This window comes from Cricetulus griseus, assembly GCF_003668045.3.
Source record: "Cricetulus griseus strain 17A/GY chromosome 1 unlocalized genomic scaffold, alternate assembly CriGri-PICRH-1.0 chr1_1, whole genome shotgun sequence".
In the NCBI taxonomy this organism is placed as follows: domain Eukaryota; kingdom Metazoa; phylum Chordata; class Mammalia; order Rodentia; family Cricetidae; genus Cricetulus; species Cricetulus griseus.
The window spans coordinates 172,126,481-172,187,428 of NW_023276807.1; the positions used below are offsets into that span (position 1 = coordinate 172,126,481).

Below are 60,948 nucleotides of genomic sequence, written 5' to 3' on the forward strand. Positions count from 1 at the left end.
ACCATCTCCCAGAGTAGCAGCTTAGCATTTACTATAGCTATCACATATGTGTCAAACATATGGGTCTGTGGATTTTAGATATGTGTAATCATTAATTTGATTGATAAAAATAATTTACAATGGGGCAGGAGTGCATCTTATGTGGTCAGGGATACCATACTTATTTTTCTGATTTCAAAATTTTTGGAACCAAATTTAATAACATACTCTAATAGTATATAAGATTTAATTATTGCTTACACTATTTCTACTTATTTTACCTTTTCAGTTCATTTAATAGGGTTCATTATGATACACAAGTAGGACAGCCTACTTTATTCACATCCCGACCATTTGCATGCTTCATAACTTTAAGTCTAACTCCTTTGAGATCTTCTGACCTTGATAATAGAGGAGAGCCGTAGGTTGTTCCTCATACTTAAACATTTACCTCTAACCTTCATACTCACACCTAAACAGATCTTTACATTTTTCTGCTGTCTAGAATTTTTTGGTAGTTAGCTAGTCTTAAAGTCACAGCACAGTGAAGACTAACTCTGAAAGCCATTGCTTATCACAGCTACCAGCCCTCTCCGTCTGTTGTGTGCATATGAAAGAGCTTATTCGTTAAAGAGAAGCTCCTTGCTGTGAATTAAGAGTCTAAATAAACTGTCTGGCCACGTTTATTATTTGCACACTCAGTATGAGAGAAGGTTGCAAGCCAAGCTGTATATGTTCAGTTCTGCTGGTCGCAGATTGTGTCCCTTTGTGGTGATTTAGTACACAAGGGAATACTCAGAAAACACCTTCAAAGGTTCTGGATTTTCATTCAGAAATTTGCCTCGGGGTGACATAGTAGACATACAGTAAGACAGATTGAAATTAAGTGAATTCGTTCTTCTCCTGGTTATGATGCAAATTAATTTCTCTGATCTGGAGTTTTTCTCTTCAGACTCTGAACTTCAGTGTTTACTTAAATTAGCCTGATCTAATGAAACAGTCGGAATTAATGATAAGTTTAAGTTATATTTTTTCTAGTATTGCGTACAGGAAGAATATTAGTTCTCTGCTTGTGTACTGGACCCAACCTATTTTTGTCTCAGTATTATACTTCAATTTACAGTTAATTCTATATCAGGGGTTTTCAGCCAAGTCATACAGAGTTTTGCAAATTTGAAATTAAATAAGAAAACAATATTGTTTATATTATGCCATACAAAGCAGTGGCAATAGTTTGTAAAACTATTGAGAAATATGTAAGAATTTCTAGCATTTCATTTAAGTAATATGCATATTCAAGTAAAACCATGAATTTAAATCGTAAATACCTCCTGATCACCAGGGGCCTAAGTCCAGATATGAAATTAATTCTGTAGTTATATTCTGTATCTCTTTCTGCAAATATCCCCTGACTTGAAGGAAATTCCATGCATATGAAATTCTGTGAGGAATGGAAACATTATGTGAAGCCTGCAGGAAACCCAAATGTCTTTGGGGGACACAGATATGCTTGGATTGCAGAGTGAGTGACCACAAACTGAAAAATAAACATTGTGTACAACAGGTATGATTTTACTTGATAAAATTCTTTCTTGGGGTTAAATACCATTTGATTTCAAACTATCGTACATAGAGATAGAGACATATAAAGAGATTTGCATGGTTGCTAATATCTTCCTCACACATGCTACGCAGTGATCTGAGGACACAGTCTTCATCTGCTGTATAAACTCTAAGCCTGTCCTCTAACCCAGTGACAATTAACTGCCTGATGTGTATGTGGGTTGTAATCTTCACATGCTTCTGCATGATCACTAGTGGGCCCTTTTCCTACATCATCTTCTTCAAAACATGCCTGCCTGTCCTGAGGCTGCTCTGCACCAGCTCGACTTAGAACCTGCCACATATAGCCTCATTTTGTGTTCTCTGTCTGCTCAAGAGCCCATTTGTCCTTTTTTAAATATTGAATTCTTCATAATCATTGCAAAATATGTGAGTGTCCCCACCTCCGATATTAAGGAAAAAGCCTGGGCTCAAAATGAGAAAATCTGCAAAAGCTGCCTTGTCTTTACATAAAATACCCCCAGTTTCCCACTCACCTGTGTCCTTACACTCCAGTTCACTTCTCACTGATCTTACACCCCAGGTCCTCTCTAACACCTACACCCTCAGTTCCCTACTCACCCCCATCCTTATACCCCAGTTCCCTCTTACCCCTGTACTTACTCTCCAGTTCCCTACTCACCCATCCTTACACCCCCAGTTCCCTACTCACCCATCCTTACACCCCCAGTTCCCTACTCACCCATCCTTACACCCCCAGTTCCCAAATATCCATGTCCTTGACTATGATGTGGGGTAAGAACAAAGAACATGTCACTGTGCAGAGAATCAAGATACCTATGTTTACATGTCTTTTATCTGTAACTCTTAGTTTTTTTTAAACTTTTTTTTAAACTTTTAAAAACTTTTTAGATAATTTCATTTCTCCCTTCCCTTTCCTCCCTCCAAAGCCTCCCATACACCCTTCTGTTCTAATGTTTTGTTCTGAACCAATCTATTTCTGAAGACTAACATTTAGTAATTTTCTTTTGGTTTTTTTTCGAGACAGGGTTTCTCTGTGTAGCTTTGGAGCCGATCCTGGCACTCGCTCTGGAGACCAGGCTGGTCTCGAACTCACAGAGATCTACCTGCCTCTGCCTCCTGAGTTCTGGGATTAAAGGCATGTGCCACCAACTCTGGGCTAACATTTATTAAATTCTTAAGGAATAAAAGGTATCAGACGAAGTACTTTTATACATTAAGAAATGGATTGTAGAAGATGCTTCGTGCTTGCTGTGTTCCACTATGCCTTTTCCTGTGAAATTTGCTCCGTATTCTAGAAGGAAACCTGATTCTGAAACACTTTGTGTTTGGTTTGGGAGCTGTGAGATGGTCACTGAATCATAAGACTGCTTTAGATTTGCAATCCAAAACTTCAAAGAGACAGTGTTGGATTATACCACACAGGGAATACAAATGCAAACCAACCATCTCAGTGCTGTGGGAAGCCAGCCATCTCTTCATATGTTATGCCACTGAAGTGATGCTAGGGCAATCGTCACCACTTAGCCTTTTCCTTCTTAAATTCCTGTCCAATTTCAACAGGAACATTCTTCAATATGAGTGTCTATGTATAGCAGAGAAGCTCCTAGATTGTTCACTACATTGCTTATTTAATCCATAATTTCATATTGTTTTAAAGAATATCACAAATTATTAATCTAATAATTTGAATTTTAAAAGCCTTAAAATAATTTGCTCATTTTTCCTATATCACTTCATATCCCTATTTTTTTTACAATACAATCTCAATATTAGCTATTAAACGCATCACAGCACACATATTTTTTAGCAGAAATTACAGAAGGAAAACATATCATTGGTGATAAACTGTGCTCCTACTAAAGGAGATCATCTGACACATAAGATCAGTTGTCTGCCACACCCATTCAACATAGAAGGCATGTTTTAAAGATGGGGAGAGTTACAGATGATTTAACAAAACTTCCAGCAAACTACTACAACTTTACATTAATAAATATGTTGCTAAAGTGAAAAGGGACTTTCTAGAAGATGGGAGGTGTTCTGTTTCTACAGGAGAATATTCCTGTACTTAATGGGCTTCCAGTTTATACTGAGATTCAAATACTACAACCAATCCTCCATCATGGGACTCCATAGCAGGACATGGCCCATCTCTGCTCAGCTTACCAATCCTCTATTGTAGGACTCTGTAACAGGACATGGCCCTCCTGTGGACTCCAAAGCAGGACATGGCTTACCTGTGCTCACCCAGTCCTCCATTGTGGGACTCCATAACAGGACACAACCCATCTATGCTCAGCTTTTGTCAGAACATTACTAGACGAGACCCAGCAAACACAGACCTTTGTATTTGTTTAAGGACTAGAGGTGTCCTTTATGGGTGATGATAGACTCAGCATAAAGAGATGCATACAAATTCCTAAGAACTGTAACTTTAGAAATAGCCATCAGACAAAGACAGTATCATTAAAGAAAAATAATACCTACCTCAAATTCCCCAAAAAGCATATAACACAGGACCAAGAACACAGATGCTTCAGCCTCCAAGAGAAATGTAACATTGCCTTCTTCCAATTGCTAGAGGGAAATATCTTGCAACTGAAGAAGAATAAATACTCATGAACAACCTTTTCTGTTCTTTTAGGAGGAAACCCTCATACCTTTAATGGATACTGGATCCATTTGGAGTTTCTGGCTGGAGGTCACTGATAAGATAGGAAGCACATAGACTGAGAAGATGAAGCATTAAATAGTTTTCTGGAAAGCCACAGGTAGAGAACAACAGATAAGGTCTCTTCGCAGTAGTCCTCAGGAGAGTTTGCTGTCAGGCTGGCTTCATCTAGTGGGAAATGTTCTGATGGAGAAGAATGTACTTAAAGTCACATGGGCTTTGAAAAAGCCTTTCTGCTGCTGATATCAAAGTGTTGACAAAGTATGACAATGTCTTATGCTGAATGTGATTTCCTGAGGATTTCAGAAATTTCTGTCCATTTCCTCATCGGAGCAAATGCTACAAACAAGTGAAAAATAAACTTTTGTTATAGTTTAGTATTTTATTAGTAGTTTAATAATTATTGGTTTTTAAAACTATTAATGACTATGCTAGAAAAGTATAAAAAAAGACTAGGAATTTTACCTTTTTCATAATAGCAAAAATATTCATAAAACATTATATGGATAGTTGCTTTTCATAAGGACATATGTTTTAGGTTTATGGGTATAGTTTCTTATGTGTATATGTATATGAATATTCTAATGCAAATTATAATGCATCAACATAGATATACATGTGTCTGTATAATGTCTTAGTATTTACATATAAACAGCAAGCTATGTTGTTCTTAAACTATATCATAGGATCCTTCAAGTGTAACTATTGAACTATTCTTTTTTATTAAGAAAAGTTTCAAACAATATTCTGATCATGGTTTCTCCTCCCCAATCATGAACTATTCTCACCCAGGAAAACAACAGCATTTTTTAGATGATCAATCTCCAACACATGTATTGTTTAAATTCATGGGATCAAAAATTGTGTGTGGGGCTGAAGGGATGGGTCAGAGGTTAAGAGCACTAGCTAGTCTTCCAGAAGTCCTGAGTTCAATTCCCAGCAACCACATAGTGTCTCACAACCATCTATAATGAGGTCTCATACCCTCTTCTGGCATGCATGCCAAAACACATAATAAATAAATCTTTAAAAAAATTGTGTGTGATGAATGTCTTTTATAGTTCATTTTTGGGATAAATCGTGAAGTGTTTCCTTCATACTATCTTCCTTTTGAAATACAAAATCAACTTTTATTAGTAACATGTGTTATAATGTTAACTTTTCAGTTACAATATTACAAATTTGCCCTCCTGTTCTCATAGATCATATTTCACTGGAGTACTTCATAACTCTCTCTGTTTAAGTATGAATGAATGAATGAATGAATGAATGAATGAACGAATGAATGAAAGTCTTTCATGTCCTCAGTTAGACTTTGAGGCTGTTGTGAATAAGATTGTTTTCCTAATTTCTTTTTTGATGTGTTTTTCATTTGTATATAGGAAAACTACTAGTTTGTGTTTGTTAATCTTGTATCCTGCTACATTGTTGAATGCACTTATCAGATCTAAGAATTTCTGGTGGAGTCTTTAGAATATTTTAGGTATAGAATCATATAACTTGCAAATAGGGGTAACTTGATTAATCTTTTCCTAGTTTATGTTTTTACTTTCCTCATTGCTCCAGTTAAGTCTTCAAGCACTATATTGAACCAAAACGATCAATTGGGCATCCTTTCTTGGTTCTAGACTTCTGTGTTAGAGTTTCTATTGCTGTGAAGAGGCACCGTGACCATGGCAACTCTTATAAAGGAAAACATTTAATTGAGGTGGCAGTTTACAGTTTCAGAAGTTCAGTCTGTTATCATCATGGTGGGGAGCATGGCTTCTGGGAGTATGGTGGCATGTAGGCAGACCTGGTTCTGGAGAAGGAGCTGAGAATCTTGATCCAAAGGCAACAGGAAGTGAACTAACATACTGGGTGTGGTGTGAGCATATATAAGGCCTCAAAGCCCACCCCTACAGTGACACACTTCCTCTAATAAGGCCACACCTTCTTCAACAAAGTCTTACTTCCTAATAGTGCTGCTCCCAGTGAGTTTCTGGGGGCTAATTCAAACCCACAATAATTTCAACGAAAAATTTTTGAGTTTTTTTCCATTTAACATGATGTTGTTTGTGGGCCTGCTGTATAGTGCCTTTATTATGATATATATGTATATACATACATATGTATATACATATGTATATACATATATATATATATATATATATATATATATATATATATATATCCCTTATATTCCTTTTTTCTCTGAGATTTTTATCATAAGGGACATTGCATTTTGCATTTTGTCTAATGGCCCTTTTCATCCAATGAGATGATTGTGTGGTTTCTGCCCAAGAGTCTGTTTATGTTGTAGATTACATTAACTGATTTACATGTATTAAACTATTATTGCATCTCTAGGCTTAAACCAAATTGATCATGATAGATAATCCTTTTTATGGGTTCTTAAATTCTATTTGCAAGTATTTTATTGAGAATTTTTGTATCTGTGATAGACCACTAATTTTCATTTTTGTTGGATCTCTCATTTTGTTGGACCTTTGTCATGGTAATCTTAGCTTCATAGAAATAGCTTGGAATTGTTCCTTAATTTTCTATTTTATGGTATAATTTGAAAAGTTTTGCTATTAATTCTTTGAAGTTATGGTAGGCTGTTTCAGTTGGGAGATTTGTAATTACTGATTAGTTGTTTAAATAATTTCCTTCACCTTGATTAAAAGTCAAGTCCACACTCTTTTGATGTAATTGTAGTTCATATTCACAATCTAGGAGTAGGTGATATTTGTAGAAAGTGGTACTTAGCTCCATCAAAGTCACTGAGATCTCCATGGTGACTTTCACTATAAGATAGATTGGGGCACTGGGGCAGTTCTGCAGAACCCAGTGACAACAGCAAAGCATAACAATAAAGAGCATCTCAACAGCTCCTCCCTCATCCACAGCAACATGACAACAATAAACACACCCTTTTAAATAATAATTTTAAACATTAATGGCTTCAACTCTCAAGCCAAAAGGTCAAAGTTAGGTAAAAGGATCAATAAAAAGCTTTTCATTGCATGCAAGAAACTCATCTTAGTTAAAAAAAATAGTCACCACCTGAAAGTGAAAGGATAGAAAAATTGTTCTAACCAAATAGGACCAGGACGCAAGCAAATATCACTATACTACTATCTGACAAAGTAGGCTTCATAGTAGACTAGCCATCAGAGATAGAGGTGGACACTACAATCCCAAACATGTATGAACCAATCTCTGGGGCAACCAGTCTTATAAAAAATGTAAATGTTAAGACACAGATTAACTCCAATGAGAATTGTATTGAATATGTAGATTGTTTTGGTTAGATAGTCACTTTCTCAGTAGCAATTCTTCTAATTCATCAATATGGCATGTCTTTTCACACTCTACTGTCTTACTCAATTGCTCCAGAGTGTTTTAAAATTATTATTGAACTTCTTTGGTTAGGCTTGTTCCCTGGTATTTTGGGTGCCAATTGTAAATGGGATTATCACCCTGATCTCTTCCTAGGGATGTTAGTTATTGGTGTAAAGGAAGGCTCCTGATTATTGAGTATCAATTTTGTATCCTACCATTTTAGCTTTGTTTAAAAAATTATTTTATCGTAATGAACTAATAAATAAAATTGTCACAAACCAAATTAAAGCAGACACTCAAACACTAGCTTAGTACCAAACCTTAGACATCTCAGTGAACACAATTAGAGTGACCACTCTGTATGCAAGGAACTTCATTTGAAGTTTCTCACATTCACAATAAATACATTACTATGGACTTTCCATCACATAAAGAGAAAGCCACAGAAGAGTTGGAGCTAAAAAACCATTAGTTTTTTATCTTCTTCTATGACTCATGTACTTTTTGTCTGCATTCTATCCTTCCCCATAACCTAATATTACTTTTCTTGTTCTCTTTTCTGAATCATGTAGTATACTCACACCTGTGGCTGTTTAAATATAAATATGTATAAATTATAGGTTAGGATCCACATATGATGGAGAATATCTGGCTTTTCTTTCTGAGTTTGGGTGACCTTGCTTAATTTTATGCTTTCCAAGTCCATCAATTTTCGTGATTTTATTTTTCTTTACAGATAAATAATACCAGATTTTATTTATATATCACCTTTTCAATATCCAAGCAGCTTCTGGTGGAGATTTGTGTTCATTCTACTTCCTTCCTGTAGTAAACAGGGCATCAATAAACAGAAATGTGCAAATGTCTCTATGATAGCCTATGAGTATATGCCCAAGAGGAGAATGTCTGGGACATGTGGTAGTTCTACTTTTAATTGTTTAAGGAAGCTGTAAACTGATTTCCATAATAGCTGTATTAATTTTCACTCAATCAAGCAGTGGAAATGGGCTCCTCTCTTCCCACAATCTCTCCAACATTTGACAAATTTCTTGACAATAGCCTTTCTGACTGGGGTGAGGTGGCATCTCAAATTATAATTTGCATTTCTGTGATGACTAGGGATGTTGAACACTTCAAAAGTAATTATTGACCTTTTTATGTCTTCTTCTGAAAACTATTTATTTCCATATCCCTTTTGTTGTTAGGAAGGTTTACTACTTTGGTATTTAATTTCTTCCTTCTTGTAGATTATGTATCTTACACCTTGTAAAATTTCTCTCATTGTGTGGTTTGTTTTTATTACAGTTTTGTTTGCTATGAAGAAAACTTTAATTACATATACTTCCATTTATTCATACTTGGGGCTAATTCCCAGGCTGTGGAAGTTCCATTCAGAAAGTTCTTCCTCCACTATGTTGAAAAGAATTGCCCATATTTTTCTCTAAGAATTTCAGATTAAGGTCTTTTTACATTTCAAAACTAATTCTTTAACAAGGTGACAATTTTGGATCTAGATTCATCATTCTTCAGGTCGATGCTCAGTCTTTCCAGCACCATTTGTTAAACACGCTTTTTTCCCACTGCATGCTTTTGCCTCTTCCATCAAAAATTAGGTGGCCATACCTGTGTTGTTTTGTTTCTGGGTTATCCATTCCGTTCTACTGGTACCTGTATAGTTCTGTCATATAACTTGAGCTCAGGTATAGTGATACCTACAGCTATATTCTTGGGTTTGCTTTAGCTATGTGCAGTATTTTGTGGTTCCGTAGAATTATCAGAATGATAAAGCTATGTAAAAACAAACATACAGCTAACATTATGCTAACTGGAGACAAACTGGGAGCATTTCCTCTAAAAACGAAAATGACACAAGGATGCTGATCTTTTCTCTTAGTTAGGATAGAGCTTGAAATCTTGCCTGAAGAAGTTAGAAAGAGAAAGTCTTTATGTTTAAAAATGGGATTTAAAAATAGGAAACAAATCAAACTCTTCCTGTTCGTAGATGACATGATTGTATTATTTAAAAAATCCTTCAGTATATACTACAAAACTAATTCTCAGACCAAATAAACACAGTAAAGTGGCAGAATAAAAATTAATATAAAAACAGTAGCCTTAATATCCATCAACAATGTACTCGTCACAATTACCAAACAGGCACAACCAAGTTTAACTTCTAAAATCAGATGAGATGGTGTTACCGGAGTAGTGGTCATAGACAGCAATGTACTATAAAAGAAAGAAATTGAGGAACTATTATACCCATGATAGCTCAAAAAAAAAAAAAACCCAAAGTACCCAGGAATACACCTAACCAAATAACACGCCTATGACAAAAACTTCAAGACATTGAAAAAGGAAATAAAAAAATGATACTAGACAATGGGAAGATCTTCTATGCTCCTAAACAAGAGGAATTAACATTGTGAAATGGAGATACCACAAAAGTGAATCTACAGATTTAATGCAATAACCATCAAATCTCTGATGTTATATTTCATAGATCTATAAAAACTACACAGTCACTCTAATCAAAATGTTTATCAGCTCTAACAGTTTCCTGTAAGAGTCTTAGAGATCTTTTATATAGAGAATCATATCATCTGCAAATAAGGATATTTTAATTCATTTTTTGCATTTTCATTCATTTTCTGTGTTCCTCTGACCTTATTCTCAAGGTAACACTTGCAGCACTATACTGAATAGGAGTGGTGAAAGCAGACAGCCTTGTCTATTTACTGATTTCTGCATTTAGTATATTGTTAGCCTAGGGTTGTTGTAGATTGCCTTTATCATGTTGTGACATGTTTCTTCTACTTCCAATTTCTTCAGCGTTTTTTTCAAGAAGCTATATTGTGTTCTCAAATCCTTTTTGCATCCATTGTGGTAATTGTGTTCATCGATCCATTTATATAGTGCACTGCATTTGATGATTCACATGGGTTGAAACATTCTTGTATCTTTGGAATAAAGCCAACTTGAATGAATAGTCTCTTTTGTGAATATTTATGTGTTCTTACACTCAGCTGAGAAAATTTGCACCAATGTTCATCTGAAAACTTGGGCTTTAAATTTCTGGTTCTGTTGTGCCCTTATCTTATCTTCTGGTTCTGTTGTGCCCTTATCAAGATAATACTGGTTTCATTAAAAATTACTGTTAATGAGCCTTCCTTTCTTATTTTATGGGAACATTTAAGAAACATTTGTTTGAGTTCTTCTTTGAAGATCTGGTCCAATTCATCAGCGAACCCATTGGAGCCTGGAAATTTTTAGTCCTGAGGATATTGTAAGTTTCAATCTTGTAGCTTCCTATAGGTCTAAGTGTAATGCTGGTTCTAATTCTTCTTAATAATAAAAACCTGGAGTCAGATACTAGGCAGTGAAAGCTGAAAAATCAGAGAAGCAGAGCAACCAGCCACTAGAGCTCTTACCTGTACAAAATCCTCAGGCTGAAAAAGAGTGAGTTCCTATCTCCCCCTGCCTATATTCCTCCCTCCACCCAGCCTGTCTGACTGTACAAACCTCCAGACCTCTATGGTTATGTAGTGGCTACCTTAGCCCTCTGATCTTCAGGCAAGCTTTATTTGCTAGAGTATAAACAAGATATCACCATATTTCCCCTTTTTTGTTTAAAAATAAAAAAGGTTACAGAGAAGAAAACTATATACAATAAGTACAATAACTATATACAATATGTACAGGCAATAAATACATCAACAATGTCTATTCCATTAACAATTGACAAATTCAGAGAAAATACTCCATATCCATCCTACTTTGGTGAGTTCCAAAGGTTGTACCGAATTCACTTTCTATCCTAACTTGCACTGACGAAACTATCTTTTTATGTCTCTCAACCTTTTTAAGTAACCTTGTTTCCACAACTGAAAATTGTGAAATTTTGATTTTTCTTCAAACCTCTGAAAATCACCTCTCCTATGCATGCACCATCACAGTCATGAGATAATATTGATTGTATCTCAGATCCACTCCTCCAAGGGTGCTGGCTTTGCCTTTAGTGGTCTAATTACCATTTTGTATTGTGTACTAGCATTTTCAAACGTCCTAGATTCAACTATTATTTGTCTAGCTTCTGAATCTGGTACCATTCTATTTACTGATGAAGTTAGTCTTTGTAAGAAATCCATGAAGGCTTCCTTTGGGCCCTGTATAACTTTAGTAAATGATTCCATTTTCTTTTAAAAAGGCCCTATCCACTTCCCATCTCTCTCTCCCTCCCCCCTGCTTTTCTGCCTGTCTCGCTGTCTCTCCTTGTCTCTCACACCTCTCCCTTTCTCTCTGTTTCTCTATTCTCTTCTGCTGCTCCATTCTCCATTAGCTTGTCTCTCCCCTCCTCTCCCCTCCCCCCTTTTCCATTCACGTCCCCCCAATTAAAAAAGAACCCTCCACCAAACTCTGTCAAATGGTATCTTTCACTCATATGCCACTTTTTAAAATTACAACGATCTACATTCCAGTCAGCTAGTAAGATATTGTCCAAATAATGATAAACTGTAGTTTGAGGAAGTTGCTTACATATTATTTCACCAGCCAACTTATAAAATATTGGCACAGGTTGTGCTATTTAACATGCCCTTTAGGAGAACCTTCCACTGACATCTCTTAACAGGCTGAGAATTAGTATAAGAAGGCACTGTGAAGGCAAATTTGTCTTTCTTTTTCTTTGTTCCTGTCTTTCTTTCTTTCTTTCTCTTTTTTTGTTTTTTGACACGGTATCTCTATGGCTTAGGAGGATGTCCTGGAACTAGCTCTTGTAGACCAGGGTGATCTCAAACTCACAGAGATCTGCCTGCCTCTGCCTCCTGAGTGCTGGGATTAAAGGCATGTGCCACTACCATGCAGCTGATTTTTTCTTGTAAAGGTATAGTGAATAAACAATATTTATAAGATGCCATCCTTTAGGTAATAAAGTGGGAACACAGTGGATATGCACAGGTGGTGTTCTTAGTGGATGAAGCTTAGGGAATATCCTTTCAGAATCCTAAGAACAGACCAGTACAGATGCCTGAATACTAACACAGATACTTTAGAAAGAATTTTGAAGAAGTGAAGAAAACCTTGGGCATTACAAATTGCTTCTGAACAAGTACAAAGAGGAGATTCTGTTAATTATTTAGGATGTAAAATTGGTCTACAGAAATTAGAGCCCAGAAGGTACAAATTAGGAGAGATCCATTGCTGACTCTTCATGACTTTCAAAGATTGCTAGGAGACAATTTTCTATCTAAAACACCCACTACTGGAATAGAAAAAAAGATGAATTCAGTAATTTCTTCAATACTTTAAATGGTGACAAGGATTTAAATAGTCAGAAAGAATTGTTAGCTGAAGCTGAGAGAGAATTAGCTTTGGTGGAAAAGAAGTTACAGGATGTACAGGAGGATCATTTGGATCCAATCCTTGATTGCATTTTTGGTTATTTTATTTCCTAAGAATTCTCCTACATAGAACCTTCTCAAAAATCCACCACATATTCGGCAACATAGAAAACTTCAACAGGTACAAAAAAAATTGGAATAATCCCCTGTGTCTTATCAGATCACCATGATTTAAGTTAGAAATCAAAAACAACACAAATTGCAAAAAACCTGCCAACTCATGGAAATTGAACAACATGCAATTTCACCATCCTGGGTCAAGGAAGAAATAAAGAAAGAAATTACATACTTCCTAGAAGTCAATGAAAATGAAGACACAAAACAAACCTTTATCCAAACTAACCAAGAGTTAAATGAACTTCTGAAGAAATGTTAGATATAAGGCTATTCAAGGAAGTGATAGTCTCATGTGATATGAATTCACCTTTTGTGAAGCAGTTGTTAAACTCATGATCAACTTGTAAAAGAATTATCTCTAGAAACTCGGGAGATTTGGTTAAAGTAGTGTTGGAACCTGTTCCTCACAATGGAAGGCTTGGTAGAAAGATGGGTCTAAGACCATTGATCAACAAAGTAGGGCTAAAGGTATGGGAATCTCCCAAGACCAACTTCTTGGAAAGGGAGATTATCCCAATTGTCTCACCAAATCTGCTGCCAGTGGAGCATGAGGCTGAGGCTGCATAGCACATCAGAGCAGAGAACACAGGTGGTACACAGCCTGGCTGAGGGAAGCTGCAGCTGCTAGCATGTAGCCATGAGCTGAGAGTATGTGGCAGCTGCAACAACAGGAGAAGCCTAAGGAAGTGTCAAGGCAGTTACCTAGTGTGCCAGCAACTCGAAGAGGAGGTACAGGGGAAGCCCACAATCCACCGGGGAGTGGGAGCTAGCTGTCTTTATAACACATGTGGGATTGTGTTGAAGAAGCACATGTGGTAGGAGCTGCCTAAAGGCAGAGCCAGCCTAGTCTACAGCAGGCAAATACTGTGGTGTTTGGAGCTTAGGTGCTTTTGGAATTTGGGTGGCAGATGGAGACTGTTTTAGAGAGGCTACAACAGGAAAATCCCAAACCCACTCAGAGGCTTGGGGAAAAAAGAAAAGAAAATCTAGTCAGATTGGGTAGTGACTCCAGTGGGAGCCCGGAGTACAGCTTCAGCTTGTGCCAGTTGCTGGAAAGCCAAAATCAAGCAGATTTTTCAGGAATTTGTGCCTTTGAGTTGGACACCAATAAGTAACACAAGTTCTAATTGGTCTTAATAATAAAAACCCAGAGTCAGATATTAGGGAGTGAAAACTGAAAGATTAGAAAAGCAAAGCAGCCAGCCACTAGACCTCTTACCTCTATGAAATCCTCAGACTGAAAAAGTGTGTGTTCCTATCTCCCCCTGCCTATATTCCTCTCTCCACGTGGCCATTTCATATCCTGTCTATATAGATCTCCAGACCTCTATGGTTAGCTAGTGGCTAACTTAGCACTCTATCTCCAGGCAAGCTTTATTTGTTAGAGCATAAACAAGATATCACCACATCTACGTTACCTCCCTTTATCTTGGTTTAATTTTGATAGGGCCTATGTATCTAAAAATTAATTCTATAAGAATTTCTAGCCATGTGACTGTGGTGCACGCCTTTGAACACAGGACTCAGGAGGCAGAAGTAGGCAGATCTCTGTGAGTTTGAAGTCAGCCTGGTCTAAAAAGTGATCTCCAGGACAGACAGGGCAACATAGAGAAACCTTGTCTGGAAAAAACAAATGAATTCTATAAGAAAATCATTCTTACAGATTTTTTTCTACTGTAATGTATTGTAGTTTATGTTTTAAAGATGGATCCATAGGACTTTTTTTCTTTTTTGTTTTTTTTGAGACAGGGTTTCTCTGTGGCTTTGGAGGCTGTCCTGGAACTAGCTCTTGTAGACCAGGCTGGTCTCGAACTCAGAGAGATCCACCTGCTTCTGGCTCCCGAGTGCTGGGACTAAAGGCATGTGCCACCAATGCGTGGCTCCATAGAATTTATTTATTTCATCAGTATATGTAAAAATGTCTCAAGAAGCTAGTCTCCAAACCACCAAACAATCCAATTAAAAAGTGGGGTACAGAACTAAATAGACAATTCTCAACAGAGGAATCTAAAATGGCTGAAAGACACATATGAAAGTGTTCAACATCCTTAGCCATCAGGGAAATGCAAATCTAAACAACTCTGAGATACCATCTTACTCCTTTTAGAATGACTAAAATCAAAAACACCAATGACAGTTTATGCTGGAGAGGATGTGGAGAAAGGGGAACAACTCTCCACTGCTGGTGGGAGTGCTAACTTGTACAGCCACTTTGGAAATCAGTATGGCGACTCTTCAAGAAAATGGGAATGAGTCTACCACAAGATCCAGCAATTCCACTCCTAGGCATATACCCAAAAGAAGCACATTCATACAGCAAGGACATCTGGTCAACGATGTTCATAGCAGCACTATTTGTAATAGCCAGAAACTGGTATCAGCCTAGATGCCCCTCTATGAAGAATGGATAGAGAAAATGTGGTACATTTACACAATAGATTACTACTCAGTGGAAAAAAAAATGGAATCTTGAAATTTGCTAGAAAATGGATGGAACTAGAAGAAACTATTCTGAGTAAGTTAACCCAGTTACAAAAAGACAAACATGATATGGACTCACTCATATGTGGATTTTAGACATAGAGTAAAGGATTACCAGCCTACAATCCACACTGCCAGAGAAACTAGCAAACAAGGAGGACCCTAAAAGAGACAAATATTGTCCCCTGGAGAAAGGGAAAGGGTCATGATCCCCTGAGTAAATTGAGAGCATGGGAAGAGGAGGGAAGGGAGCTAGGAGAATGAGAAGGGAAGAAGAGGAAGGATGCAGAGGTCATGAGGGAGCAGAAAGGTTGAGTCAGGTGAAGAATAGAAGAAAGGGTATGTGATAGGTAGGGTTTTAGTTAAGATGGGTGGGAGGGAAGGAAGGGAGGGAGAAGGGAACTGGGATTGTCATGTAAATCAATCTTGTTTCTAATTCAAATAAAAAAGTGATGAAAAAAAGAGTGAGGTACATGCAATTGGGGCCCATTTTACTTACCTTGCTCCCTGCTGACTGGTCAGGTCTGTTTGTGGGGCTCTTAGCAGTGGGACCAGGAATTGTCCCTTTTACATGAGCTGGCACTTTGGAACCTATTCCTTATGGTGTGATGCCTTGCCCAGCCTTAATGCAAGGGGTAGGATCTTGGCCCTGCCTAAACTTGATATGCCATGTTTGTTGACACCCATTGGAGGACTTACTCCTTCAGATTGGAGACTGAGAAGGAGTGGATGGGGGTGGGTGGGTAAAGGGGAGGTGGGTGGAGGGAACTGGAGGAGAGGGGCAAGGGGAAACTATGGTTGGTATGTAATATAAATAAATAAGATTAAAAAGAAAAATGTCTTTCTTTTCAGCTCTAATTCATTAATTTAGGTCCTTTCTCTTTTTAATGTAGTCAGTTAGTAGGTACTCTTCATTTTGATACTTTGTGTTTTGTAGTTGTTTCTATTTCATTAATTTCTAATCTGATCTTAGAGATTTGTTTCTTTATATTGATTTAGTGTTTCCTTTTTTTGCTTATCAATTACCCTAAAGTATCAAGTGATTGATTTGATATGTCTAAATAGACATTTATATCTATAATCTTCCCCCTTGTGATCACTTTTATAGAAGTCCATGGGTTTTTAGTATGCTATGTATTCATTATCCAGAATATTTTTCTCTTTATTGATTTATTCAGTATATTTTCCCCTTTTTATTTAAATTAGAAACAAACTTGTTTTGCATGTCAATCCCAGTTCCCTCTCCCACCCCTCCTACTCTACGGGCAATAGCTGTATATCCCATCCCCTTTCTGCTCCCCAGGGAGGGTGAGGCCTTCCATGGGTATCTTCAAAGTCTGTCTTTATTCCACTGTATAACTTTGGCTGCTTTGTCAAAAATCAGGTGTTCGTAGGTGTGTGGGTTAATATCAGGGTTTTCAATTCAATTCCATTGGTCTACCTATCTATTTTTGTGTCAATACCAAGCTGTTTTCAGGACTATACCTTTATAAAAGAGCTTGAAGTAGGGGATGGTGATGCCTCTGGAAGTTCCTTTATTGTACAGGGTTGTTTTGACTCTTCTGGGTCTTTTGTTTTTCCATATAAAGTTAGGCATTATTCTTTCAAGGTCTTGAAGAATTGTGCTGGGATTTTGATGGGGATTGCATTGAACCTGTAGACTGCTTTTGGCAAAATTGTCATTTTTACTATGTTGACTCTACCTATCCAAGAGCATAGGAGATCTTTCCATTTTCTGGTATCTTCTTTAATTTCTTTCTTTAAAGACTCAAAGATCTTGCTATACAGGTCTTTCACTTGTTGGGTTAGTGATACCTCATGATATTTTATGTTCGTTGTGGCAACTGTAACGGATGATGTTTCTCTGATTTCTTTCTCAGCCCATTTACCGTCTATATATATTAGGGGTACTGGTATTTTTGTTTTGTTTTGTTTTGTTTTTTTGAGTTAAACTTGTATCCTGCCACTTTTGCTGAAGGTGTTTATTATCTGTAAGAATTCCCTGGTAGAATTTTTCGGGCCACTTATGTAAACTATCATATCATCTGCAAATAGTGAAAATTTGAATTTTTCTTTTTGAATTTGTATTGCCTTGATATCCTTTGGATGTTTTATTGCTGTAGCAAGAACTTCAAGTATAATATTGAAGAGATATGGAGAGAGTGGACAGCCTTGTTTTGTTCCTGATTTTAGAGGAATTGCGTTGAGTTTCTCTCCAGTTATTTTGAGGTTGCTTTTATTATGTTTAGGTATGTTCCTGTTATCCTTCATCACTCCAAGACCTTTATCATGAAGGGGTGTTGGATTTTGTCAAAGGCTTTTTCAGCATCTAGCGAGATGATCATGTGGTTTTTCTTTTGCAGTTTGTTTATATGGTAGATTACATTGATAGATTTTTGTATGTTGAAACATCTCTGCATCCCTGTCATGAAGCCTACTTGATCATGATGGATGATTTTTCTGATGTGTTCTTAGACTCAATTTGCCAGTATGTTATTGAGTATTTTTGCATCAATGTTCATGAGGGATATTGGTTTATAGTCCTCTTTCTTAGTCGTGTCTTTGTGTGGTTTGGGTACCAATAATTGTAGCCTCATAAAAAGAGTTTGGCAATGATCCTTCTGAATCTATTCTGTGGAACACTTTGAGGAGTGTCATTATTAGCTTTCAATTTTTATAGATGGAACAAACAAGATATTCCATGAAAAAAAACAGATCTGAACAATAAATATCCACTAATCTATCGCTACAGAAAGTATTGGAAAGAAAACTGCAACCAAAGGAAGTTAACTACACTCAAATACATTGGCAATAGATAATCCCACTTTACCAAAAGACAAATGAAATAGCAGGGTAAATCCAGATGCAATACCACCAACAACATCAAATCCAAAACAATCAAGAATTAATACTGAATGGTCCTTAATTTCCCTCAATATTAATGATCTTAACTCACCAATAAAAAGGCTCAGGATAGCAGAATGGATATGAAGACAGAATCCATCCTTCTGCTGCATAGTAGAAACACACAACTTCAAAGACAGAAGTTGCCTCAGAGTAAAGGGTTGGGATAAAATTTTCCAATCAAATGGACCCAAGAAACAAACTGGTGTAGGTATCCTAGTATCTAACAAATTGGACTTCAAATTAAAATCAATCAAAAGAGATAAAAAGGTCATCTCATATTGATCACAGGAAAAATCCATCAGGATGAATTCTCAATTCTGAACATCTATGCCACAAATACAAAGGTACCCACATTCCTAAAAGAAAGATGACTGAAATTCAAATCACACATAAAACCTCACACACTTATAGTGGGAGACTTCAACACCCCACTCTCACCACTAGACTGGACCAACAGACAGAAACTTAACAAAGAGACAAAGGAACTAACAGAAGTTATGAACCAATTGGGTTTAACAGACATCTATAGAACATTCCATCAAAACTCAAAAGAATACACCTTCTTCTCAGCACCACATGGACCCTTCTCTAAAATTGATCACATACTCAGCAACATAGCAAACCTCAACAGGTACAAAAAATGGAAAAACCCCTATATCTTATCAGACTACCATGCTTTAAAGTTAGAATTCAACAAAAACACAAATTGCAGAAGGCCTACAAACAAATGGAAATAGAACAATACAAAATTGCATCATTCCTGGGTCAAGGAAGAAATAAAAAATGAAATTAAGGACTTCCTAGAATTCAATGAAAATAAAGACACAACATACCCAAACTTATGGGATGCTTTGAAAGCAGTAACAAGAGGAAAGTTCATAGCACTAAGTGCCAACATGAAGACACTGGAGAATAGTCACACTAGAGAATTAACAGCACAAATGAAAGCTCTAGAACAAAAAGAAGGAGTGGATGCCAGGACATCATCAAATTGAGGGCTGAAATCATCATGTAGAAAGAAAGAAAATGATCCAAAGAATCAAAGTAATGAAGAGTTACTTCTTTGAGAAAATCAACAAGATAGACAAAATTTTATCCAAACTATCTAAAAGGCAGAGTGAGAACTTGCAAATTAACAAATCAGAAATTAAAAGGGGGATATAACAATGGATTCTGAGGAAATCCAGAGAATCATCAGGTCATACTTTGAAAACCTGTACTCCACAAAACTGAAAAATTGAAATGAAATTTTCTGGATAGATCACTTATCAAAATTAAATCAAGAACAGATAATCAATTTAAACAGACCTGTTACCCCAAATGAAATAGAGGCAGTTATCAAAAGTCTCCCAAACAAAAAAAGCCCGGGGCCAGATGGTTTCAGTGCACAATTCTACCACAAATTGACAGAAGAGCTAATACAAATACTCCTCAAATTTATTCAACATCTTTATTCATGTGTTGCAGGAGTGTGCAATTTATAGTTGTACTTGCTGTTAATTTGTACTTTTATTTCAATTTGACCAAAGATTATATAAGGAATTATTGAATTTTCCTACATTTGCTAAGATATCCTTTGGGCCCAAATCCTATAATTTATTTGGCTCAAGTTCCATGGGTTGTTGAGATTAATCTATTTCTTTGTATATGGTAGTGTGTGCCTTATGGAATTGGGTGCATATATGTTTAGAATTATAATATTTTCCTATTAGGTTGTTTATTTAATTGGAATGATATAATATTTATTTTCCCTTTGTAATTTTGGTGTGGATTCCCTTAGGCTATAGATTAGACTATATATAGAATATATATTACTTATTAGAATAATGATGTCTGCTTTCTATTTACACTTGCCTGGCATAGGTTCTTGTAACCTTTTCCCCTAATCTACTTTCTGTCTTTTAAGATGAGTTGCTGTTTTCTTGTATGCAGCAAAGGAATGGATCCTGTTTTCTAATACAATCTTCTATTGTACCTTTTGGTTGGGGAATTGACACCATTGATAATGAATATTATTAAATTATGCATTGATTCCCATCATTTTGTTGAATTTCTGTTTTGCTTGTGTTAGTGATCATCTGCTTAAAGGCTGTTCTAGCATCCTTTATGTTTTCTCTCTTAGATGGGTTAGCCTTGCCCATCAGTCTAAACAGTTTCTTTAGTATCTTCTCTAAGGCTTACCTCTTGGTTATAAATTCCTTTGGTCAACCTTTATCATGGAATTTTTATTGCTCTTTCAATCATGTTAGATAATTTTGCTGGGTATAGTTGTCTGTATTCACAGCTGTGTTCCTTCAGAACTTGGAGCCAATAGGCCAAGGGCCTAGGCAAAACCAAATACTACTCTCTGCTGAAGGAATGCAGCAATAAATGACTTCTAAAGACATTCTGCTGTAGCCATACATCAGTATTTCATTCAGCCATCATCAGAGAAGCTTCCTCCTGCACTAGATGAGTGGTGGGGTGGATGATACCAAGGAAACAGTGTCTTGCTGATACAATGGGATATCATACCTGTGAACTCACAGAGCCTGAGGCAGTAGGCACAGGGCCTGTGTAAGTCTAAAACAGATTGGGTTCTAGCACTGAGTATGAAGTGGATATAATCAATAAGCTGTCTCCTGTTGTCAACCACTTGAAAAGAAAACTTACTTTTCTTCAATGGAGTCTCAATGGTTATATAAACCACACAAAGGCAGGCCCCATGCACAGCAGTAGGTGCCCAACACATAAATAACTAAATGGTATTTTGGAAGATTTTTTTTTGTCTCATATTGTTTTCTGTAGGCATTGTTTACCTTGGGTCTAACTGCAGTCTCCTACATGTCTGCAACCAGTTATGCCCGCACCATTTGTTGAAGATGTTCTCTTTGTTCCAGAGTGTAAATTTGGATTGTTTGTCAAAAATCTGGTGTTCATAGGTGTGTGGGTTAATATCAGGGTTTTCAATTCTATTCCATTGTTCTACCTGTCTATTTTTGTGCTAATACCAAGCTGTTTTCAGGACTATAGCTCTGTAATAGAGCTTGAAGTCAGGGATGGTGATGCCTTCAGAAGTTCCTTTATTGTACAAGGATGTTTTGGCTATCCTGGGTCTTTTGTTTCTCCATATAAAGTTGAGTATTGAACTTTCAAGGTCAGTGAAGAATTGTGTTGGGATTTTGATGGGGATTGCATTGAATCTGTAGATTGCTTTTGGCAAGATTGCCATTTTTACTATGTTGATCCTGCCTATCCAAGAACATGGGCGATCTTTCCATTTTCTGGTATCTTCTTTAATTTCTTTCTTTAGAGACTCAAAATTCTTATGGTACAGGTCTTTCACATTTTTGATTAGTGTTACTCCAAGGTATTTTGTGTTGTTTGTGGCAATTGTAAAGGGTGATGTTTCTCTGATTTCTTTCTCCACCAATGTGCCATCCATATATAGTAGTGCTACAGATTTTTTTGAGTTAATCTTGTATCCTGCCACTTTGCTGAAGGTGTTTATCAGCTGTAGGAGTTCCCTGGTAGAGTTTTTCGGGTCACTAATGTAGACTATCATATCGTCTGCAAATAGTGAGAGTTTGACTTCTTCCTTTCCGATTTGTATTCCCTTGATCTCCTTTTGTTATCTTATTGCTCTAGTTAGGACTTCAAGGACAATATTGAATAGGTATGGAGAGAGTGGACAGCCTTGTCTTGTGCCCGATTTTAGAGGAATTGCATCGAGTTTCTCTCCATTTAATTTGATGTTGGCTGTTGGCTTGCTGTATATTGCTTTTATTATGTTGAGGTATATTCCTGTTATCCCTGATTTCTCCAAGACCTTTATCATGAAGGGGTGTTGGATTTTGTCAAAGGCTTTTTCGGCATCTAGTGAGACGATCATGTGTTTATATGGTGGATTACACTGATGGATTTTTGTATGTTGAACCATCCTTACATCCCTGGGATGAAGCCTACTTGATCACGGTGGATGATTTCTCTGATATGATCTTGTATTCGATTTGCCAGGATTTTATAGCGAATTTTTGCATCAATGTTCATGAGGGACATTGGTCTGTAGTTCTCTTTCTTAGTTGTGTCTTTGTGTGGCTTGTGTATCAAGGTTATTGTTTCCTCATAAAAAGAGTTTGGCAATGTCCCTTCTGCTTCTATTTTATGGAACAATTTGAGGAGTATTGGTAATAGCACTTCTTTGAATTTCTGGTAGAATTCTGCAGTGAATCCATCTGGCCCCGGGTTTGTTTTGGTTTGGAGATTTTTGAGGACTGCTTCTATTTCCTTAGAGGTTATAGGCCTGTTTAAGCTGCTTATCTGTTCTTGATTCAGTTTTGGTAAGTGATAACTGTCAAGAAAATTGTCCATTTCCTTTAAATTTCAAATTTTGTCGAGTACAGGTTTTCAAAGTATGACCTGAAGATTCTCTGGATTTCCTCAGTGTCCGTTGTTATGTCCCCCTTTTCGCTTCTGATTTTGTTAATTTGAATGTTCTCTTTCTGCCTTTTGGTTAGTTTGGATAACAGTTTGTCTATCTTGTTGGTTTTCTCAAAGAACCAACTCTTTGTTACATTGATTCTTTTAATTGTTTTCTTTGTTTCGACTTTATTGTTTTCCACCCTCAGTTTGATTTTTTCCTGGTGTCTAATCCTCCGGGGTGAATTTGCTTCCATTTTTTCTAATTTTATTTTTTAAAAGAAGCCTCTATTGTATGGTTTGAAGCTAGTTGTATTTTAATGGGTGAGTGCAGTTCTAATCCTGGGTTCCTGAATCAGGAGAGGTTCTGCAACAGTTGAAGCTATGAATTAATCTACCTTTGTGCCTCTCTCAAGTTGGTCAACTGGTCACTCTTGCCAAAATGATCCTTTGCAGATGTTAGGAAGCAAAGGTATGGAATTTCAAATGAGAGTTTAAACATAGTGTTCTCCTTTCTATTTTTTACTCTATGGGTTTTTGGACTTTTGGTGACATCATAGGTCATGGGAGATAATTATGGATCTGTAGAGGAGGATGAGGTGTGTCAAAAACATGCACAGAAATGTTGGCTTACATTTAGGCTTTAATCATGAAGTCTTTTGGTCTTCAAATTTCCTGATTTATTTCTCTGCCTATTGAAATTTCTCCTTGAGCCTTGCTGGAATTAACCCGTGATTTGCTATTACCATAAGCCGACTTTTCATGTCCTCTTTAGGAGTTATCAAGCTTCTCATTTAGAACATGGGGCTATGTTGACAACTCTTCTTTATGAAAGCCAGGAACACTTTTAATACATAAAATAAGTGTAGGAAAATATAATTTAATTTTTGTACAAGATATATAGTGACTTCAGATTTTTTTACATAAATATGTTTCAGTATCACTTGTTAAATATTTTTGCACATCAAATACGTTTGTATTTTAATTAAAAGCCAATAGGGCACCTTTCTGCCGACCAACCCAGGAACTAGGTGAGTGAGTCTCTGCCCTTACCCAACTCCCGCCCAAAACATCACTCACCCCGACCAATGCCCACCCTCCCCCCTCCCCCCCTGCCTGCGCCTGCAGGCTTGGGTAGACACGCCCAGGCAGGGAGGAGCTCCCTGCTCCCTGAATCTGGTAGCACCCCACTCTTCCATCTTTTTCTGCCAACTGACCCAGGAATGAGGTAAGTGAGCCTCTGCCCTTACCCAACCCCCACCCAAACCATCACTCACCCCAACTACCCCGGGCCTGCGCCCGCCTGCTTGGGGTAGACACGCACAGACAAGGAGGAGCCCCATGAATCTGGAAACACCCCACTCTTCCATCTCCTTCCGCCAACCGATCCACAACCAGTGAGGAGACTACCAGGAGAGGCAAGACCATCCAGAGTTGTGGACATTGAATTCCTGGCCCACACACACCACTGGGTCACAACAGGAAATAGAGACCCCACCTGCACCCATTAAAAGAAGATATGGGAAGAAGACAGAATAAGATTTCACTCAACAACAGAAAGACCAATATGACACCACCAGAATCTAGGGACTCCACTCCAGCAAAATCTGAAAAGCCCAATATAGAGCATAAAGATGAGATGGACCTCAAAAATTATCTCAGTAAGATGATAGAGACCTTTAAAGAGGAAACAAGAAAATCCCTTAAAGAAATAGAAGAAAAAGCAAACAAAAAATTACATGAAATAGAGGAAAAGACAAACTAAAACATTCAAGAACTAAACAAATCTCTTAAAGAATCTAAAGAAACCCAAGAAAAAACATCCAAACAAGTGAAGGAAGTTCTTGAAACAGTTCAAAGCATGAAAGCTAAAATAGACACAATAAAGAAAACATAGAATGAGGCGATGCTGGAAATGGAAAGGCTGGATAAACAATCAGGAACCAAAGATGTGAGTATAACCAATAGAATTCAAGAGATGGAAGAGAGAATCTCAGCTACTGAAGACTCGCTAGAGGACATACATTCATCAACCAAAGAAAACCTCAAGTCCAACAAATCCCTAACACAAAATATCCAGGAAATATGGGACACCATAAAAAGACCAAACCTAAGAATAATAGGTGTAGAAGAAGGTGAAGAAACACTGCTCAAAGGTACAGAAAACATATTCAACAAAATCATAGAAGAAAACTTCCCCAACCGACGGAAGGATATGCCTATGAAAGTACAAGAAGCTTACAGGACGCCAAACAGACTGGACCACAAAAAGAAGTCCCCTCGACACATAATAATCAAAACACCAAATCTACAGAATAAAGAAAAAATATTAAGAGCAGCAAAGGAAAAAGGACAAGTAACATTTAAAGGCAAACCAATCAGAATCACACCCGACTTCTCAATGGAAACTCTGAAAGCCAGAAGGTCTTGGATAGATACCCTACAAGCACTAAGGGACATGGATGTCAACCCAGACTACTGGACCCAGCAAAACTTTCAATCACTATCGATGGAGAAAACAAGATATTCCATGACAAAAACAGATTTAAACAACACATATCCACAAATCCAGCACTACAGAAGGTTCTGGAAGGAAAACTCCAACCCAACGAACATAACTACACTCACAAAAACACTGGCAATAGATAATCTAATTTTACCAAACACAAAAAGAAACAGGAGGGCAAAATCCACATGCAATGATACCACCAACAATAAATCCAAAACAAAGAAGAACCAATGAATAATGGACATTAATATCCCTAAATGTCAATGGTCTTAACTTACCCATAAAAAGATATATGCTAACAGAATGGATACAAAAACAGAATTCATCCTTCTGCTGTTTACAAGAAACACACCTCAATTTCAAAGGCAGGCAATACCTCAGAGTAAAAGAATGGGAAAAAATTTTCCAATCAAATGGGCTCAAGAAACAAGCTGGTGTAGCAATCCTAATATTTAACAAATTAGACTTTAAACTAAAATCAATCAAAAGAGATGAAGAAGGGCATTTCATACTCATTACAGGAAAAGTCCATCAAGATGAAGTCTCAATCCTGAACATCTATGCCCCTAATATGAAAGCACCCACATTTGTAAAAGAAACATTACTAAAGCTCAAACCACACATAAAACCACACACACTTATAGTAGGAGAGTTCAACACCCCCCTTACACTACTAGACAGGACCACCAGACAGAAACTTAACAAAGAAACAAAGGATCTGGCAGAAGTTATGACCCACTGGGTTTAACAGATATCTATAGAACATTCCATCCAAACACAAAAGAATACACCTTCTTCTCAGTGCCACATGGAACCTTCTCAAAAATTGACCACATAGTTGGCAGCAAAGCAAACCTCCACAGTTACAAAAGAATTGAAATAACCCCCTGTATCTTATCAGAACACCATGCGTAAAAGCTAGAATTCAACAGCAATATGAATTGCAGAAAACATAAATTTGCGTCAAAAATGAATAACACCCAATTGCACCATTCCTGGGTCGATTAAGAAATAAAAAAAGAAATAAAAGACTTCCTAGAATTTAATGAGAATGTAGACACAACATACCCAAACTTATGGGACACTCTGAAAGCAGAGCTAAGAGGGAAGTTCATAGCACTAAGTGCCCACATGAAGAAACTGGAGGAAAATCACATTAGAAAATTGACAGAACAACTGAAAGCTTTAGAGCAAAAAGAAGCAAACACACCAAGGAGGAGTAGACGCCAGGAAATAATCAACCCGAGAGCCGAAATCAACAAAATAGAAACTAGAAAAACAGTACAAAGAATCAATGACACAAAGAGTTGGTTCTTTGAGAAGATCAATAAGATTGACAAACCTCTAGCCAAACTAACCAAAAGGCAGAGAGAGAGCATGCCAATTAACAAAATCAGAAATGAAAAGGGGGATATAACAACGGACACTGAGGAAATCCAGAGAATCCTCAGGTCATACTTTGAAAACGTGTATTCCACAAAATTGGAAAATCTAAAGGAAATGGACAGCTTTCTGGATAAATATCACTTACCAAAATTAAATCAAGATCAGATAAACAGTTTAAATCGACCTATAACCCCTAATGAAATAGAAGCAGTCATCAAAAGCCTCCCAACCAAAAAAAGCCCAGGGCCAGATGGCTTCACTGCAGAATTCTACCAGAAATTCAAACAAGAGCTAATTCCAGTACTCCTCAAACTGTTCCGCACAATAGAAGCAGATGGGATATTGCCAAATTCTTTCTACGAGGCTACAATCACTTTGATACCCAAGCCACACAAAGATATGACTAAGAAACAGAACTATAGACCGATATCCCTCATGAACATCGATGCTAAAATACTTAATAAAATATTGGCGAACTGAATCCAAGAACATATCAGAAAAATCATCCACCATGATCAAGTAGGCTTCATCCCAGGGATGCAAGGATGGTTCAACATATGAAAATCCATCAATGTAATCCACCATATAAACAAACTGAAAAAGAAAAACCACATGATCATCTCACTAGACGCTGAAATAGCCTTTGACAAAATTTAACATCCCTTCATGATAAAGATCTTGGAAAGAACAGGAATAAGAGGAACATATCTAAACATGAGAAACGCAATATACACCAAACGAATGGCCAACATCAAACTAAATGGAGAGAAACTCAAAGCGTTTCCTCTAAAATCAGGAACAAGACAAGCTTTCCACTCTCTCCATATCTCTTCAATATTGTACTTGAAGTTTGGCTAGAGAAATAAGACAAGAAAAGGGGATCAAAGGGATACAAATTGGAAAGGATGAAGTCAAACTTTCACTATTTGCAGACGACATGATAGTCTACATTAGTGACCCGAAAAACTCTACCAGGGAACTCCTACAGCTGATAAACACCTTCAGCGAGGTAGTAGGATACAAAATTAACTCAAAAAAATCAGTAGCCCAACTATATACAGATGATAAATCCAATGAGAAAGAAATCAGAGAAACATCACCCTTCACAATATCCACAAGCAACATAAAATATCTTGGGGTAACCCTACCCAAAAAAGTGAAAGGCCTGTACAGTAAGAACTTTAAGTCTTTAAAGAAAGAAATTAAAGAAGATACCAGAAAATGGAAAGATCTCCCATGCTCTTGGATAGGTAGAATTAACATAGTAAAAATGGCAATCCTGCCAAAAGCAATCTACAGATTCAATGCAATCCCCATCAAAATCCCAACACAGTTTTTCACAGACATTGAAAGAACAATACTCAACTTTATATGGAAAAATAAAAAACCCAGGATAGCCAAAACAACTCTTTACAATAAAGGATCTTCTGGAGGCATCACCATCCGACTTCAAGCTCTACTATAGAGCCATAGTTCTGAAAACAGCTTGGTATTGGCACAAAAATAGACAGATAGACCAATGTAATCGAATTGAAAAACCTGATATTGACCCATGCACCTATGAATACCTCATCTTTGACCAAGGTGCTAAATCCATACAAAGGAAAAAAAGATAGCATCTTCAATAAATGGTGCTGGTACAATTGGATTCGGACATGCAGAAAATTGCAGATAGATCCATACCTGTCACCATGCACAAAACTTAAGTGCAAATGGATCAAAGATCTCAGCATAAATCCAGCCACACTGAATCTTCTAGAAGAGAAAGTGGGAATTACCCTTGAACAAATTGGCACAGGAGACCGCTTCCTGAACATTATGCCAGTAGCACAGACATTGAGGTCTGCAATTAATAAATGGGACCTCCTGAAACTGAGAAGCTTCTGCAAGGCAAAGGAAACAGTCAGTAAGACAAAACGACCACCTACATAATGGGAAAAGATCTTTACCGATTCCACATCTGACAGAGGACTGATTTCCAAAATATATAAGGAGCTCAAGAAGCTACCTACCAAAACACCAAACAATGAAATTAAAAAGTGTGGTGCAGAACTAAATAGAGAATTCTCAACAGAGGAATCTGAAATGGCTGAAAGACACTTAAGAAAGTGCTCAAAATCCTTGGCCATCAGAGAAATGCAACTCAAAACAACTCTGAGATACCACCTCACACCTGTCAGAATGGCTAAAATCAAAAATACCAATGACAACCTATGCTGGAGAGGTTGCGGAGAAGAAGGAACACTCCTCCATTGCTGGTGGGAGTGTGAACTTGTAAGACCACTTTGGAAATCAGTATGGCAGTTGCTCAGAAAAATGGGAATCAGTCTACCTCAAGATCCAGCCATTCCTCTCTTGGGTATATACCCAAATACTGCATGTCCATACAACAAGGACATATGTTCAACCATGTTCATAGCAGCATTGTTTGTAATAGCCAGAACCTGGAAGCAACCTAGATGCCCCTCAACTGAAGAATGGATTGAGAAAATGTGGTACATTTATACAATGGAGTACTACTCAGCAGAAAAAAGCAATGAATCTTGAAATTCGCAGGCAAATGGATGGAACTAGAAGAAACCATCCTGAGTGAGGTAACCCAGTCACAAAAAGACAAACATGGTATGTACTCACTCATATATGAATTCTAGACCTTTGCTCTATGTCTAGAAATACCAGCCTATAATCCTCTTCACCAAAGAAACTAGGAAACATGAAGGACTCTAAGGGATAAATGGTCTCCAGGAAGGGAAGTGGCATGAACTCCTGAACTAATTGGGAGCATAAGGGTAGGGGGGAAGGGAGCTGCTACAATAAGAGCAAGAGAAGAGGAGTAGAGGAGAGGAAATGGAGGGGCAGAAATATTGAGTTGGGGGAAGAATAGAGGAGAGAGAGAAGGATCAGAGATACCATATCAGAGGGAGCCACTATAGATCCGAGAAGAGATCTGGAACCAGGGAGATCTCCAGAGACCTACAAGGATGACATGATCTGACAATCCAGGCAATGGTGGAGAGGATTACCTAAAAGCCCTTCCCCTAAAATGAAATTGATGACTTCTCTTTATGCCATCCTAGAGCCGTCATCCAGTGGCTGATGGAAGCAGAAACAGACATCCACAGATATACATTGAGCTGAAATAGGGAATTTAGTTGAAGAGAGGGAGGAATAAAGAGTGAAGGGGTCTATACCAGGTTGGAGAAACCCACAGGAACAGTTGGCCTGAACAAGGGAGAGCACATCGACCCCAGATGCTGTTGGGGAGGCCAGTACAAGACTGATCCAGACCCCTGAACATGGATGTCAATAAGGAGGCCTCTGCACTCCAGGGAGCCTCTGGTGGTGGATTAGTATTTTTCCCTGGTGCAAGAAGATACTTGGAGACCCATCCCACGTAAAGGGTTACAGTCTGGCCCTGGACACATGGGGAAGGACCCAGGACCAGCACAGGATTTGGTGGACTTTGCAGAGCCCTGCCTTGCCTGGGGAGTGGTGGATGGATGGGGTGGGGGTGGGCTGGGGGTGGGGGAGCAGGGATGGGGTGAGGGGAGGGAGAGGGAGAAGGGACTTACATGTGAAACAAGCTTCTTCCCTAACTGGAACTAATAAATAAATTAAAAAAAAAAACTAATAGGGCACATGTCCATGGATTTATTTTCAAATTTTACTATAAACTATGTGTTGTGCTGAGTATTGATCGTTACTCTGATTTACAATCACCTGGGAGATAGTTTTCCCGATAGCATTTGTGAAGGATTGTTTAGATTAGGTCAGCCTCTGAGCATGTTTATGAGGAGTTCTCTAGATTCAGCTAATTGCAGAAGAAGTGTGGACAGCAGTATTCGATGGGATGGGATACTAGACCACAGAAATAGGACACATGAGCATTCACTGTTCCTCATTTCCTGATGGGGGACACAATATGACCTCTGTCCAGGGGCTGTGAACCAAGGTAAACCTTTTCTTTCTTAATTTGCTTTTTTGACTAACATTTTATTGATAGGCTTCCAAAGCCCAATAAGCTGCCATCCATGCCATTTTGTGTGTCCTATTCCCAGAGAACTAAAATACTGTATCTGTAAATCAACACAGAAGCCATGTTTATGCCAACCAACTGAAGAACAATTCAGAGAGGCAGTACCATATAATTTAACCATTTATTTTAAGTACATATTACATATCTACATGGGATAGATGAAGTACATACCCTTGAGTATATAAAATATTGAAAGTAGACCAGAGTTTAAAGTTATGCACAAGGCTAATTAGTAGAATATATGGCTAGTTTATGATATGGCTAATGTATGCAAGGCCCTGACTCTGTTACACCACATTCCAATAAAGAAAGAAAGCAAGAGAAAGGAGAAGGGGGAAATATTTACATATGTATATGGTATCTATAATACAATACCATATATGGTAACCTAGAGTACTCCTGTTGATTTATTATTTTTTATATATTCTTTAATGTTATATTCATTTATAAATATTTAAATATAGAACACAAGTCAACAGTAACAGAGTAAACGCAAGAAGTTATTAAAATCTGGGGAATCCAGTTGCCTCTCAAATATCCCTTTGCTTTTGTAAGTAATTATGAGTTGCTTTCCAAGGTCTTAATAATGAGTTGTCATACCTTGGATATTTGCAACCAGAGCTGACCTTCCTAGAAGATGTTTTGTGCATGTTTTTCTCTTTGGGTCTTTATCATCCCCCTGGATCAATGAAAGTCACTGTACTTAGTCTCTACTGGCCATTTAACATACTCTGGCTTAAGTGAGATAATGAACACAGTCCCTAAGGAGCTTATTATGACTTAGGGCAGGGCTGAGTGGACATTTATCTCCTTTCCTGCCTATGGGTTGCTGCTGAATATTTATTTTAAGTTTCCCCTGTGGGAGAAGAACACTGGGATAGACAAAGTGCATCCAATGAGGGAGAGAGGCCAGTGAGAAGCTTGAGCAGAATTTGGCATTATTTTAAGGCCAAGAAATTTGAAAAGTCAGCATAATGTATGTCTGCTTAGTAAAGGTCAGGCTTAGAATTCTAAATGTGCGGTGCGACTTGGTGTAAATTTCTAATGTATCAGGTACTGGTAATGTTTTCACATTTGAAACTGTTGTGTATGTGATCAATGAATGATTTTGGATGGAGATGGAATGAAGCCAAAACTTTAGGAGTCACACTACTGCTGACTAGGTGCATGTCTCCCAAGAGCTGTGGTGTAAGCTGTTTCTGTGGCGAAGGAAATGGGCCCTATCATCTACTCAGTGGCATCTCACTCTCTCAACTGACCATGACAAAAACAATTCTACTGTATTTCAAATTTTGTTTTAGCATCTGATTATTTCACCTATAAAACATTTAATTCCACTAAACCACTAGTACTTGTTGGGAAAAATAATTCTGACTCTATGAACTTTAGCAACATAACTACATGTCAAATTTTGGAGACCAGTCCCTTGGAATTGTCTTCATTTTTTCCTGCTAAATCAGCATGAAAGGATCTGGGTATGAAAATACATTGCCTTGGTAAACATGGGCAACTTTTACTTGATATATCCTTTGTTACTAACATAATTACATAATTGGACACAAACTAACTGAAGTATTTATAATTACGCCATCTTTGGCATACTGCTTTCTGGGTGACAATAATATGTTTTGGTTTTGAAATCTTCAATTTCTCATTGGTTTATGTTGATGTTGCATTACTTCAACATCCAATCAATCTTGGATCTGAAGTAAATCTCATGTGGCACATTCAGTTTTAATGATCCGGAATTAGCAGGAGATACAAAGATGGGAATTACAAATTGTCTATATTTTCTGGTACAAGACACTGAACCTAATGCCTTGGACATGCTACATTCTCTCTCTCTCTCTCTCTCTCTCTATATGTATATATATATATATATATATATATATATATGATGCTGAGACTCAGAGAAGAGGCAAACCAGTAAGAAGCTTAGAAGACAAAAACCAACTGAACTTCCTGAAAGAGCTCAGACTAACTGAGCTGCCTAGAAGAGACACTCTCTAACCTGTGGAGATGTGTGTAAATCATGCAGTGAGCTCGAGGCTTACAGTTTTCATGAGCCATCACCTATTAAAGGGTGGGTTTGTGGTGTTACAACCTATCCTTGGGCATTTCTGCTCCTGTAAGTAACCCCTCTCCCATAGTCCTATAAGTAACCCTGATAAAAGTCATTGGCTCACCAAGTTGAACTTTGGTGGTACCCTTACCTTGGCATGGTGTTGATTCCTTGTCATGGGTGAGTAGATGATTGTTCATGTCTCACCAGAAGTAGTATCACACAACAGCAAGGACCAGATTCCCTACTTTTGACTACATGTCATTTTTGTCTGCTGTGCAAACTGCTCTCAGCACATTCTCAAGAAAATGAGGAAAAGATTGTTTCCTTAATTTATTTTTCTTTATAAAAATACTAAGTGCACATTAGAGATAGCCATGTATTTTCTTCTCATGAAGTAATAAAGCAGCATGTATTGAAACAGAAACAAAGTTATATCATTTAAACTTAGCATCCATAAATAATGGAGTCTGATGGTTTCAGAGATGACGGATGGTACCAAAGCATTTTACTCAACAGGTGAGGAAATATCTACCCATAACCATCCACATGCAAGGACACACAGAAAGTTTCAGAACTTAAGTTGCAGTTAAATAAACCCACCCCAAATTTAAGTCCTTTCAGCATTCCCCCTGAGCCTTTAAATGCCATTTATGTGCAGCCTGAAAGAAGACACACAAGTGCCTACCCTGGCCCACTATAATGAACAAATATGACATGGAGAGATGGGAGAGAAAGAGAAGTGGAATGGTTCGAGAGAAGTGGACCTGGAGATGCAGCAGCAGTGAGGAACAGGCTGATTTGAGGAACCTGTGCTGCCACCTGAAGCCATGTTGGTGTCCTGGGGCCATGCCTCCAGTGGGGCCACACTGATCTGAGTGGCCTGGGTTGCTATCTCAGGCCATAAGGTTGTCTGGGTCAGGGCTGCCACAGAGGGCCGTGACTGCAGCCAGTGCCTGTATTGATTTCAATGGTCATTTTACCACCAAAGGCCAAGTGGATGTCCCTGGTCTGGGCTGCTGCCAGAAGCAAAGCTGAAGTCCAAGAACACTGCTTAGCCGGTCCCAGAAGAGGTAACCCCACCCCAGATGGGGAATGTACTTCTGTGTATGTTCATCTTATTGATTGTTCAATAAAGTACTGTTTGGCCAATGAGGCAGCAAGTTAGACTGAATGAGGATTCAAAGAGGATTCTGGGAAATGTAATAAAGAAGTGATGATCCAGGCAGAAAATGACATAGCAGGGAGACTCGTACATAAACAAGGGAAGAAGAGAGTGGGCCCTCTCTCTTCCCCATGACTTGCCATGCGATCCCCGGCAAAACTTCATATGAGTCTTACAAAACATATAGATATATGATAATTAAGACTGAGCTAACAGATGAGAAACCTAGTCATTGGCCAAGCAGTATTTGTACCAAATATAAGTCTCTGTGCATTAATTGGGGCCCTAACTCGGTGGGCAGAACTCAGGCGGCTGACAGAGACCGCCCACGTGACGGTAGGGCTCAGGAGGCTTTTTTTGGAAAGATTTATCATAACACACACCTCATGGCATGGCCGTGCGCATGGGAGAGCTGGTACCACCCCTCGCCTGGGCAGCATAGGAGAGCTGGTCCTAAGGGTGAGAGCTGGTTCCACCCTTCCCCTTGCCACCTACATACATTAGAGAGCTGGTCCTGAGAAGCGGGTAGTTGGCACCCTTTGACAAGTGCAGCAGTCAGGAGAATCCCCAAACCTTGCTTGGACAGTACAGTAGAACTGGCCCAGTGGTGTGGGTGAGGGAGAACTATCCTTGATGCCACAATTATAGGAAAGCTGGTGCTGAACCTTGTCAGCTGCCACCGGCAGATGAGTTGGCCACGCCTGGGTAAAGTAGGAGTGGTGGCCTTGGTGGCATGGTTTCAGGAAAGCAGGCAGGCAGACAAACTCAGCTACCACCCAGATCCAGGGTTTTGAGCTGGCCCACCCCAACATCTGTGCCATCCAGGAACACTGGGGCATGTGAAGAGGATGGTCCTATAGAACCAAAGCTGCAGGATCACCATGACATAGAGCAACAATTAGATATCCAAGAGGATTCCTGGTGAGGATCCAGTGTAGCAGAAGCCAGAGGCCTGGACCAATCCAAAGACTTACTGCAGTGAACATTTGCAAGTAAAGCTGTTTAGCCCAAAGGGTATACTGTGTGACACACCTCAGCAGCTCTCATGGTGAGATTTATTTTTATTTGTTTGTTTTCTTTTTCAGGAGAGGTTGCAAGCGAAGAGGATAGATATGGAGAAGTGGGAAGATAAGTGAGATTCGAGTGCATTGATTTGAAATTCACATAGAATCAGTAAAAAGGTATTTTTTAAAGACATTTATCAAGAGACAGAGACAAATGATGTGATTTCTAAGAACTACCTGATGGCTGGATGGTGGTGGCACATGCCTTTAATTCCAGCACTCGGGAGGTAGAGGCAAGCAGATCTCTGTGCGCTTGAGGCCAGCTTGGTCTTCAAAGAGAGTTCCAGGACAGTCTCCAAACCTACAGAGAAACTCTGTCTCAAAAAACCATAAACAAAAATAACCCCAAAACAAACAAAAAGGCAAACAAACAAAAAGAACCATCTGGTAACATTCTTGAAATCTTGTCCTGGGTGCCTGACTCCTGTGGTTTCCTTTTGCAACAGACCAGCTGGAAAGTGCCTCTTTCTTTCAGAGGTACAAGTGGAAATGTACAAAGAACTTTCTTAAATTTTATCATGATAAATAGCAGAATTGTTTTTCAAATGAGGATTCACATTTGAGTTGTGTGGGTAGATAAAATCATTTACAATCAAACCAACCATTGATAATCTAAACCTCTAGTTTTCAAAGTTACTTTCAAATTGTAGGGACTCTGTCTACTTCTAGTTCCATACAAATGATACTTCTGGAAAAGGGAGTGAGTGATGGGAGATGGAAAGAGAGCAAGAAAAGAAAAATGATAAAGAAATGTGAACAAGATTGTGGCATCATAAATTGCCCATAATGTATCAAAAGCTTGGGCTGTTGTACATTTAAATTCAAATCCAGTTCAACACTAGACAAAAAATTTCTGACATATGTTTTAGAAATATATACCAATCAATAGCATGTTCACTGGCCTTTGGCTTTTCTTTAACAAACGTGATGATAATAGGAGAAGCCTCATCTAATTACTCCAGCAACTCTTCTCTACCATTTCAAGATCCGGTGATTATAGCCATTTGGTGCACTATGATATGTGGAAGTGACTGCTGACCATGACTTTTAAACTCTGGTGGCTACAGGCAGCACAGGGATGGCCAGAGCCATGCAGCAATGCAGAACTGAGAGGACAAGTATCAAGTTGTAAACCCCCACAGCTCTTTGAAGAGGAACAACACGTGGGGCAACGTCTATTCAGCTCAATCCAGCAACTGGTAGAATGATTTGTGCATTTCTAGGTGACTTATGAAATAATGATTAGAAGGAATTAGGGACTGTGTAACACTGTGAGTGGAAACTTAGGGTGGGGTTTCACATTTGCTTTTCTCCTCGTGTAAATGTAGGAGGTAACAGTTATAAAGCTTGTGTCTAAGGGATCAGCCCTGAGTGGAAGTCACATAAGAAAAACATCCATTTAACACAGATTGACTGTGTTAAAAACATTTGTTCAGGCTGTTCATCATTATTATTAAACCAGAGAGATATCAAGATTAGAAAATAATTTATATGATGAAATATCAAGACTTAATGCCGGCTCTCACTTGGGGAAAGAACATCCTGGCAGATTGAGCAATGCACCCTCCAAAGCACAAGGCACCAGGCTGATTAATGACCCAGAGCTTCCTCCTGGGGCTTGAGCAATCCACTCTTGATGAAAGTTTGCTTTGACTTAGCTTCACTCCCACAACCAGGTATTTAAGAAGTTTGCTTTCCACTGCTGGTTCGCTAAGTCCTGGACTCACCAGCTTGAGGTAGGATGTTGCTGGGCTGTTATGGAAAATTAGGAGGGCATGATGGAAGTGCTGAGAGTCCTTCTTTGGGTGTCGCTGAATCTATTAGAGGCCACTCTGGAGTCACAGTATAGCATGCAAACCGGAGTCTTTCCATGACTAAGGGGCATGAGTGCTTGCATTTACTCTTTGGCAAGAAGACTATTTAGCTTGACAACAGGGATAAGAGGAAACTGAGAATAAGGACAGAAATGCATTTATTTCAAGGAAAATGGGTCGGAAGGAATTCTAATGATGGCTCAGCAGTAAAGAATACTGGGTGTTTTTCCAGAAGACCCAATTTTAGTTCCCAGCACCCATGTCAGGAGACTCAAACTGCCTGTAACTCCAATTCCTGGGGAACCAGCCTCTATTCCTGGCCTCCACTAGTACCTCCACAAATATCACACACACTCTCATTGACACATAAATAAAAATATTTTTAGAAACTCATTTTTAAAAGAGCTAATGTTTAAAAGGGTACAGCTAGTATACATCCCTGGGAGTTTTAAGATGGCCATGCTAAACTGACAAGAGTTAATTAAGAGTCCGCTTAAATAATCTTAGCTGGATGACTGATGTCTCTATATGTAGGTGGCTATGAAGAAGGACTCTGTGTTTGGAGGAGAATGCAGAAGTTGAATGCTGTCTTTTTCTAGCTGTTGTCTTTTTAAAGGTTTGGTTTTCTTCCCTTGTAGGACATACATGTGAACCTTAATATCAAATGTTTTCACTATGAATAGATAACACTCACTGACTAAACCCTAAGGAGGCATTATGTCATCTGGAAGTCTACTTGACTGAGTAATGCAGTATCACAGGGTGATGACTTCACGCTGGAAGCTTAGATTGCAGGCTGCAATGATGGCACTGTGTGTGGAACCATAGCTCTCTGCTTTGCTACTCGCCCTGCTGTTGCTGCTCCTGTGGAATCGCTCCTTCCCTCATCTTCATCTCCCTAGCTGTGGCATTAGTGGGTGGACTGACTGGTGCGTATGTGATAGGCATTCTTTGATTTCTCTTTGCCAGTTTGTATAGTGTCAGCTCTTATGCTGGCATCACTGATCAGTCATTTATATCTATATGCTGAAATAGCAGTTCTCAGGGGCACTGATAGTTTAGGTGAATTAGCATCTGAAACAGAAACACACACGCTCACCCAACTAGTTCCTGCTCAGTGAAGTGTCATGCGTTACCCATTTGCCACCTTATTACTACCTTTTAGAAGTAAGACAAGTCTCTTCTGACATTTTCATGCTTAACATTGACAAGTTCTAAATTGAGGGTGAGGAGAGGTGGCTAGACAGTGCAGATAAAATCACCGGTCACTGCTGTGGGTACAGAAACTGGAGGGAGGAGCAATTTTGGAGATGTCTGATGACAAAAATTGGTTCTTCATCTATGAATATAGTCTTAGTAATGCATTCAGAGGAGGAAAAGTAAGAGTAGAAGAAAATGTCGGTAGACACAGCTCATGTGGCTGTAAAACACTTAATATTTGCACTTAGTACCCATGATGTTGCTTTCAAAACCACAAAGCTATCAAATGTATCTTCCTTAGATAACTATTTTATTTCTGTTTTTCAGTGGAATAACATGCATGCATACTCCATGGATGGGCATTTTGAGACAGTCTCTCAGCCTTTATCCTGGTTTCTCTGCCTTGTACCCTGTACCTGAAGGTTCCTTATCAGCTGCTTTTGAACTAACCCAGCCTATCCCTGATATTTCTTTTGCTAAGAACATACTAACAAAATATTTTCTCTAGAAATGTCCATTACATCTACAATTTGCTTTAATGGGCCTCATTTGTATACATTGCATTTTTCAAGCTTTATCAAATACTCCTTAGGGTACCTGTCATCCTGTGGATCTTTATGCATCACCAATGCTAGGTAGAGTGCCTTGGACACAGAAGGTGTATGCACACAGGGCATTCCACCTCTGAGAATGTTCTGGGAACCTTTCTTTGAAAGTGCAGCAAGACTTGGGGCTGGATAGATGGCTCAGCAGTTAAGAACACTGAATGCTCTTCCAGATGCTCTAAGCGTCAATTTTCAGCACCCCAGGGCAGCTCACAGCTGTTTGTAACTCTAGTTCCATGGGATCTGACACCCTCACACACATGTACATGCAGGAAAACAGCAATGTACATAAAATAACACTAAATAAATCATTAAAAATTATCTTATTAAAAAAGAAAGTGTGGCAGGAACAATGGACCAGCCAAGCACATCCCCACCAGTTTTCCTCCACATGAAGGGCACTAGCATTGACTTTCAATGATTCATGGATCCTGGGTCCTGAGGAAGTGCAGGAATTGGTCCAAACTGCACCTGAAGGGACATCCTCTTTACTCACTGGAAGGGTACTTCTTTACGGCACAGTGAGGGTTGCTGACCTTGACTAGATTTCCATGACACCTCCAAACCTGCTGTCCTGAACTTTGGCCCTTCACCTTCAGAGAGACCTTCTTTATTCCCATCACCTCTTCTTTCCATGGAGAAGACCACAGGTAGTAAAATACCTCTCACTAAGTTCTGCCATTCAGACACTGAGAAGACTTGGGCTTGCTGCCTCCTTCTACCCAGTGTTGTTAGAATAGGTGATTGTGTGGTGATACTGGGAGATGTTACAACTCAAGATGATCTAACCAGCTCCCAAACAGCAGAAAGGCCTGACCATGGCATCATGCAGATGAAAAATCTTTATTCATTCTTTGATATTGTTCTTTTCTCTTTTTCATTTATCTTTATAGTTTTTAGAAAACTGTAATTGGTGTGAGTAATTCAGGCCTTGAGCAATGAAAAATGATGATCAAGAATGTAAGGCTGCCTGACTGGGAATGAAGAGCAGGGTCCTCTTAGAAGATAACAAGAAACATACCTCAAAACAAATACGCAAACTCTGTTTTTGAATAGGACTTTGGGAAGTTATTTAAAACCATAGAATATTTTGCTCACAATTAAGACACCAATGTAATAACTATATATTGTCCTGAGCAGGCTTTATTTATAATACAGTCAAGTTTGTGTCTTTTTTTCAATATCAAGTCTTATTAAACAGCAATAAGTTTACCAGCTGCATAAATTTTATTAGTTTTAACTCAGTAAATATTCTTGATTTAACTTGGCACTGATGATCATTGACAATCATGGGCTCTTCTATTCTATTCCTAACTTAGCTGCTAATTAATTAATTTTAGATCCCATACCATAGTTTACATAATTATAGGTTACAAGAAAAAGTATGGAAGGGACAAAAACTTCAAGAATCTAAGAAGGCTTACTGAAGGCAACATAGATGTAAACAAAATGAGTGCGTGTCCCCAGATGAGTCACTGACCGCTCACTTGCAAAACTGCTCAGGCTAAAGCCTGCCAAAAGCACAAGGCTGGTTTTAGGTGCAGTTGTCAGGCTACCACTGGAAGTTCAAGTAACATGTCAACCAGGGTATCCATGCTGATCTAACCAGCCTAGACAGAGACTTGGGAGTTAGTAGCTTATCAGCTCTGTGAGGCATACCCAGATGGTTTGATGATATGGCTTTAAGAAAAGCATTTGGGTACCACTTGTTCCCGAGTGTTGGGTGTCTAAAAGGATCCTGAATCTCTTTAATACAGTGTGTGGTGTGATCTGAATATTTACATGAAACTAAACTCCCTAACTGGTGTACTATTCAAAAGCAAATTCTTATTTTCTTGGGTTATTTTGAATTTGAATTCGTTGTCATATGCTTGCTATTTCAGTTGTCTTCAGAATATATTTTTAAATGGAGAAGTGGAAGATCATTTGGCAATATCAGTAACTAACATGTAAAGATCTTTTATTTTTGCCAAATGAAAAACAAAGATTTTGGGCCAAAACAGTATTGTCTGCCTGAATCAGTATTTTGATTTCCAACCAGACATAACAGAAACTCTGGAGGTGGAATTTCAATTTGTTACACTTTTAAATATGATTTCTTTATGAGTGGCTCAGAACTAGATTCATACATTAAAGGAGACAAAATAGCTGGTTTTTATTTAGCTTGTCATGAATTAATATTTAATACTCAGTTTTTTCCTGTCCTTGGCTGATAATGTATGACAAATACTTATTTTAGTACATACTAACAAAAATGGTTTTCCATTTTTCCCTTTGTATTTTGACTCTTCTATTTGGCTTATTAACAATAGCAAAGAGCCTTCTAACAGGAAAGATATTTTTTTTCCTTTTTTCTCCTTTTTATTAGCAAGAAAATTATTTTACATGTCAATCCCAGGTGCCTTTCCCTCACTTCTTCCCCTGCCCCCCCAACTAACACCCTACCCATCCCATAACTTTTCTGCTCCCCAGGAAGTGTGAGACCTTCTATGGGGGGATCTTCAAAGCCTGTCATATTCTTTGGGATAGGGCCTAGGCCAACCCCCTTGTGTCTAGGCCCAGGGAGTATACCTCCATGTGGGATGGGCCCCTAAATTCCATTGCTATGGTTGCGTAAAGTACTGATCCACTACAAGAGGTCCTATAGATTTCCAAGGTCTCCTCACTGACACCACATTCAGGGGGTCTGGATCCCTTTGCTCATCAGTCCTCCTCCTCTGCATCTGGATTTCAGTTCAGTTCAAGGTTTAGCTGTGGGTGTCTGCTTCTACTTCCACCAGCTGCTGGATGAGGGCTATGCGATGGCATATGAATTAGTCATCAATCACATTATCAGGGGAGGGCATTTAAGGTAGCTTCTCCTCTGTTGCTTAGATTATTGGTTGGTGCATCTTTGTAGCTCTCTAGACATTTCCCTAGTGCCTGATTTCTCTTTAAATCTATGATGTCTCCCTCTTATATTATCTCTTAACTTGCTCTCTTTTATTCTTCCCTCAACTCAGCCTCCCTGCCCCATCATGTCCTCCACATCCCTCCTCTTCTCCCCTCTCATTCTCCCAGTTCCCTCCTCCTCCCCCCATGCTCCCAATTTTCTCAGGAGATCTTGTCTCTTTCCCCTTCTCCAGGGTATCATGTATGTCTCTCCTAGGGTCATCCTTGTTTACCAGCCTCTCTGGTAGTCTAGACTGCAGGCTGGCAATCCTTTACTCTATGTCTAAAATCCACATATGAGTGAGTACATACAATTCCTGTCTTTTTGTGACTGGGTTACCATGCTCAGAATGGTTTCTTCTAGTTCCATCCATCTGCCAGCAAATTTCAAGATTCCATTGCCTTTTTTTTTCTGCTGAGTAAGTATACCACATTTTTTCTATCCATTCTTCAAGTGAGGGCCTTCTAGGTTGTTTCCAGGTTCTGGCTATTTCAAATAATGCTGCTATGAACACAGTTGAATAGATGTCTTTGTTGTAGGAATGTGCTTCTTTCGGATATATGCCTAAGAGTGGAGTTGCTGGATCTTGTGGTAGACTGATGCCCATTTTCCTGAAAAATCGCTGTACATATTTCCAAAGTGGCTGTATGAGTGGGCACTCCCACCAGTAGTGGAGGAGTGTTCCCCTTTCTCCACAACCTCTCCAGCACAAACTGTCATTGGTGTTTTTGATATTAACCATTCTGACAGGTGTAAGATGATATATCAGAGTTGTTTTGATTTGCATTTCCCTGATGGCTAAGGATGTTGAACACCTTTTTTTTTAAACAAGGTTATTGAAGAATATTCGTATGAAGGCAACCACTTTTGATTTGTCATTTAAAAAGTTACATTTCTTTATGCTGTGTACTAAAGGTCATATAAGAGAACAAAGTCACATGCTTCTCTCTGTGGAACCCTTGGATTACAGTGCAGCACAGTGTTGTCATTTTTGCACTGTGAGAATTAATTAAAATAAGTCTCTTCTATGTTTTTCTTTAAAAATCAATGAAAATAACAGAAGGTGGCATAAAAAGTTGAATTTCTCTACTCATTCTATAGCATTGGAGCCAGTATTTTTACCACCATAGGCTACAATTTTCACTTTATCCACTTTAATAAGTTCTGTCACCTCTCTGAATTCAACATCATTCAATACAAAAGTCCAAACATTATCGCAGAATCTGTATGTATTTAGAGAGTCCCTGAAATTGACTCTGTTCCTGACTCTCTGAGCCAATGCTGAATTTATTGCTTTATCACACTGAAGTAGAACTTGAAAGGCAAGCTGAGGGGTGATCTGCTGGGACTGTATGAGCTCATCAAGGCCTTCTTGAAGACTATTTCCCAAAGTCGTATTTCCGTATAACTGATATGCCATGGCTTAAAATGGAGCAATTACTTTTTCTTCAGGCTTGCACTGATGTTATTTTAGCTCACTCAAATTTCTTGTTGGCACCATATGTCAAGTTACATAATGGTCTTATATTTATTCTCTGCATAAAATGTAAGGTCCACGAGGGCATGGATCTTTGTGTTTTACTCCCTGAGGAAACCTGCAGGCCGAGAACAGTACCTGACCCACGACGGAGTCAAACAAAACATTTAGTCCATTGAAAGTAAACGCCAGTCAGTACATGTATGTAGAGAAGAGGCGAAAAAGGTCAGGGAGATACAAACTTGAAAACGGCCGTGTCACACTCCCTTCTGATAACTATGCATTATTTAGAAAACAGTGAGGAGCTACTTCAACTTCTGCTCAAACTAGTTGCCTGGGCCATCTCTAATCCTTTATGGTGGCAACAGCTGCAGAACTGCGGGGTTCCCTTCTCACGGTGGAGATAGAATGGAGGCGCCTGTGTCCCGGGTGTGAGCCAGATGTTTGAACACTTTTTTATGTGTCTTTCAGCCATTTTAGATTCCTCTATTGAGAATTGTCTATTTAGTTCTGTACCCCACTTTTTAATTGTATTATTTGGTGTTTTGGAGACTAGCTTCTTGAGTTCTTTGTAAATTTTGGAGATCAGCCCTCTGTCAGATGTGGGGTTGGTGAATATCTTTTCCCAATCCGTGGGCTGTTGTTTTGTCTTGCTGACTGTGTCCTTTGCCTTACAGAAGCTTCTCAATTTCAGGATGTCTCATTTATTAATTGTGGATCTCAGTGTCTGTGCTACTGGTGTTATGTTCAGGAAGCAGCCTCCTGTACCATTCGTTCAAGGGTATTTCCTGTTTTCTCTTCGAATAAGTTCAGTGTGGCTGGGTTTATGTTGAGGCCTTTGATCCATTTGGACTTAAGTTTTGTGCATAGTGATAGACATGGATCTATCTGCAGTCTTCTACATGCCAGCATCCAGTTATGACAGCACCATTTGTAGAAGATGCTTTCTTTATTCCATTGTATAGCTTTGGCTTCTTTGTCAAAAATCAGGCGTTCATAGGTGTGTGGGTTAATATCAGGGTTTACAACTGGATTCCATTGGTCTACCTGTCTATTTTTGTGCCATTATCAAGCTGTTTTCAGGACTATAGCTCTAAAATAGAGCTTGAAATCCAGGATGGTGATGCCTCTGGAAGTTCTTTTATTGTACAGTATTGTTTTGGCTATCCTGGGCCTTTTGTTTTTCCATATAAACTTGTATTATCCTTCTGTGGTCTTTGATAGAGTTGAAGACAGATAGTTATGGTTATAGTTTTCTTCGGTTATTATAAAAGATAAGTTATCCTTTTATTTAGACAGAAAAGAGGAGATGATGGGGAATGTATTGTGTATGTTTATCTCATTGATTGTTGAATAAAATACTGTTTGGCCAATGAGACAGCAAGTTAGCACTAAGAGTCAAAGAGGATTCTGGGAAATGTAGTAGAGAAGTGATGTTCCAGGCAGGAAGTGACATAGCAAGGAGACTCATATCTAAGCAAGGAAACAGGAAGTGGCCCCTTTTTTCCGTTCGCCTCCTCCAGCAGCAGGATGTGAGCCACCGGCAAGGAGGGACGCCAATAAGGCATCCGATAAGATAAGTCTTATAACATATATAGATTTATGATAGTTAAGACTGAGCTAGCAGATGAGAATCCTAGTCATTGGCCAAGCAGCTTTGTACCTAATACAAGTTTCTGTGTATTCATTTGGGCCCTAACTCGGGCAGGCGGCTGGCGTAAAGTTCACACATGGATGTGGGGCTCAGGCATCTTTTGGCATAAAGATTTATCATAACAAACTTGAGCATTGTTTTTTCAAGTCCTGTGAAGAATTGTGCTGGGATTTTGATGTGGATTGCATTGAATTTGTAGATTGCTTTTGAAAGGTTGCCATTTTTACTATGTTGATCCTATCTATCCAAGAACATGGGAGATCCTCCCATTTTTCTGGTATGGTCCTTAATTTCTTTCTTTAAAGACTCAAAATTCTTATGATATAGGTCTTTCACTTTTTTGGGTAGCATTACCCCAAGGTATTTTATGTTGTTTGTGGCAATTGTAAAGGGTTATATTTCTCTGATTTCTTTCTCAGCACATTTATCATCCATGCATAGTAGGGCTACTGATTTTTTTTAATTAATCTTGTATCCAGCCACTTAGCTGAAGGTGTTTATCAGCTGTAGGAGTTCCCTGGTAGAGTTTTTGGGTTCACTTATGTAGACTATCATATCATCTACAAACAGTGAAAACTTGACTTCTTCCTTTCCAATTTCTATCCCTTTGATCTCCTTTTGTTGTCTTATTGCTGTAGCTAGAACTTCAAGGACAATATTGAAGAGATATGGAGAGAGTGGAAAGCTTTGTCTGCTTCCTGACTTAGAGGAATAGCTGTGAGTTTCTCTCCATTTAGTTTCATGTTGGCTGTTGGCTTACTGTATGTTGTTTTCATTATTTTCAGGTATGTTCCTGTTGTTGCTGAACTCTCCAGGAACTTTATCATGAAGGGATGTTGGATTTTGTCAAAGGCTTTTTAAGCATCTAGTGAGATGATCACGTGGTTTTACTTCTTCAGTTGGTTTGTCTTGTGGATTACATTGAAAGATTTTCGAATGTTGAACCAACCCTGCATCCCGGGGATGAAGCCTACTTGATCATGGTGGATGATTTGTCTGATACGTTCTTGGATTCGGTTTGCCAGTATTTTATTGAGTATTTTTGCATCTATGTTCATGAGGGATATTGGTCTATAGTTCTCTTTCTTACTTGTGTCTTTGTGTGGCTTGGTACCAAGGTAATTGTAGCCTTGTAAAAAGAGTTTGGCAACGAACCTTCTGCTTCTATTGGGTGGAACAATTTGAGGAGTATTGGTATCAGCTGTACCTTGAATTTCTGGTAGAATTTCTGTAGTGAAGACATCTGACCCTGGTCTTTTTTTGGTTGGGAGACTTTTGATGACTGCTTCTATTTCTTCAGATGTTATAGGTCTGTTTAAGTTGTTTATCTGTTCTTGATTCAATTTTGGTAAGTGGTATCTGTCCAGAAAATTGTCCATTTCCTTTAAATTTCAAATTTTGTGGAGTACAGGTTTTCAAAGTATGACCTGAAGATTCTCTGGATTTTCTCTGTGTCTGTTGTTATGTCCCCCTTTTCATTTCTGAATTTGTTAATTTGCATGTTCTCTCTCTGCCTTTTGGTAAGGTTGGATAAAGATTTGTCTATCTTGTTGATGTTTTCAAACAACCAACTCTTTGTTACATTGATTCTTTGAATTGTTTTCTTTGTTTTGACTTTATTGATTTCTGCCCTCAGTTTGATTATGTCCTGTCCTCCACTCCTCAGGGTGAATTAGCTTCCATTTGTTCTAAAGCTTTCAGCTGTGATGTCAACTCTCTGGTGTGAGTATTCTCTAGTTTCTTCATGTGACCACTTAGAGCTATGAACTTTCCTCTTAGTACTGCTTTCAAAGTGTCCCATAAGTTTAGGTATGTTGTGTCTTCATTTTCATTAATTCTAGGAAGTCTTTAATTTCTTTATTTCTTCTTTGACCCAGGAACAGGGCAATAACACGTTGTTCAATTTCCATTAGTTGGTAGGTTTTCTGCAATTTGTGTTGTTTTTGAATTCTAACTTTAAAGCATGGTGGTCTTGTAAGACACATGGGATTATTCCAATTTTTTTGTACCTGTTGAAGTTTGCTATGTTGCCGAGTATGTGGTCAATTTTGAGAAGGTTCCATGTGATGCTGTAAAGAAAGTATATTCTTTTGTGTTTGGATGGAAAGTTCTATAGATGTCTGTTAATCCCAATTGGGTCATAGCTTTTGTTAGTTCCTTTGTCTCTTTGTTAAGTTTCTGTCTGGTGGTCCTGTCCAGTGGTGAGAGTGGACTGTTGAAATCTCCAACTATAACTGTGTGAGGTCTTATTTGTAATTTGAGTTTTTTTTGTTTTTTTTTTTTTTATTAATTATAAATGCTTGACCAATAGCTCAGGCTGGTTACTAGCTAACTCTTTTTTTTCTTTTCTTTTCTTTTTTTATTAAATTATTAATATTTTCACATATACTTTCCCTCTCCCTCTCCCTCCCCCCCCCCCATTCCTTCTCCCCCACCTCCAACCTACCCCCCACCCCATCCACCCGCCACTCCCCAGGCAGGGTAGGGCCCCCAACCAGGGTTCCACCAAGTCCACCAAATCTTCCTGTGCTGGGCCTAGGCCCCTCCCCATGTGTTCAGAGACAGAGCGAATCCCTTCAAGTGGGATGGGCTCTCGAAGTCCCTCCCACCCACCAGGGCAAAACGCCAGTCCACCTCCCTCTGGAGTCATTCATGATTTCTAGTTTCCTTGGGGTAGAGGATTATAGGCTGGTAAACCTTTGCTCTATGTCTAAAAATCCCAGGAGTGCAGGGGCCTCCCCATTGGCATCCATGATCAGGGGGCTGGATTAGTCCTGTACTGTCCTCCCAAAGAGCATCTGGGGTCGATATGCTTTCCCTTTTTCAGGCCAACTGTTTCTGTGGGTTTCTCCAACCAGGTACAGACCCCTTCGTTCTTCATTCCTCCCTCTCTTCAACTGAGTTCCAGATTTCAGCTCAGTGTATTTCTGTGGATGTCTGTCTCTGCTCTCATCAGCCACTGGATGAGGACTCTAGAATAGCATAGAGAGTATTCATCAATCTCATTCTAGGGGAAGGGTTTCTAGGCCAACTTCTCCTCCACTGCCCAGACTGTCAGATCGTGTCATCCTTATAGGTCTCTGGAGATCTTCCTAGTTCCAGATCTCTTCTCGGACCTATAGTGACTCCCTCTGATATGGTATCTCTCATCCTGCTCTCTCTCCTCTATTCTTCCCCCAACTCAATATATCTGCTCCTCCATTTCTTCTCCTCTACTCTTCATCTTGTGCTCTTATTGTGGCAGCACCCACTTCCCTACCCTCATGCTCTCAATTAGCTCGGGAGTTCATGCCATTTCCCATTCCTGGGGTCCATTTATCCCTTAGAGTCATTCATGATTTCTAGTTTCCTTGGGGTAGAGGATTATAGGCTGGTAAACCTTTGCTCTATGTCTAAAAATCATATATGAGTGAGTACATACCATGTTTGTCTTTTTGTGATTGGGTTACCTCACTCAGGATGGTTTCTTCTAGTTCCATCCATTTGCCTGCGAATTTCAAGATTCCATTGCTTTTTTCTGCTGAGTAGTACTCCATTGTATAAATGTACCACATTTTCTCTTTCCATTCTTCAGTTGAGGGGCATCTAGGTTGTTTCCAGGTTCTGGCTATTACAAACAATGCTGCTATGAACATGGTTGAACATATGTCCTTGTTGTATGGACAAGCAGTATTTGGGTATATACCCAAGAGAGGAATGGCTGGATCTTGAGGTAGATTGATTCCCATTTTTCTGAGCAACCGCCATACTGATTTCCAAAGTGGTCTTACAAGTTCACACTCCCACCAGCAATGGAGGAGTGTTCCTTCTTCTCCACAACCTCTCCAGCATAGGTTGTCATTGGTATTTTTGATTTTAGCCATTCTGACAGGTGTGAGGTGGTATCTCAGAGTTGTTTTGAGTTGCATTTCTCTGATGGCCAAGGATTTTGAGCACTTTCTTAAGTGTCTTTCAGCCATTTCAGATTCCTCTGTTGAAAAATCTCTGTTTAGTTCTGCACCCCACTTTTTAATTTCATTGTATGGTGTTTTGGTGGCTAGCTTCTTGAGCTCCTTGTATATTTTGGAAATCAGTCCTCTGTCAGATGTGGGGCTGGTGAAGATTTTTTCCCATTCTGTGGGTGGTCGTTTTGTCTTACTGACTGTGTCCTTTGCCTTACAGAAGCTTCTCAGTTTCAAGAGGTCCCATTTATTAATTGCAGACCTCAGTGTCTGTGCTTCTGGCGTGATGTTCAGGAATCGTTCTCCTGTGCCAATTTGTTCAAGGGTTGTTCCCACTTTCTCTTCTAAAAGATTCAGTGTGGCTGGGTTTATGGAGAGATCTTTGATCCATTTGCACTTAAGTTTCGTGCATGGTGACAAGTATGGATCTATCTGCAATTTTCTGCATGTTCGAATCCAATTGTGCCAGCACCATTTGTTGAAGATGCTATCTTTTTTCCATTGTATGGATTTAGCACCTTTGTCAAAAATAAGGTGTTCGTAGGTGCGTGGGTTAATATCTGGGTCTTCAATTCGATTCCATTGGTCTATCTGTCTATTCTTGTGCCAATACCAAGCTGTTTTCAGAACTATGGCTCTATAGTAGACCTTGAAGTCAGGGATGGTGATGCCTCCAGAGGATCTTTTATTGTAAAGAGTTGTTTTGGCTATCCTAGGTTTTTTATTTTTCCATATAAAGTTGAGTATTGTTCTTTCAATGTCTGTGAAAAACTGTGTTGGGATTTTGATGGGGATTGCATTAAATCTGTAGATTGCTTTTGGTAGAATTGCCATTTTTACTATGTTAATTCTGCCTATCCAAGAGCACGGGAGATCTTTCCACTTTCTGGTATCTTCTTTAATTTCTTTCTTTAAAGTCTCAAAGTTCTTATTGTACAGGTCTTTCACTTTTTTGGTTAGTGTTACCCCCAGATATTTAATGTTGCTTGTGGATATTGTGAAAGGTGATGTTTCCATGATTTCTTTCTCATTGAGTTTATCATCTGTATACAGTAGGGCTACAGATTTATTTAAGTTAATTTTGTATCCTGCTACCTTGCTGAAGGTGTTTATCAGCTGTAGGAGTTTCCTGGTAGAGTTTTTCGGGTCACTTATGTAGACTATCATGTCATCTGCAAATAGTGAAAGTTTGACTTCGTCCTTTCCAATTTGTATCCCTTTGATATCCTGATCTTGTCTTATTGCTCTAGCTAGAACTTCAAGAACAATATTGAAGAGATATGGAGAGAGTGGACATCCTTGTCTTGTTCCTGATTTTAGAGGAAATGCTTTGAGTTTCTCTCCATTTAGTTTGATGTTGGCTATTGGTTTGGTGTATATCGCATTTATCATGTTTAGATATGTTCCTGTTATTCCTGTTCTCTCCAAGATCTTTATCATGAAGGGATGTTGGATTTTGTCAAAGGCCTTTTCAGCATCTAGTGAGATGATCATGTGGTTTTTCTTTTTCAGTTTGTTTATATGGTGGATTACATTGATGGTTTTTCGTATATTGAACCATCCTTGCATCCCTGGGATGAAGCCCACTTGATCGTGGTGGATGATTTTTCTGATATGTTCTTGGATTCGATTAGCCAATATTTTATTGAGTATTTTAGCATCAATGTTCATGAGAGATATTGGTCTGTAGTTCTCTTTCTTATTCTTATCTTTGTGTGGCTTGGGTATCAAAGTGATTGTAGCCTCATAGAAGGAGTTTGGCAATATCCCATCTGCTTCTATTGTGCGGAACAGTTTGAGGAGTATTGGTATCAGCTCTTGTTTGAATTTCTGGTAGAATTCTGCAGTGAAGCCATCTGGTCCTGGGCTTTTTTTGGTTGGGAGGCTTTTGATGACTGCTTCTATTTCATTAGGGGTTATGGGTCGATTTAAATTGTTTATCTGATCTTGATTTAATTTTGGTAAGTGATATTTATCCAGGAAACTGTCCATTTCCATTAGATTTTCGAATTTTGTGGAGTACAGATTTTCAAAGTATGACCTAAAGATTCTCTGGATTTCCACAGTGTCCGTTGTTATATCCCCCTTTTCGTTTCTGATTTTGTTAATTAGTGTGCTCTCTCTCTGCCTTTTGGTTAGTTTGGCTAGAGGTTTGTCTATCTTGTTGATCTTCTCAAAGAACCAACTCTTTGTTTCATTGATTCTTTGTAATGTTTTCCTAGTTTCTACTTTATTGATTTCAGCTCTCAGGTTGATTATTTCCTGGCGTCTACTCCTCCTTGGTGAGTTTGCTTCTTTTTGCTCTAGTGTTTTCAGTTGTTCTGTCAGTTCTCTAATGTGACTTTTTTCTAGTTTCTTCATGTGGGCACTTAGTGCTATGAACTTCCCTCTTAGGACTGCTTTCAGAGTGTCCCATAAGTTTGGGTATGTTGTGTCTGCATTTTCATTAGAATCTAGGAAGTCTTTAATTTGTTTTTTTATTTCTTCCTCAACCCAGGAATGGTGCAATTGGGTGTTATTCATTTTCCAAAAGTTTGCAGGTTTCCTGCCATTTGTATTGTTGCTGAATTCTAGCTTTAATGCATGGTGGTCTGATAAGATACAGGGGGTTATTTCAATTCTTTTGTAATTGTGGAGGTTTGCTTTGTTGCCTACTATGTGGTCAATTTTGGAGAAGGTGCCATGTGGTGCTGAGAAGAAGGTATATTCTTTTGAGTTTGGATGGAATGCTCTATAGATATCCGTTAACCCCAGTTGGGCCATGACTTCTTTCAGATCCTCTGTTTCTTTGTTAAGTTTTTGTCTGGTGGTCCTGTCTAGTGGTGTAAGGGGGGTGTTGAAGTCTCCTACTATAAGTGTGTGTGGTTTTATGTGTGGTTTGAGCTTTAGTAATGTTTCTTTCACAAATGTGGGTGCCTTCGTATTTGGAGCATAGATGTTCAGGATTGAGATTTCATCTTGATGGACTTTTCCTGTGATGAGTATGAAATGCCCTTCTTCATCTCTTTTGATTGATTTTAGTTTAAAGTCCATTTTGTTAGATATTAGGATTGCTACACCTGCTTGTTTCTTGAGGCCATTTGATTGGAAAATCTTTTCCCATCCTTTTACTCTGAGGTATCGCCTGTCTTTGAAGTTGAGGTGTGTTTCTTGTAAACAGCAGAAAGATGGATTCTGTCTTCGTATCCATTCTGTTAGCCTATATCTTTTTACGGGTAAGTTAAGGCCATTGACATTTAGGGATATTAATGTCCATTGTTCGTTGGTTCTTGCTTGGTTTGGATTTATTGTTGTTGGTGTCATTGTGTGTGGATTTTGCTCTCCTGCTTCTTTTTGTGTTTGGCAATATTAGATTATCTATTGCCTGTGTTTTTGTGCATGTAGTTATGTTCCTTGAGTTGGAGTTTTCCTTCCAGAACCTTCTGTAGTGCTGGATTTGTGGATATGTATTGTTTAAATCTGTTTTTGTCATGGAAAATCTTGTTTTCTCCATCTATAGTGATTGAAAGTTTTGCTGGGTACAGTAGTCTGGGTTGACATCCATGCTCCCTTAGTGCTTGTAGTGTATCTATCCAAGACCTTCTGGCTTTCATAGTTTCCATTGAGAAGTCGGGTGTGATTCTGATTGGTTTGCCTTTATATGTTACTTGGCCTTTTTCCTTTGCAGCTCTTAATATTTTTTCTTTATTCTGTAGATTTGGAGTTTTGATTATTATGTGTCGGGGGGACTTCTTTTTGTGGTCCAGTCTGTTTGGTGTCCTATAAGCTTCTTGTACTTTCATAGGCATATCTTTCTGTAGGTTGGGGAAGTTTTCTTCTATGATTTTGTTGAATATGTTTTCTGTACCTTTGAGCAGTGTTTCTTCACCTTCTTCTACACCTATTATTCTTAGGTTTGGTCTTTTCACGGTGTCCCATATTTCCTGGATATTTTGTGTTAGGGATTTGTTGGTCTTGAGGTTTTCTTTGGTTGATGAATGTATATCCTCTAGCGAGTCTTCAATAGCTGAGATTCTCTCTTCTGTCTCTTGAATTCTATTAGTTATACTCACATCTTTAGATCCTGATCGTTTATCCAACCTTTCCATTTCCAGCATCGCTTCATTCTGTGTTTTCTTTAATGTGTCTAATTCAGCTTTCATGTTTTGAACTGTTTCAAGAGCTTCCTTCACTTGTTTGGTTGTTTTATCTTGGGTTTCTTTAGCTTCTTTAAGAGATTTGTTTATTTCTTGAATATTTTGGTTTGTCTTTTCCTCCATATCGTGTAATTTTTTGCTTACTTTTTCTTCTATTTCTTTAAGGGATTTTCTTGTTTCCTCTTTGAAGGTCTCTATCATCTTGCTCAGATAATTTTTGAGGTCCATCTCTTCTTCATGCACTGTGTTGGGCTTTTCAGATCTTGCTGGAGTGGAGTCCCTAGATTCTGGTGGTGTCATATTGGTCTTTCTGTTGTTGAGCGGGTTCTTATTCTGTCTTCTTCCCATATCTTTTTCCAGTGAGTGCAGGTAGGATCTCTCTATCTCCTCTTGTTACTCTGTAGTGTGTGTGGGCCAGGAATTCAATGTCCGGAGCTCTGGATGGTTTTGCCTCTCCTCGTAGCCTCCTCACTCTGATGGCGTTAGGCCTCTTGGTGGATCGGTCGCCGGGAATGGAATGAAGAGTGGCCTGTACCCAGTTTCGGGGAGCTCCTCCCTTCCTGGACGTGTCTGTTTCAAGCAGGGACGAGCCTGGAGGGATCTGGGTGGATGGCGCTTAGGACAAGAATTGGGTAAAAGCAGGGGGTGGCTCACCTGGTCTGCGGTGAGTCCACGGAAAGGGAAGGAAGAGTGTCCTGAACCAAGCCAGATTCAGGAAGCTCCACCCTGCCTGGGCGTGTCTGTTTCAAGCAGGGACGAGCCTGGAGGGATCTGGGTGGGTGGCACTTAGGACAAGAATTGGGTAAAAGCAGGGGGTGGCTCACCTGGTCTGCGGTGTGTCCACGGAAAGGGAAGGTCCTGAACCAAGCCAGATTCAGGAAGCTCCACCCTGCCTGGGCGTGTCTGTTTCAAGCAGGGACGAGCCTGGAGGGATCTGGGTGGATGGCGCTTAGGACAAGAATTGGGTAAAAGCAGGGGGTGGCTCACCTGGTCTGCGGTGAGTCCACGGAAAGGCGTAATTTGAGTTTTAATAATGTTTCTTTTAGGAAAGTTGGTGCCTTTGTATTTGGGGCATAGATGTTTAGAATTGAGACTTCTTCCTAATGGAGTTTTCCTATGATGAATATGAAATGACCTTTTCTTCTCTTTTGATTGATTTTACATTGAAGTCTAAATTGGTGGATACTAGGATAGCTACCCCAGCTCATTTATTGGGTCCATTAGATTGTAATAACTTATCTCAAGCCTTTACTCTGAGGTAATGTCTATCTTTGAATTTGAGGGGTGTTTCTTGTATGCAGCAGAACGATGGATTCTGTCTTCGTATCCAATCGGTTAGTGTCTTTTTATAGGCAAGTTAAGATCATTAATATAGAGAAAAATCAAGTTCCAAGGAGTGATTATTCTTGTTTGTTTTTTATTTGTTGTTGGCAGTGGTATTGTATGTGGATTTACCCTGCTTTTTCTTTTTGGTTTTCGTAAAGTAGGACTATCTATTGCCTATGTTTTTGTGTGTGTAGTTAATTTCCTTAGGTTGGAATTTTCCTTCCAGTACTTTCTGTAGGGCTGGATTAGTGGTTACATATTGTTTAAATCTGTTTTTTTAATGGAACATCTTGTTTTCTCCATTTATGGTGATAGAAAGCTTTGCTGGGTAAAGTAGTCTGGACTGGCATCCATGTTCTCTCAGGGTTGGTAGAATATCTATCCAGGTCCTTCTGGCTTTCAGAGTTTCCATGGAGAAGTTCTGTGTAATTCTGATAGGTTTGCCTTTATATGTTACTTGGCCATTTTCCTTTGCTGCTCTTAATATTCTTTCTTTATTCTGTACATTTGCTGTTTTAATTATTGTGACAAGCGGACTTTCTTTTGTGGTCCAGTGTATTTGGCGTTCTGTAGGCTTCTTGTACTTTCATTGGCATGTCTTTCTTTAGGTCAGGAAAGTTTTCTTCTATGATTTTGTTTAATATGGTTTCTGCATCTTTGAGTCAGGTTTCTTCACCTTCTTCTATACCTATTATCCTTAGGTTTGGTCTTTTCACGCTGTCCCATATTTCCTGGATATATTGTGTTAAGGATTTGTTGCACTTAAGATTTTCTTTGCTTGATGAATTTATTGCCTCTAGTTTATCTTCAGCATCTGAGATTTTGTCTTCCATCTCTTGAATTCTGTTGGTTATGCTTGCATCTGTGGTTCCTGATTGTTTACTCAGCTTTTCCACTTCCAACATACCCTCAGTTTGTATTTTCTTTGTTGTCTCTATTTCCTTTTTCAGGTCCTAAACTGTTTCCTTCTGCAGTCTAATTTTATTTTCTTGGCTGTCTTGGCTTTCCTTGATTTCTTGCATCTTTTGGCTTGTCTTTCCTTGCATTTCTCTGAAGGATTCTCTGATTTCCTCTCTTAGGGTCTCTATCATCTGCATGAACTTGTTTTTAAGGTTGCTCTCTTCTGCTTCAACTGTGTTGGGATGTTCATGTCTTGCTGGTATAGAGTCCCTAGACTCTGGTGGTATCATATCGGTTTTCCTCTTGTTGGATGTGTTCTTATATTGTCATCTTCCCATCTCTTCTTCCAGTGGGTACAAGTGGTGTCACCACCTGTCCTGGTGTGTATGGGTCTGGGGTTCTCTTCAGGTGGGTGCAATTGGCTCCAATACTCTGATGGGTCTCAAGGTGGGTGCAGACAGGTCTGAGGCACTCGCTTTCCAGATGGGCGAGAGCAGGACTGGCACAGAGATGTCAGCAGACTCTGGGTTGCTTCGTCCTCAGGGGCCCAGTGGACCTGCCTGCAGACCCCAGGGCAGGATTTACAGAGTCAAGATAAATTATTTCTGTTGCTTTTATTACTTAATTTTTACTTCAGTACAAATAAGTTTTATTTCAGCTTAGTACTTCAGAAATTATTTGAGTACTGTGAATTAGGAGATACAGGAACATCTAAAGGATTTATTGTTTTACATAGATATGTCTTTGGAAATTCTGTCATGAAATGACATGCCATGATCTAATAATAATAGAAGTTGACAATATATCCCTCTATATCACTGGACATATTGAAGTCCTCTATACTAAGGAACCTAAAGTGCTTTTTGCTAAGAAGAGATTCTAGAGTCCATGATCCAAGAATTCTAACCCCATGCTGTCTTGCAAGAACAAACAGAAATGAATCCTTAAAGAACCTTCTCTATGTTACAACATTGTATGCTAGGACAGGATGGAGCTAACACTCACAGGAAGTTGTCTTCAATGGCCTGCTAATTTGATGTCCCAAACTTATTTATAGACATGTAGTAATCCCAATAGCAAAAAAAGGAATGATTTTTATCCAAAACATGGTCATATGTTCATATCACAAGAATTTTTATTTAGTCACAAATAACATTTGTATAAAGTATTAACATGTAATTATCTTATCAGGAGAGAAAAACATAATTAATGAACTTAATTTAAAGAAATAATGAAATACACTTGTTGCAAGATAATAGAGTGGATATAGTATAGTAACCAATGTCATAAAAAATTTTATTTGGAGTGATAAGATTGCAAGTACTATGAAGAAGTTGGTTCAAAATATAAAGAAAGAACAAAAAGACATACTATTATCGATGCTTACATTTAATTCTGCCTTACAACTTAGTTTGTAACATTAACATCATAACATTCCATCAAAATGATTAAATTCAAGTTCAAACTTTGATTTGTGTAATGTCTTACTGCTGATGCTCAAGACAGGAGTCAAGAGGTTTATGAGGTAAACATTATTTCCTTTAATCCATATTGCTTTGGACATGGCTAACAGCGAGTGCTTTACAACATTCACACACACACACACACACACACACACACACACACACACACAAAGATAATTAGTTTACTCACCAACTTTCTTCCTCTACAGCCCACAGAGCTGCCATACACTATGGAAATGGAGACTATTTACCAGAACTCCACTGACTTCATCCTCCTAGGCCTCATCACCCACCCAGCATTTCCTGGGCTGATCTTCGCTGTGGTCTTTTCCATCTTTGTAGTGGCTGTAACAGCCAACTTGATCATGATCATGCTCATTCGTGTGGACTCTAGTCTTCACACACCCATGTACTTTTTGCTCAGCCAGTTGTCCATCATGGATACTGTCTACATCTGTATCACTGTTCCAAAGATGCTCCAAGATCTCCTGTCCACAGAAAAAACCATTTCCTTTCTGGGATGTGCACTGCAAATATTTCTCTACCTGACACTGATTGGGGGAGAGTTTTTCCTGTTGGGCCTCATGGCTTATGATAGGTTTGTGGCTGTGTGCAACCCTCTACGGTACCCCATAATCATGAGTCAGAGGGTATGTTTGCTTATGGTGCTGGTTTCTTGGGCTGGTGGGTCTTTGGATGGATTCATGCTGACACCTGTCACTATGAGCTTTCCCTACTGTGGATCTCGAGAGATCAACCACTTTTTCTGTGAGATCCCAGCTGTGCTGAAGCTATCCTGCACAGACACATCGCTCTATGAAACCTTGATGTATGCATGCTGTGTGCTGATGCTGCTCATCCCAATATCCTTCATCTCAGTCTCCTATACACGCATCCTCATCACTGTCTACCATATGAGCTCTGCTGAGGGCCGGCGTAAAGCCTTCACCACATGTTCCTCCCACATTATAGTAGTGAGCATTTTTTATGGGGCAGCCTTCTATACCAATGTCCTGCCCCATTCCTACCACACACCTGAGAAAGATAAGGTTGTGTCAGCCTTCTACACCATTCTCACTCCCATGTTGAACCCACTCATTTACAGCTTGAGGAATAGAGATGTGGCTGCAGCTCTAAGGAAAGTCCTAAGGAAACACACTTTCTCTCAGAGATTGCAAGTGGGACACGTGCCTGGGAAATCCTAGTAGGATGGAGCCAATACTTCTGTGTGGATGCTGTACTCTTTCTATAAAATACATTCTTTGTTCTTCTCAGCATCATTTTAATAATGTAAAAATTATCACCCCACGAAATCACTCTGCTATACTCATCACTTAGAATGAGATATGAAATTAAAGGCAGAGTTCTCACCATTACTAACATTCTTGTCTGGATTAAGGAGCAAACTGTGTCAGTATTTTTAGCCAAACTTCACCATGAATCTTACCAGGCAAGATGAATATCCCTCTGAAGTACCCTGTACTGGCATCCTTATGTGCAGCATTTGTCCATATGTTCTTTGTGTTGGTATTATTACATCTTTGGGGGGGTGAAGCCTACAACTCTACCCATTCTCATTTATATTCTACAGCTGAAAAGCCTTTGACAGCCTTTGAATGCAAAAATGCAAGGAGTACTTTCCAAGTCCTTGAGGTTTAATGTTAATATAACATCAAGCATTAAATATAGATTGAAGATTTTCTAATGATGACAATATAATTTTATTTTAAGAGTCAGAAAAACAAAGTCTGATTTGAGATTTGCTGCATACATAACATCTCAACGATATGTTTTCCCAAACAAAAGCTGCATAATGGCCATACTGGTTGACATGTCAGTGTGGATGTGGCAAGATCCTATTCCTAGACGAAGAGATACAGGCAATGAATGGCTACTGAGGGAGGAAGAATTAGTTATCTCCAAGGAAAAGCCTCAAATATATTATACAATCCCATGTGGTCATTCCTAAATACATGTACATACAAGGGACTTTAAATTGAATCAGCAGATTATACATTTACATACACACACACACACACACACACACACACACACACACCAAATAAACAAACAAAGACCTACAAATGCATTAAAGAGCTAATTGTGAAACCTGAAACATTGGAAGTGCTAGAAGAAAACATTGACAGTACCCTACAAAATATAGATTTAGGAAAAGACTTTCTATTTGTTCAGGAATTAAGGACATCACTTGGCTAGTGAGACCTCATTGTGATGTCTATTCTTGATTGTCCACTTTACTGCATCTGGCTGTGCACACCTATGAAGGACTTTTTTCTTAATTAAAATTATTTTAAAGGTAGGCTAGGGGCTGTTTTTGGGCCGGATTCTGCTGCCCTGCTCGGGATACCTGAGGCCAAGGGACTGCTCAAGGGATCCCTTTTCTGCTGGATCCAACACACCCAGAGAATGCCAAGGTCCCAGTACCAGTCCCACCTGAATCCACTGACCAAGTAGGCCAGGGTTTGTTTCCAGTCTGGGTTCTGCTGCCCTGCTCAGGGACACCTGAGTTCAGGGGACTGCTCACAAAATCTGAACTTGGCTGTATTCAACACACCCAGAGACTGTGAAGGCCCCAGTACCAGTCTTGCCTCCATCCATGAGAAGAGGACAGACATCAGAGTATTGAAACTGTTTGCATCTACCAGAAGGGAACCTTGGTCCCATACCCACCAGGAGAGGAAAAGACTCCTGCTACACCCACCAGAAGAAAGGATGTGCAGAAGACAATATAAAAGCACATTCAACAACATAAAAACCAATATGATACCACCTGAGACTAGGGACCATACACCAGCAAAACCTGAACATCACAATGAAGATGAAGCAGAAGAGAATGACATTAAAAACATCTTCATGAAAATGAAAGAGAGCCTCAAAGAAGATATGAGAAAATTCATAAAAAGAAATGGAAGAAAAACAAACCAAAAATATAAGATATCAACAAATCTTTCAAGAAAACAGTTCAAGCCCTAAAAACTGAAATAGAGACAGTAAAGAATGCACAATCTGAGGGAATGCTGGAAATAGAAAAGCTGGGTAAACGATCAGGAGCTACAGATGCATAACCAACAGAATACAAGAGATGGAAGAGAGAATCTCAGGAGTTGAAGACACACAAGGAGAAATAGACTCATCAACCAAAGAAAATCTTAAGTCCAATAAATCCATCACACAAAATATCCGGGAAATATGGGATACCATGAAAAGACCAAACCTCAGAATAATAGGTATAGAAGAAAGTGAAGAAATGCACAGAAAACATATTCAACAAAATCATAGAAGAAAACATTCCCAACCTAAAGAAAGACATGCCAATGAAAGTAAAAGATGCCTACAGAATACCTAAAAGACTGGACCAAAAAAGGTCTCCTTGCCCATAAGAATCAAAACCCCAAATATACAGAACAAAGAGAAAATATTAAGAACAGCAAAGGAAAAATGTCAAGTAACATATAAAGGCAAACCTATCAGAATTACACCTTACTTTTCCATTGAAACTCTGAAAGCCAGTAGGTTCTGGATAGATATTCTACCTACACTAAGAGACCACAGATGCCAGCTCAGACTACTATCCCCAGCAAAGATTTCAATCAATATAGATGGAGAAAACAAGATATTCCACAACAAAACCAGATTTAAACACTACATATGCACCAATCCATTCTTATAGAAAATTCTAGAAGGAAATCTGCAAAGGAAGTTAGCTACAACCAGAAAAATATAGGCATAGATGTAATCCCACTTTACCAACAGCCGAAAGAAAAAAGAAGTGGAAACCCACAGAACACAACCAAATCCAAAACAAACAAGAATGAACAATCTATGGTTACTAATATCCCTCAATGTTAATGGTCTTAAATCACCTATAAAAAGAAACAGGTTAAGAGAATGGATAAGAAGACAGAATCCACCCTTCTGCTGCATACAAGAAACACAACTCAACTTCAAAGACAAACGTTATCTAAGAATTAAAGGTAGGGAAAAGATTTTCCAATCAAATGGATCCAAAAACTATCAAGGGTGGCAATCCTAATATCCAACAAATTAGACTTTAATCTAAAATCAATCAAAAGAGATGAAGGAGGTTGCCTCCAACCCATCAAAGGTGAAATTCATCAGGATGAAGTCTCAATTCTGAACATTTTAGCCCCCAATACAAAGGCATCCACATTCATAAAGGAAACATTGCTAAAACTCATATCACACATATAACCACACACACTTATACTGGGAGACTTAAACACTCCACTCTAACCACTAGACAGGAACACTAGACAGAAACTCAACACAGAATCAAAAGAAGTAATAGAAGGTATGGCCCAATTGGGTTTAACAGACAACTATAGAACATTCCATCCAAATACAAAAGAATATACCTTCTTCTCAGTACC

At 38.8% G+C, this 60,948-nt stretch overlaps 2 protein-coding genes across 2 annotated transcripts; one reads left to right on the forward strand and one right to left on the reverse strand.

The window, feature by feature from the left end:
* Positions 1-42,729: 42,729 nt before the first annotated feature.
* On the reverse strand, positions 42,730-43,099 carry LOC100753634 (transcription initiation factor IIA subunit 2-like). Its single transcript, XM_035452695.1, has one exon. The coding sequence runs from the start codon at positions 43,057-43,059 to the stop codon at positions 42,730-42,732; it is 330 nt and encodes a 109-aa protein (XP_035308586.1). The 5' UTR covers positions 43,060-43,099.
* Positions 43,100-56,766: 13,667 nt separating this feature from the next.
* LOC100753931 (olfactory receptor 2T2) lies at positions 56,767-57,741 on the forward strand. The gene has a single exon (XM_035453066.1). The coding sequence runs from the start codon at positions 56,767-56,769 to the stop codon at positions 57,739-57,741; it is 975 nt and encodes a 324-aa protein (XP_035308957.1).
* Positions 57,742-60,948: the final 3,207 nt, after the last annotated feature.

Coding starts and splice junctions, on each gene's coding strand:
- LOC100753634 (XM_035452695.1), bottom strand. CDS start 43,059: ATGGCATATCAGTTATACGGAAATACGACTTTGGGAAATAGTCTTCAA.
- LOC100753931 (XM_035453066.1), top strand. CDS start 56,767: ATGGAAATGGAGACTATTTACCAGAACTCCACTGACTTCATCCTCCTA.